This window comes from Oncorhynchus mykiss, chromosome 19 (genome assembly GCF_057628025.1).
Source record: "Oncorhynchus mykiss isolate SJ-2025 chromosome 19, ASM5762802v1, whole genome shotgun sequence".
In the NCBI taxonomy this organism is placed as follows: Eukaryota; Metazoa; Chordata; class Actinopteri; order Salmoniformes; family Salmonidae; genus Oncorhynchus; species Oncorhynchus mykiss.
This window is the reverse complement of record NC_143040.1, coordinates 30989331-31049287: the sequence shown is the minus strand read 5'-3', so window position 1 is coordinate 31049287 and position 59957 is coordinate 30989331. Positions and strand designations below refer to the sequence as shown.

At 41.7% G+C, this 59957-nt stretch overlaps 1 protein-coding gene across 2 annotated transcripts; it reads right to left on the bottom strand.

Moving 5' to 3' along the window:
* Positions 1 to 1760: 1760 nt before the first annotated feature.
* LOC110497489 (guanylate cyclase soluble subunit beta-1) lies at positions 1761 to 57520 on the bottom strand. Of its 2 annotated transcripts, XM_021573619.3 has the most exons (13): positions 57167 to 57520; positions 56766 to 56839; positions 54962 to 55062; positions 54676 to 54794; positions 53975 to 54172; positions 52113 to 52343; positions 51767 to 51883; positions 51434 to 51567; positions 45682 to 45879; positions 38127 to 38364; positions 20510 to 20650; positions 5056 to 5210; positions 1761 to 4827 (listed from the first exon to the last, which is right to left on the bottom strand). In XM_021573619.3, the coding sequence occupies exons 1-13, from the start codon at positions 57167 to 57169 to the stop codon at positions 4695 to 4697; spliced, it is 1842 nt and encodes a 613-aa protein (XP_021429294.1). In that variant the 5' UTR covers positions 57170 to 57520; the 3' UTR covers positions 1761 to 4694. The 2 variants fall into 2 exon arrangements, with proteins under 2 accessions (XP_021429294.1, XP_090066905.1); XM_090210779.1 differs by lacking the exons at positions 1761 to 4827; positions 5056 to 5210; positions 20510 to 20650; positions 38127 to 38364; positions 45682 to 45879 and adding an exon at positions 46776 to 48076 and having other exon boundaries at positions 57167 to 57327.
* Between the last annotated feature and the right edge of the window lie 2437 nt (positions 57521 to 59957).

Below are 59957 nucleotides of genomic sequence, written 5' to 3'. Positions count from 1 at the left end.
TTCAATTTATGTTGTTGTCTGATTGATTACGAGTTTTCATTTGTATTGACTTGTGTACACTATCGTTCAAAGGTTTGGGGTCACTTAGAAATGTCCTTCTTTTTGAAAGAAAAGCACATTTTCCATCCATTAAAATAACATCAAATTGATCAGAAATACAGTGTAGACATTGTTAATGTTGTAATTGAGTATTTTAGCTGGAAACGGACAATTTTTTATGGAATATCTACATAGGCATACAGAGGCCCATTATCAGCAGCCATCACTCCCTATTCCAATGGCACGTTGTGTTAGCTAATCCAAGTTTATAATTTTAAAAGGCTAATTGATCATTAGAAAACCCTTTTGTAATTATGTTAGCACAGCTGAAAACTGTTTTTCTGTTTAAAGAAGCAATAAAACTGGCCTTCGATTACAGGCTCAAAATGGCCAGAAACAAAGACCTTTCTTCTGAAACTAGTCAGTTTATTCTTGTTCTGAGAAATGAAGGCTATTCCATGCGAGAAATTGCCAAGAAACTGAAGATCTTTTACCACACTGTGTACTACTCCCTTCACAGAGCAGCGCAAACTAGCTCTAACCAGAATATAAAGAGGAGTGGGAGGCCCCGGTGCACAACTGAGCAAGAGGACAAGTACAGTAGAGTGGCTAGTTTGAGAAACAGACACCTCACAAATCCTCAACTGGCAGCTTCATTAAACAGTACCCGCAAAACACCGGTCTCAACGTCAACAGTGAAGAGGCGACTCCGGGATGCTGGCCTTGTAGGCAGAGTTCCTCGGTCCAGTGTCTGTGTTCTTTTGCCCTTCTTAATCTTTTATTTTTATTAGCCAGTCTGAGATATGTCTTTTTCTTTGCAACTCTGCCTAGAAGGCCATCCCGGAGTCACCTCTTCACTGTTGAAGGTAGTGTAGATATTTGACCCTGCTGGTCATCTATGAACATTTGAACATCTTGGCCATGTTCTGTTATAATCTCCACCCGGCACAGCCAGAAGAGGACTGGCCACCCCTCATAGCCTGGTTCCTCTCTAGGTTTCTTCCTAGGTTCTAGCCTTTCTAGGTAGTTTTTCCTAGCAACCGTGCTTCTAGACCTGCATTGCTTGCTGTTTGGGGTTTTAGGCTGGGTTTCTGTACAACACTTTGTGACATCAGCTGATGTAAGAAGGGTTTTACAAATACATTTGATTGAATGATTGAGATATCTATATGATGTGTACCTCAATACTGGGATAGGAAGAAACTAAAATCATTGAGGACCATTAGGGAAGGTGGGTGGATGGGAGGGAGCGTAGGGCACATGGTGCTAAACATTTCTTTCCTTTGTGTCCTCTGTTATTTCAACAGAACACAAATGAAAGCTATGGAGTCTTGCCAAGACTCTGATCTGTCAGTATCAACAGTTCTACAACTGACCACTTGAGAGCGCATTAACCAAGAATGACTTCCTCTGCTTCTGCAAGGTTGACTATTTCAGTTGCAAACAGTGACTTTGTTCAAAATGCGTGAACTGTTTTCTAATTTCTCTGCTCAGTTGGTATAGTAGTGTATGTACAGTAGAATTACCTCTTTCCTCACTTATTCCTTGACAGTCCACCCCTATTCAAATATTTGATACATTTCTCCCAATTATTGTCCCAACTATCTAGCCTGGTGGAAGCAACCCGATCTCTGCTGGTTCCACCAGGCTACCAACAAACCTCATTTACATGCCAGCGTGGAAATAAGGAATAAAAACAAACCAATAAACCATACCACAGCTCTGGTAGCCTCTTTTTATTCAACAAAAATCAAAAATGAAACAAACAGTGAATTAATTTGTGTAAAAACAATAGTCTTCTCCTGCACAATAGTATCCACGTTGTGACGCACTTGCACATTAACAATATTTTTTGGGTGAGTGTAGTTCAAAATAAATGTTACACTTACAGAACAACATATTGACAGTGTTAGTGAAGCTACTCTGAAAATAGACAGTAGTTTACTAAGCTACCAATTACTTCACACTGGAAGAAGTTAAACTACACCAAATCTACCCTTGAGAAAAATCTAGTACTTAACTTTTATTTTTAACGAGGCAAGTCAGATAAGAACAAATTCTTATTTACAATGATGGCCTACCCCAGCCAAACCCGAACCTGGGCCAATTGTGCGCCGCCTATGGGACTCCCAATCACGGCCAGTTGTGATACAGCCTGGAATCAAACCAAGGTCTGTAATGAAGCCTCTAGCACTGAGATGCAGTGCCTTAGACCGTTGCGCCACTCGGGAGCCCAAGTCACTTTGAAAAAGTAGTTTTCTACATCCAAATCGTGAAAATTACGATACGCAAGTCTGAAATGTCATAGACTACAAATTGCAAGAACAGATCACATTGGGGTCATGTGTTAACAGAGTATGTAATTTAGCCTATTAAACACAAAAACTATGTTTCAAGTGAGAATTAGTCAGGTCTGAGGTCCGAAAAAGAAAGTAAATGTTTGCCTACCTCACCCATATTTTATTTTATTTTTGCAAAAAGAGTAGTGTTTACTTCCAGCAGTTAGCTACACCACTACATGGCAAAGAATGTCATTAACTACTGAAAACACTACCTAGATTTTAATTTAGTTCAACTACCACCAAGCTACTGCAAAATGTAGTTGAATTACTTGTTGTACTACATGTAGTTCACAACTACACAACACTGCATATTGGTGTTAAAATGTATTTGGACAGTTAAGTGAAATATTTAATGTGTTTAATACATAATACCAAAAGTTCAGTGTGTCCTACAGAATATGGAATTCACAGCTGAGATTATGATTTGGCCTATACATTTTGGCCTATACATGTATGTTACACCACAAATGAAAATAACAAATACAATCAGTGCACAGATACAACATCAGTCAATAAATACATAGAAAAAAGAATACTTTGAGTGTAAAATACTACTTCAAATGCTGGAATGGATAGAGAAAAAAAATACATGACATTGAATTTCAATACCTGCCCGTACCTACAGTATATCCATAAAAAAGGTTCTTCATCTGTGTCATATCACACTAAATTAAACCTATAAATGTACCTCATTTGTCACTTGAAACAAACATACAGTTGAAGTTAGAAGTTTACATACACCTTAGCCAAATACATTTAACTCAGTTTTTCACAATTCCTGACATTTAATCCTATTAAAAATCCCCTGTTTTAGGTCAGTTAGGATCACAACTTTATTTTAAGAATGTGAAATGTCAGAATAATAGTAGAGAGAATGATTTATTTCAGCTCTTATTTCTTTCATCACATTCCCAGTGGGTCAGAAGTTTACATACACTCAATTAGGTTTTGGTAGCATTGCCTTTAAATTGTTTAACTTGGGTCAAACGTTTCAGGTAGCCTTCCACAAGCTTCCCACAATAAAGTGGGTACATTTTGGCCCATTCCTCCTAAGACGAGCTGGTGTAACTGAATCAGGTTTGTAAGGCCTCCTTGCTCGAACACACTTTTTCTACAGGGTTGAGGTCAGGGCTTTGTGATGGCCACTCCAATACCTTGACTTTGTTGTCCTTAAGCCATTTTGCCACAACTTTGGAAGTATGCTTGGGGTCATTGTCCATTTGTAAGACCCATTTGTGACCACGCTTTAACTTCCTGACTGATGTCTTGAGATGTTGCTTCAATATATCCACATAATTTTGCTACCTCATGATGCCATTTAGTTTGTGAAGTACACCAGTCCCTCCTGCAGCAAAGCACCCCCACAACATGATGCTGCCACCCCGTGCTTCACAGTTGGGATGGTGTTCATCGGCTTGCAAGCCTCCCCCTTTTTCCTCCAAACATAACGATAGTCATCTCTAGGAGACAGAATGTCTCATGGTGTTTATACTTGCGTACTATTGTTTGTACAGGCATTTGGAAATTGCTCCCAAGGATGAACCAGATTTGTGGATGTCTACATTTTTATTCTGAGGTCTGATTGGCTGATTTATTTGGATTTTCCCATTTTCCCATGATGTCAAGCAAAGAGGCACTGAGTTTGAAGGTAGGATTTGAAATACATCCACAGGTACACCTCCAATTGACTCAAATGATGTCAATTAGCCTATCAGAAGCTTATAATGCCATCCTTTTCTGGAATTTTCCAAGCTGTTTAAAGGCACAGTCAACTTCTGACCCACTGGAATTGTGATACAGTGAATTATAAGTGAAGTAATCTGTCTGTAAACAATTGTTGAAAAATGTACTTGTGTCATACACAAAGTAGATGTCCTAACTGACTTGCCAAAACTATAGTTTGTTAACAAGAAATGTGTGGACTGGTTGAAAAACTAGTTTTAATTACTCCAACCTAAGTGTATGTAAACTTCCAACTTCAACTGTACATACCAACAATAAGAATAACTGTTGGTGAAGGAGAGAACAAGGTATATTTCTAGATGGTAAAATTGTTATGTCTTCAGATAGAGCAGCTTCTTGAAACTGACAAGTGACCCAGTGAGCAAAACTGTTCAGGTGTACGTCATGGTCCGGTTTTATGCTGATTGTAAAACGTTTTTTAACATCTCTTTTTAGCGACCAGAAAAGGACATCTTCTCTTGGTTCTAATTTGGTTATCTGACATCTCTTCAACCCATAAAACCAAAGTAGAACCCCAAAATTACACCTTTATGCATTTTGCCCACTGGGGAAAGGGGAATGCTTTTATGATCAAACTATGCTTTCAGTACTTTTGCGTGACAGAAAGTACACATTCATGGGCTCCTTCTTGCCTTTCATGGTGATGGGTCCTCGGTACTCCAAACAAAACTGGGGGTCAGCATTCTCTGCTGACTGCAAACACCTAAAATCAAAATGTATTTCCCACATTTTCACAGAATTCAACAATATGTTGTTCCCAAAGGCTGCTTCAAAAGAAGGTGTTTTTTTCCCCTTTAGCCCAACCCCCAAGACACACACATACAGGTGTCAGCAACAGTAATATAACATGCCATGCACAATCTTACAAAGGATGGTTCAGCACTTCACAGCAATGTCTCATTCATCTAAATAAAGCAGTTATTTTCCTTACCTGTAAGTATATTCTGAAATGTTGATTTTTCCCTTCTCTCCTGTGGTTTCTGTACGACTGGTGAGGTTGACAGTATTTCCAAACAGGCAGTAGCGGGGCATCCTTTGACCTATGACCCCAGTTACCACCTCTCCTGTGTGGATCCCAATGGTTATCTAGGGAGAGAAGAGGATGCTCAAGAAAACAGGGTTTCCCATATAGAGCCACGGTCGAGTAAGTAACACTATGTGCAGGACAACAATCCTGTCCCCATGAGTAGGGCAGACGGATCACATATCTCAGCTGAATGACTGATCTCAGTGAGACTGAGGTTGAAGAAGATAATTCCTCGTCTCCCAAGGACAAAGACGGAGTGAATGAAACATTGGAGTTGGTACCTGGTAAGCCAGAGTCTGCAACAGTGACCTCTCATTCCGAGAAAAATAAGGAAAAATGCAAAAAAATTAAGCTGGGAAAGTAGCTACTGAGACCAGTGACAATCATGACCCAATAGAAAATCTTGAGGTTAATAAGGGACCCCGAAGACAGCGCAACTCTTTGGGGAATACAATAGAAGGCAGCCAAACATCAATGCTGGCCTTCATTCAAACAATCCGGAATCAACATACACCCAAGCGGCCCAGGGTACCAAGCTCCCCATCAGAGTCTGGAGTTAGGTCACCTGCAGAAAAAAAGGCTGATATGGAGGATGTAGAAAAGTAGAGAAAATTCCTGCTAATTAGCCATCCAAACCGAAATCATTGATGAAGGATTGAAATAATGTATATTTGAGCAACCTATATTATCTGGTTCAGAGAAGGACATTCTGTGTATGTGAGCATAACTTCTGTCGCTAACATGGCTTTTTTTTTTAAACATTGTACTATGAAACTTTTTCAAACTGTTAATCGGGCTAAAATGCTCTGGGACCCTCGTTCCAAGCCAAGAGGAATATTGGGAGGTCTTCTGAATATTCGTAGCATTATTTGAGTGAACAGGTAGTGAACAATTTTGCACGCCCAATTTTTCAGTTTCTGATTTGTTAAAAAAGTTTGAAATATCCAATAAATGTCGTTTCACTTCATGATTGTGTCCCACTTGTTGTTGATTCTTCACAAAAAAAATACAGTTTTATATCTTTATGTTTAAAGCCTGAAATGTGGCAAAAGGTCGCAAAGTTCAAGGGGGCCGAATACTTTCGCAAGGCACTGTATATGAAAGATACCTTTAAATGCAATCGTATCATATGGAAACATGCCAATGACATTGAATGTATGGGGCTGAATGTCTTCCTCTGAATGTCTCTCACTATTATTGGATTATATCGACCATCAACATCTGATATCTTGTTTTAAGACCATCTAAATGCCATGCTTAAAGAATGTGATCATAAGAAGGAGATTATCTTCATGGGCGATTTCAATATAAACTGGGGAAACAAAACTTGCAGGAAAAAACTCAGATCAGATTATTTCAACCTGACTCAAACTGGCTCAAAGATTTTCAACCAAGGTCACAGTTTTCACTCCCATAGATAATAATAAACCAAAATTCAGAATTCCTGAAATGTCAGCGTCAGCAGTGGACAGTATTATTAGCTTCTTCAGTAGCTCTAGAACAAAATATGTATTTGGTCTAGACAATGTATTCCTGAAGAGACAAAAAATGTTTTATCTGATTGCCCCTAATGTACATCTAGTTAATCTGTCCATCAAATATGGGTTCGTCCCCAATGCTTGGAAGTCTGCTGCAGTGACACCTGTTTTAAAATCTGGTGACCCAACACTGGTGGAAAATTACAGACCTATAAGCATTCTTCCAGTGCTATCAAAAGTAGCTGAAAGATGGGTGGCTGGTCATCTGACTGATCACCTCATTCAGGGCAACTCCATACATCAAATGCAATTTGGATTCAGAACTAACCATTCTACTGAAACAGCCAATTGCTATTTTATGGAGTGCATTAAATCTAAACTGGACATAGGTGGTGAAGTCAGCGCAGTCTTTTTGGATCTTAAAAAGGCCTTTGATACTGTGAATCATGAGGTCCTCCTATCCAAACTATCCTCCCTTAATGTGTCCACCTGAAGTCATTAGTTGGATGTATTTCCATCTGACAAACAAAGTCAAAGGGTTCGTTTGGGGGATACTTAGTCGGACTCTCTTTACTATAACATTGGGGTCCCACAAGGGTCAATATTAGGCCCCCTTCTGTTTACCATCTATCTCCCACTTGCTTGCCCACAAGTTAACATGCAGATGTATGCAGACAATACAGTTCTGTATGTATACTCAAAAAATAAACAATTGGTTGTTAACAAGTTAACTGAAGCTATGGTACATGTTTCTAAATGGATGACTAATTCTTGCCTCCATTTAAATATCGACAAGACTGTTTGTATGTACTTCTCTAAGAAATCCATTGATTCTTCCCAATGAGCTGTTCTTGTTAATGGGGATGATTCGTTCTGCACACATAGAAGCAGCTAAAAACAACGCTACGGTGCAGGTCTTTCAGTGCAGTTCTTTCTTGTCACGCTTCAGCCTCTGAAAATATTTGTTTTTTCACAACATAAATGTTTTCAATATATTAATTCAAGAAAAGTCACGCCTTGGGAGTTTTATTGATTACTTAGTTGTTAGCTATCTGTCTAGTTTTGCATGGGAACGCAATTCAAGGGCAGAATAACGGTTAGGTTTGGATTATCCAACTTTAGGTTTATAAGATCTTTCCTTCTTCTGGAGGCCACCAAACTATATATGCATGCTATGATCTTCTCACATCTGAGATATTGCCTCACATGCTGGTCACAAGCAGGAGCTACTAGTCTGAAACCAATTGAATCACTCCACAAACAAACACTTAAGATTTTTGATAAGAAACCAAACAGTTACCACCATTGTCATATAATTTACAAACATAATTTATTTAGTCTGGATAGCTTTAGACGCAAGCCTGGTCTTTAAGATCCTGTATGGTCTTGCCCCTCCACCCCTATGTCGGCATATCATGCTCAAGGAAAGCACCTCCAAGATAACAAGGGCAGTATCTAGAGGGGGTTGCGTTGTCCCTTTTCAACACAGTAAAATCGGCCAATCGGCCTTCTCTGTTAGAGCTACAGCATACTGGACTGCAATGCCCATGGACTTGAGAAGCTGCACTGATTATTGTACTTTTAAATTTTAATTGAAAACATGGCTAAAATCTATCCAAACCTGTACACAAGTTATCTGATGTTCCTCATATGTAAGACTACAGTTGATGATAGTGTAGTGTCTTAGCTCTTATTACTTATTTATATAATAAGAAAGACTCTGAATGCAAGAAATTGAACTGGAGCTTCACATTTCCTAAAAACGAGTTAGTACCAGAATAACATAGAACAACACTGCACATGACCAAGGGTGCTCCATTCTTAAAGGTGACATCAGTAATTAACAGAACATAACATTCCTTCTCTTATACAATCAGAGTTACTTTTACCAAACCACATAATTTCCCAGAACTCGTTGTAGTTATTTTGCATCTTTTGATTTGAAGAGTTAGTTTTTGTTTGTTTGTTTATAAGTCCAGATGGTGCCTTCGTTCTGGGTAGCACCTATGATTGTCTGGAAGCTCCTGAACATCCTCAGTGTGTGCTTGATCCATTATAGCTTATTTTCAAACATTTTAGGGACTATTATCATTGGGTTTACTTGATAGCTACCTACACAAATAGCTAGCTAGAACAAAGTGTTAATAAGATAAATTCATTTAAAAAGGATTAAAAGCAATACAAAGTTATCCAGTAGGCATCTACATTTTAGGGGCTGTTGCGCAGCAACTCACTGCCTTCCTGAAGACAAACAACGTATACAAAATGCTTCAGTCTGGTTTTAGAGCCCATCATAGCACTGAGACGGCACTTCTGAAGGTGGTAAATTACATTTTAATGGCATCGGACCGAGGCTCTGCATCTGTCCTCGTGCTCCTAGACCTTAGTGCTGCTTTTGATACCATCGATCACCACATTCTTTTGGAGAGATTGGAAACCCAAATTGGTCTACACGGACAAGTTCTGGCCTGGTTTAGATCTTATCTGTCGGAAAGATATCAGTTTGTCTCTGTGAATGGTTTGTCCTCTGACAAATCAACTGTACATTTCGGTGTTCCTCAAGGTTCCGTTTTAGGACCACTATTGTTTTCACTATATATTTTACCTCTTGGGGATGTTATTCGAAAACATAATGTTAACTTTCACTGCTATGCGGATGACACACAGCTGTACATTTCAATGAAACATGATGAAGCCCCAAAATTGCCCTTGCTAGAAGCCTGTGTTTCAGACATAAGGAAGTGGATGGCTGCAAACTTTCTACTTTTAAACTCGGACAAAACAGAGATGCTTGTTCTAGGTCCCAAGAAACAAAGAGATCTTCTGTTGAATCTGACAATTACTCATAATGGGTGTACAGTCCTATCAAATAAAACTGTGAAGGACCTCGGCGTTACTCTGGACCCTGATCTCTCTTTTGACGAACATATCAAGACTGTTTCAAGGACAGCTTTTTTCCATCTACGTAACATTGCAAAAATCTGAAACTTTAGAATTAACCCATGCTTTTGTTACTTCTAGGTTAGACTACTGCAATGCTCTACTTTCCGGCTACCCGGATAAAGCACTAAATAAACTTCAGTTAGTGATAAATACGGCTGCTAGAACCCTGACTAGAACCAAAAAATGTGATCATATTACTCCAGTACTAGCCTCCCTACACTGGCTTCCTGTCAAGGCAAGGGCTGATTTTGAGGTTTTACTGCTAACCCACAAAGCATTACATGGGCTTGCTCCTACCTATCTCTCTGATTTGGTCCTGTCGTACATACCCACACGTACGCTACGGTCACAAGACGCAGGCCTCCTAACAGCAAACAGCTGGAGGCAGGGCTTTCTCCTGTAGAGCTCCATTTTTATGGAATGGTCTGCCTACCCATGTGAGAGACGCAAACTTGGGCTCAACCTTTAAGTCTTTACTGAAGACTCATCTCTTCAGTGGGTCATATGAGTGAGTGTAGTCTGGCCCAGGAGTGTGAAGGTGAACGGAAAGGCTCTGGAGCAACGAACCGCCCTTGCTGTCTCTGCCTGGCCGGTTCCCCTCTTTCCACTGGGATTCTCTGCCTCTAACCCTATTACAGGGGCTGAGTCACTGGCTTACTCGTGCTCTTTCATGCCGTCCCTAGGAGGGGTGCGTCACATGAGTGGGTTGAGTCACTGATGTGATCTTCCTGTCTGGGTTGGCGCCCCCCCTTGGGTTGTGCCGTGGCGGAGATCTTTGTGGGCTATACTCGGCCTTGTCTCAGGATGGTAAGTTGGTGGTTGAAGATATCCCTCTAGTGGTGTGGGGGCTGTGCTTTGGCAAAGTGGGTGGGGTTATATCCTTCCTGTTTGGCCTTGCCTATGGGTAACATCGGGTGGGGCCACAGTGTCTCCTGACCCCTTCTGTCTCAGCCTCCAGTATTTATGCTGCAGTAGTTGTGTGTCGGGGGGCTAGTGTCAGTTTGTTATATCTGGAGTAATTCTCCTGTCTTATCCGGTGTCCTGTGTGAATTTAAGTATGCTCTCTCTAATTCTCTCTTTCTTTCTCTCTTTGAGGACCTGGGCCGTAGAACCATGCCTCAGGACTACCTGGCATGATGACTCCTTGCTGTCCCCAGTCCAACTGGCCGTGCTGCTGCTCCAGTTTCAACTGTTCTGCCTGCGGCTATGGAATCCTGACCTGTTCACCGGACGTGCTACCTGTCCCAGACCTATTATTTGACCATGCTGGTCATCTATGAACATTTGAACATCTTGGCCATGTTCTGTTATAATCTCCACCCGGCAAAGCCAGAAGAGGACTGGCCACCCCTCATAGCCTGGTTCCTCTCTAGGTTTCTTCCTAGGTTTTGGCCTTTCTAAGTAGTTTTTCCTAGCCAACGTGCTTCAACACCTGCATTGCTTGCTGTTTGGGGTTTTAGGCTGGGTTTCTGTACAGCACTTTGAGATATCAGCTGATGTACGAAGGGCTATATAAATACATTTGATTTGATTGTCCAAATACTTTAGCAGCTCATGTTTGTTATATTCAGCTCATGTATGTTATTGTATGTTATTTTCATTAGTACTGGCTCTGGCAGCCAAAACAGCCTTATACTCCATCTGAACAAAAGGATTATCAATTCTGAAACGGTTCTAGAAAGATAAAGGCCCTTAACTTTCATATCACATCAAAATAATTTCCCAAATGCTAAATATAGTTACTTTACACTGTTTTAACCGACTATCACAGGTACAGTCAACAGTATTTTTCAGTGACAACACGTTTCTGGTGCGGTTCTACGATTACATACAGGTGTTCGGGGGATGCTAGATAGGTTGTCCCTCTGTCTTGCTTCTTCCGTAAACACGTGCTGTAACATGGAGATGTTGCCGTGTGAGAACACTAACCCTAGCCCTATAAAAGGTGTGTATCAATTTAACCTTTTTTTTATTTTTTATTATCTTTTGCTGATATGAAAGATAAGGTCCTTATGCTTCCAAAATCGTACCGCAAGTGATGCATGTTAATGTTCAGAACGAGCGTCGGGGCTCTTACAAAACTCCCCCGGTACAGAAGACGCCTTCGTCCAATTACTCTTACAGTGCCTTGCGAAAGTATTCGGCCCCCTTGAACTTTGCGACCTTTTGCCACATTTCAGGCTTCAAACATAAAGATATAAAACTGTATTTTTTTGTGAAGAATCAACAACAAGTGGGACACAATCATGAAGTGGAACGACATTTATTGGATATTTCAAACTTTTTTAACAAATCAAAAACTGAAAAATTGGGCGTGCAAAATTATTCAGCCCCCTTAAGTTAATACTTTGTAGCGCCACCTTTTGCTGCGATTACAGCTGTAAGTCGCTTGGGGTATGTCTCTATCAGTTTTGCACATCGAGAGACTGACATTTTTTCCCATTCCTCCTTGCAAAACAGCTCGAGCTCAGTGAGGTTGGATGGAGAGCATTTGTGAACAGCAGTTTTCAGTTCTTTCCACAGATTCTCGATTGGATTCAGGTCTGGACTTTGACTTGGCCATTCTAACACCTGGATATGTTTATTTTTGAACCATTCCATTGTACATTTTGCTTTATGTTTTGGATCATTGTCTTGTTGGAAGACAAATCTCCGTCCCAGTCTCAGGTCTTTTGCAGACTCCATCAGGTTTTCTTCCAGAATGGTCCTGTATTTGGCTCCATCCATCTTCCCATCAATTTTAACCATCTTCCCTGTCCCTGCTGAAGAAAAGCAGGCCCAAACCATGATGCTGCCACCACCATGTTTGACAGTGGGGATGGTGTGTTCAGGGTGATGAGCTGTGTTGCTTTTACGCCAAACATAACGTTTTGCATTGTTGCCAAAAAGTTCAATTTTGGTTTCATCTGACCAGAGCACCTTCTTCCACATGTTTGGTGTGTCTCCCAGGTGGCTTGTGGCAAACTTTAAATGACACTTTTTATGGATATCTTTAAGAAATGGCTTTCTTCTTGCCACTCTTCCATAAAGGCCAGATTTGTGCAATATACGACTGATTGTTGTACTATGGACAGAGTTTCCCACCTCAGCTGTAGATCTCTGCAGTTCATCCAGGGTGATCATGGGCCTCTTGGCTGCATCTCTGATCAGTCTTCTCCTTGTATGAGCTGAAAGTTTAGAGGGACGGCCAGGTCTTGGTAGATTTGCAGTGGTCTGATACTCCTTCCATTTCAATATTATCGCTTGCACAGTGCTCCTTGGGATGTTTAAAGCTTGGGAAATCTTTTTGTATCCAAATCCGGCTTTAAACTTCTTCACAACAGTATCTCGGACCTGCCTGGTGTGTTCCTTGTTCTTCATGATGCTCTCTGCGCTTTTAACGGACCTCTGAGACTATCACAGTGCAGGTGCATTTATACGGAGACTTGATTACACACAGGTGGATTGTATTTATCATCATTAGTCATTTAGGTCAACATTGGATCATTCAGAGATCCTCACTGAACTTCTGGAGAGAGTTTGCTGCACTGAAAGTAAAGGGGCTGAATAATTTTGCACGCCCAATTTTTCAGTTTTTGATTTGTTAAAAAAGTTTGAAATATCCAATAAATGTCGTTCCACTTCATGATTGTGTCCCACTTGTTGTTGATTCTTCACAAAAAAATACAGTTTTATATCTTTATGTTTGAAGCCTGAAATGTGGCAAAAGGTCGCAAAGTTCAAGGGGGCCGAATACTTTCGCAAGGCACTGTATGTGTAATGTAATGGAACAGATGAACAAAGTGGAACAAGGGCTAATGTAGAATATGTACAAGTAAGTATCCCATATTAGGTACTACTACTTGGATAGATAGGAGGCAGAGGTTGCAAGCACAGAGGTAGATACAGCATACTGTATGTTTGCAAGTCATTACAAGTCATTACTTGGCAGTGATTGTGCCACCCAAAGACACATTGTGAACAGACCGTGTGTGGAGCACCCTTTCTTCTCATAGGCAGTACTCAAATGAGTTGGACTTGTTGCTGTCATGTTGTTGAGTTGGGTCCCGATTCTCCTCCCTTTGCCCGAATTGTGTACTTGCTAACTCCCATGATGAGGAGTTGGCAAGTGCACACCATAAGAGAATTGGGATGTGGCCCTCATGTGCTCTATCAACCACCTATATGCCTATTCCTGTACTGAGGACTACAGCAACATTTCAATGAGGGAATTAAATTAAGCTGGCCCGGGTGGGTGGACATTGCACCGGGAGAAAAGTGATTGCTTTGAAAACCAGGTGGCCTCCCAGGCCAAGATGTAAATCGAAGATGGCGTAGCAGTCAGACGTATTTGTCCTGTCATGTCCCTTGTATATATCGTTTTACATATTTTTAGTCGCATATCCTTTAAAATATTTTGCTAAACCTCATCATCTAAATACTCTCCTACAACCCGCCTCACCCAATGTGGTGTGGATCTGCTTTTTTTTCCTAAAGTATTTCTATTTACTTCAGATCTAGAATCTCTCAACTGAAGCTAGCCAGCTAACTACCAGATATCAGTCAGCAAACCATTGCCAGCGGTCATCAGCTAACCTTCAGCTCGGAAAGCTCTCGCCAGTTCGAACAACGTGACTCTAACCAGAGCATAACGGACCTGTTATTTTTATCCCCGGATTCCTACCGCAAACTGAACATTTTCATCTGGATCTTCACAACTAGCTAACCGCAATCCCGGATGATTACTCTTGGCTTTCCATCCCAGAGCAAGCACCTATTTAACTTGAAGCTAGCCCAGCCAGGGCTCCTGTGCTACCACCGAAGCCTACTCCAGGGCTACAATATCGGCATGCTAGCTACCTAGAGCTACTTGGAACCCTACTAATTCCACGACTGGTCTATCGACGTCACCGCAAGAGGCAAAAACAGACTTACCCCCATCGCGACGACGCCCCCCCCCAAAGGCTAACTTTCTAGCCCCTGCTACCTGCTTGCTTGCTAACCCGGTCTGCTAACTGCTAAACTGACGGGCCCTGGTCTGCTAACTGCTAGCTTGCCTGCCCGGTCTGCTAACTGCTAGCCCTTGCTAACTGCTTGCTTGCTAACCCGGCCTGCTAACTGCTAGCTTGCCCTGGTCTACTAGCTGCTAGCTTGTTTAATCCGGCCTACTAACTGTTAGCTTGTTAGCCTGCTAACTGTCTGAATCGCCGTTTCCACAGCCAGCCCAACCACTCACTGGACCCATAGGTTCACTTGGCTACGCATGCCTCTCTCTAATATCAATATGCCTTGTCCATTACTGTCCTGGTTAGTGATTACTGTCTTATTTCACTGTAGAGCCTCTAGCCCTGCTCAATATGCCTCAACCAACCATGTTGTTCCACCTCCTACATATGCGATGACATCACCTAGTTTAAACATCTCTAGAGACTATATCTCTCTCTTCATCACTCAATGCCTAGGTTTACCTCCAATGTACTCACATCCTACCTTACCTTTGTCTGTACACTATGCCTTGAATCTATGCTATCGTGCCCAGAAACCTGCTCCTTTTACTCTCTGTTCTGAACGTGCTAGACGGCCAGTTCGTACAGTCTTTAGCCGTACCCTTATCCTACTTCTCCTCTGTTCCTCTGGTGATGTGGAGGTTAATCCAGGTCCTGTAGTGCCTAGCTCCACTCCCACCCCCCAGGTGCTCTCATTCTGTAAACGTAAAAGCCTTGGTTTCATGCATGTTAACATTAGAAGCCTACTCCCTAAGTTTGTTTTACTCACTGCTTTAGCACACTCTGCCAACCCAGATGTCTTAGCCGTGTCTGAATCCTGGCTCAGGAAAACCACCAAAAACCCTGAAATCTCCATTGCTAACTATAACGTTTCCCACCAAGATAGAACTGCCAAAGGGGGCGGTGTTGCAATCTACTACAAAGATAGAAAGTAATACAGAACTCTGCAGGCTAAGTCTGTGTACCCAAACAACTTGAGCTTCTACTTCTAAAAATTCACCTTTCCAGAAACAAGTCTCTCACTGTTGCCGCTTGCTATAGACCTCCCTCTGCCCCCGGCTGTGCCCTCGATACTATATGTGAACTGATTGCCCCCCATCTATCTTCTGAGCTCGTGCTACTAGGTTACCTAAACTGGGACATGCTTAACACCCCGGCCATCCGACAAACTAAGCATGATGCCCTCAATCTCACACAAATTATCAATGAACCTACCAGGTACAACCCCAAATCAGTAAATACACTGCTGTCTGCTGTTTTCAATCAAGATCTCAGCGATCACTGCCTCATTGCCTGCATCCGTAATGGGTCTGCGACCAAATGACCACCCTGCATCACTGTCAAACGCTCCCTGAAAAACTTCTGCGAGCAGGCCTTTCTAATCGACCTGGCCGGGGTATCCTGGAATGACATTGACCCCATCCCGTCAGTAGATGATTCCTGGCTATTCTTTAAAATTTAGAACTAGGAATAGATATAGTCCTTGGTTCACACCAGACCTGTCTGCCCTTGACCAGCACAAAAAGATCCTGTGGCGTTCTGCATTAGCATCGAATAGCCCCTGTGATATGCAACTTTTCAGGGAAGTTAGGAACAAATATACACAGGCAGTTAGAAAAGCAAAGGCAAACTTTTTCAAACAGAAATTTGCATCCTGTAGTACTAACTCAAAAAAGTTCTGGGACACTGTAAAGTCCATGGAGAATAAGAGCACCTCCTCCCTGCTGCCCACTGCTCAGAGGCTAGAAAACACTGTCACCACCGATAAATCCACTATAATTGAGAATTTCAATAAGCATTTCTCTACGGCTGGCCATGCTTTCCACATGGCTACCCCTACCCCGGTCAACTGCCCGGAACCCTCCACAGCAACCCGCCCAAGCCCCCACCATTTCTCCTTTACACAAATCCAGATAGCCGATGTTCTGAAAGAACTGCAAAATCTGGACCCCTACAAATCAGCCGGGCTAGACAATCTGGACCCTCTCTTTCAAAATGATCTGCCAAAATTGTTGCAACCCCTATTCGTATCGTCTGAGATTCCCAAAGATTGGAAAGCTGCCGCGGTCATCCCCCTCTTCAAAGGGTGTGACACTCTAGACCCAAACTGCTACAGATCTATATCTATCCTACCCTGTCTTTCTAAGGTCTTCGAAAGCCAAGTTAACAAACAGATTACTGACCATTTCAAATCCCACCATACCTTCTCCGCTATGCAATCTGGTTTCAGAGCTGGTCAAGGGTGCACCTCAGCTACGCTCAAGGTTCTAAACGACATCATAACCGCCATCGATAAGAGACATTACTGTGCAGCCATATTCATCGACCTGGCCAAGGCTTTCGACTCTGTCAATCACACCACTCTTATTGGCAGAATCAACAGCCTTGGTTTCTCAAATGATTGCCTCTCCTGGTTTACCAACTACTTCTCTGATAGAGTTCAGTGTGTCAAATCGGAGGGCCTGTTGTCTGGAAAAAGAACACCTGTCTGTACGAGGTCCCGCAGTTGACAGTGCATGTCAAAGCAAAAACCAAGCCATAAGGTCAAAGGAATTGTCCGTAGAGGTCAGAGACAGGATTGTGTCGAGGAACAGATCTGGGGAAGGGTAGCAAAAAAATTCTGCCGCATTGAAGGTCCCCAAGAACACAGTGGCCTCCATCATTCTTCAATGTAAGAAGTTTGGAACCACCAAGACTCTTCCTAGAGCTAGCCGCCCGGCCAAACTGGTCAATCGGGGGAGAAGGGCCTTGGTCATGGAGGTGACCAAGAACCTTATGGTCCCTCTGACAAAGCTCCTCTGTGGAGATGGGAGAACCTTCCTGAAGGACAACCATCTCTGCAGCAATTCACCTATCAGGCCTTTATGGTAGTGGCAAGACGGAAGCCACTCCTTAGTAAAAGGCACATAACAACCCGCTTGGATTTTGCCAAAAGGCACCTAAAGACTGACCATGAGAAACAAGATTCTTTGGTCTGAAGAAACCAAGATTGAACTCTTTGAACTGAATGCCAAGCGTCACGTCTGGAGGAAACCTAGAACCATCCCTATCGTGATGCATGGTGGTGGCAGCATCATGTTGTGGGGATGTTTTTGGCGGAAGGGACTGGGATACTAGTCGGGGTCGAGGGAAAGGTGAACGAAGCAAAGTGCAGAGAGATCCTTGATGAAAACCTGCTATAGAGCACTCAGGACCTCAGACTGGGGCGAAGGTTCACCTTTCAACAGGACAACGACCCTAAACACACAGCCTAGACAATGCAGGAGTGGGCTCGGGACAAGTCTCTGAATGTCCTTAAGTGGCCCCGCAAGAGCCCGGATTGAACCCGATCAAACAGCTCTGGAGAGACCAGAAAATAGCTGTGCAGCAACACTCCCCATCCAACTTGACAAAGCTTGAGAGGATCTGCAGAGAAGAATGGGAGACACTCCCAAATATACAGTGCCTTGCAAAAGTATTCATCCCCCTTGGCTTTTTCCCTATTTTGTTGCATTACAACCTGTAATTTAAATGGATTTTAATTTGGATTTTATGTAACGGACATACACAAAATAGTCCAAATTAGTGAAGTGAAAAGAAAACAATAACTTGTTTAAATAAGATCTGGTGCTACCAATTACCTTCAAAAGTCACATAATTAGTTAAATAAAGTCCACCTGTGTGCAATCTAAGTGTCATATGATCTGTCACATGATAGCAGTATATATAAAGCAAGGGTCATCACCAAGCAAGCGACACCATGAAGACCAAGGAGCTCTCCAAACAGGTCAGGGACAAAGTTGTGGAGAAGTACAGATCAGGGTTGGGATATAAAAAAATATCAGAAACTTTGAACATCTCACGGGGCACCATTAAATCCATTATAAAAAATGTAATGAATTTGGCAACACAACAAACATGCCAAGAGAGGGCCGCCCATCAAAACTCACGGACAAGGCAAGGAGGGCATCAATCAGAGAGCCAACAAAGTGACCAAAGATAACCTTGAAGAGGCTGCAAAGCTCCACAGGGGAGATCGGAGTATCTGTCCATAGGACCACTTTAAGCAGTACACTCCACAGAGCTGGGCTTATGGAAGAGTGGCCAGAAAAAAGCCATTGCTTAAAGAAGTCCCTTCCGCCACCCTTGTGCGGTCCCAGTGTTGATGATCAGCGGGATGGAGATGTTTCCTACCCTCACCACCTGGGGGTGGCCCGTCAGGAATTCCAGTACCCAGATGCACAATCCAGGGTCGAGACCCAGCTTAATGACGAGTTGAGGGTACTATGGTGTTAAATACTGAGCTGTAGTCGATGAACAGCATTCTTACATAAGTATCCCTCTCGTCCAGATGGGTTAGGCCAGTGTGCAGTGTGATTGTGATTGCGTCGTCTGTGGACCTATTGGGGTGGTAAGCAAATTGGAGTGGGTCTAGGGTGTCAGGTAGGGTGGAGGTGATATGGTCCTTGACTAGTCTCTCAAAGCATTTAATGATGACGGAAGTGAGAGCTACGGGGAGGCGATCGTCATTTAGCTCAGTTACCTTAACTTTCTTGGGAACAGGATTGTTTGTTATACCTTTATATAACTAGGCAAGTCAGTTAAGAACAAATTCTTATTTTCAATGACGGCCTAGGAACAGTGGGTTAACTGCTTTGTTCAGGGGCAGAACGACAGATTTGTACCTTGTCAGCTCGGGATTCAATTTAGCAACCTTTCTGTTACTGGCCCAACGCTCTAACAATTGTGGCCCTCTTGAAGCATGTGGGAACAGCAGACTGGGATAAGGATTGATTGAATATGCCCGTAAACACACCAGTCAGCTGGTCTGCGCATGCTCCGAGGACACGGCTAGGGATGCCGTCTGGGCCGGCAGCTTTGCGAGGGTTAACACGTTTAAATGTTTTACTCACGTTGGCCGCAGGGTTTGATAGCGGGCCGTGTCGGTGGCACTGTATTGTCCTCAAAGCGGGCAAAAAAGTGATTTAGTCTGCCTTGGAGCAAGACATCCTGGTCAGTGACAGGGCTGGTTCTTTTTGTAATCCGTGATTGACTGTAGACCTTGCCACATACCTCTTGTGTCTGAGCCGTTGAATTGCGACTCTACTTTGTCTCTATACTGATGCTTAGCTTGTTTGATTGCCTTGCGGAGGGAATAGCTACACTGTTTGTATTCGGTCATATTTGTATTCGGTCAACTTAAAGGCACTGGAGATGTTTTGCCTTGAAGAATGGGCAAAAATCCCAGTGGCTAGATGTGCCAAGCTTATAGAGACATACACCAAGAGACTTGCAGCTGTAATTGCTGCAAAAGGTGGCTCTACAAAGTATTGACTTTGGGGGGGTGAATAGTTATGCTCGGTCAAGTGTTAGTTTTTTTTGTCTTATTTCTTGTTTGTTTCACAATAAAAATATTTTGCATCTTCAAAATGGTAGGTATGTTGTGTATATCAAATGATACAAACCCCACAAAAATCTATTTTAATTCCATGTTGTAAGGCAACAAAATAGGAAAAATTCCAAATGTGCTATTTCTGTTTTTAATTTGCAAACATTTCTAAAATCCCTGTTTTTGCTTTGTCTTTATGGGGTATTGTGTGTAGATTGATTAGGGGAAAAAATGATTTAATCAATTTTAGAATAAGGCTGTAACGTAATAAATGTGGAAAAAGTCAAGGAGTCTGAATACTTTCTGAAGGCACTGTATACTTTGAAATAAAACCTTTTTCTGGCACCAAAATTGATTTTAACAAACAAATTGGTCCCCCAAAAACTGTGGCCCTCAGTTGAATTTTGAAATCCCCATGTGGCCCTTGAGCTAGGGCCTAGAGGTTGTTCTCGTCTAGGGCCTAGGGGTTGTTTCTAGACAAGGCTGATGAAATGGTTCAGCCAGCACCAGCATTTCACATTTGCTGCCTTTCTCAATTGATTCTGGTAAAAATGTTGGAAAAAGGAAACATATCCCATCCTCACCTGTACTGGTTCTTCATCCACTTTGACCTGTCCAGCAATTTCCATCATGTCCAGGGCCAGGTGGCAGATAGACTGAGCGTGGTGGGTACATGGTTCTGGCAGCCCACTGACCGTCATGTACTTATCACCCACTGTCTCCACCTGTAGAAAGAGAGATATTTTGGTCGCTAGGCAGAACATTATATCAGAAAATGCTGTGTGGCGTAAGTGGTTATATATTAAAGGGACGTGAGGTCTAGAAAACTGTCATTTTTAATACTTTATATCACTCACTGTTTCCATCTATAGGTAGATGCAGATCTTGATATCACACAATATTATTTCCCCTATAAATCCTTATGCTGAAAAGGATATTTGGCTTTCAATGGTTCATCAAACTATAAAGTGCCACACAAACCATAAAATAAATCTCTAACCAATCCATTGGGATATACAGGTAACTGACAAAATTAAAGGAAACACTTGAGTAAATGATACATAGTACTTGTATATTGAAAGGAAGTGCTTCCACACAAGTGTGGTTCCTGACTTAATTAAGCAATTAAAACATCCCATCATGCTTAGGGTCATGTATAAAATGCCTAGTTACCCATTATTCTGGCTACCATGGTTGGAATAATAAATCTCAGTGACAATGAAAGAAAGATCTCAAAGGAGCATAGGGGGTTAAAGGGTGTGTGTGTTTTATATATATATACACACACACACACACACACACACACACACACACACACACACACACACGTTTACCCCCTACGTCTACGTTATAGAATAATAGTGAAGACATCAAAACTATGATTTAAATTTTAACAAGGAAGTCAGTTAACAAATTCTTATTTTCAATGACAGCCTACCGGGGAACAGTGGGTTAACTGCCTTGTTCAGGGGAAGAACAACCTATTTTTACATTGTCAGCTCAGGGATTCAATCCAGCAACCTTTCAGTTACCAACACTCTAACTACTAGGCTACATGACGTAGTTACTACATGATTCCCATGTGTTATTTCATAGTTTTGATGTCTTCACTATTATTCTACAATGTAGTAAATAGCTTAAAAATAATTTATAAACCTGGAATCTGTAGGTGTCCAAACTTTTTACTGGTACTGTATACATTGCATTTGGAAAGTATTCAAACCCCTTGACTTTTTCCACATTTTGTTACGTTACAGCCTTATTCTAAAATGGATTAAATACATGTTTTTAGCAATCTACACACAATACCGCATAATGACAAAGCAAAAAAATAAAAAAATACGGAAATATGATATTTACATAAGTATTCAGACCCTTTACTCAGGACTTTGTTGAAGCACCTTTGGCAGTGATTACAACCTCAAGTCTTCTTGGGTATAACGCTACAAGCTTGGCACACCTGTATTTGGGGAGTTTCTTCCATTCTTCTCTGCAGATCCTCTCAAGCTCTGTCAGGTTGGATGGGGAGCATCGTTGCACAGCTATTTTCAGGTGTTTCCAGAGATGTTCAATTGGATTCAAGTCCGGGCTCTGGCTGGACTACTCAATGACATTCAGAGACTTGTCCCGAAGCCACTCCTGCGTTGTCTTGGCTGTGTGCTTAGGGCCATTGTCCCTTTGGAAGGTCAACATTAACCCCAGTCTGAGTACTCTGGAGCAGGCTTTCATCAAGGATCTCCCTGTACTTTTCTCTGTTCATCTTTCGCTCGATCCTGAGTAGTCTCCCGGTCCCTCCTGCTGAAAAAAATCCCCAGGGCATGATACTGCAACCACTATTCTTCACCATAGGGATGGTGGAAGGTTTTCTCCAGACGTGATGCTTGGCGTTCAGGCCAAAGCGTTCAATCTTGGTTTCATCAGATCAGAGAATCTGAGAGTCCTTCAGGTGCCTTTTGGAAAACTCCAAGCAGGCTGTCATGTGCCTTTTACTGAGGAGTGGCTTCAGTCTGGCCACTACCGTAAAGGTCTTATTGGTGGAGTGCTGCAGAGATGGTTGCCCTTCAGGAAGGTTCTCCCATCTCCAAAGAGAAACTGGAGCTCTTTCAGAGTGACCATAGGGTTCTTGGTCACCTTCCTGACCAAGGCCCTTCTCCCCCAATTGCATTTTTTTTTCCCCCCACCAGATCTGTGCCTCAACACAATCCTGTCTCAGACCTCTATGGACAATTCCTTTGACCTCATGGCTTGGTTTTTGCTCTGACATGCACTGTCAACTGTGGGAACGTATATAGACAGGTGTGTGTGTCTTTCCAAATCATGTCCAACCATTTGAATTTACCACAGGCGGACTCCACTCCAAGTTTGAGAAACATCTCAAGGATGATCAATGGTAACAGGATGCACCTATGCTCAATTTCGAGTCTCATAGCAAAGGGTATGAATACTTATCTAAATAAGGTATCTGTTTTTTATGTTTCAAACATTTGCAAGAATTTCTAAAAACGTGTTTTTGCTTTGTCATTATGGGGTATGGTGTGTAGATTGATGAATAAAATGATTTAATCAATTTTAGAATAAGGCTAGCATAGCAAAATGTGTAAAAAAAAGGGGTCTGAATACTTTCTGAATGCACAGTGTGTACATACATACATACAAACATACATACATACATACATGAATACATACATACATACTATACCAGTCAAAAATTTGGACACACCTACTCCTTCCAGTGTTATTCTTTATTTTTTTACTATTTTCTATGAAATCATGTAATAACCAAAAAAAAAGTGTTAAACAAATCCAAATATATGTTATATTTGAGATTCTTCAAATAGCCACCCTTTGCCTTGATGACAGCGTTGCACCTCTTGGCATTCTCTCAACCAGCTTCATTCCAGTAGTCACCTGGAATGCATTTCAATGAACAGGTGTGCCTTGTTAAAAGTTCATTTGTGGAATTTCTTTCCTTCTTAATGTGTTTGAGCCAATCAGTTGTGTTGTGACAAGGTAGGGGTGGTATACAGAAGATAGCCCTTTTTGGTAAAAGACCAAGTCCCTATTATAGCAAGAAAAGCTCAAATAAGCAAAGAGAAATGACAGGCCATCATTGCTTTAAGACATGAAGGTCAGTCAATACGGAAAATGTCAAGAACTTTCAAAGTTTCTTCAAGTGCAGTCGCAAAAACCATCAAGCTCTCTGATGAAACTGGCTCTCAAGAGGACTGCCACAGGAAAGGAAGACCCAGAGTTACCTCTGCTGCAGAGGATACGTTCATTAGAGTTACCAGCCTCAGATTGCAACCCAAATAAATGCGTCACAGAGTTCTAGTAACAGACTCTTATCAACATCAACTATTCAGAGGAGACCACGTGAATCAGGCCTTAATGGTCGAATTGCTGCAAAGAAACCACTACTAAAAGGACACCAATAATAAGAAGAGACTTGCTTGGGCCAAGAAACACAAGCAGTGGACATTAGACCAGTGGAAATCTGTCCTTTGGTCTGATGAGTCCAAATGTAAAACATTTGGTTCCATCCGCCGTATCTGTGTGAGATGCAGAGTAGGTGAACGGATGATCTCCGCATCTGTGGTTTCCACCGTGAAGCAAGGAGCAAGTGTGATGTGTGGGGCTGCTTTGCTGGTGACACTGATCTGTGATTTATTTAGAATTCAAGGGACACTTAACCATCATTTGCGCTTAGTGGGACTATCATTTGTTTTCAACAGAACAATGACCCAACACACCTCCAGGCTGTGTAAAAGCTATTTGACCAAGAAGGAGAGTGATTTTGCCTGTGTTCCGCTCCATTCCATTTATTGTTTATCATGAAAAACTGCCCAGTCCTTATTCAGGCTGGTATGGCCGTAAGCGATGGAATGAGAGTCGGATAGACTATTTCAAGTTCATGTAACTCAATAAAAAACATTGAGGAACTATAATTATCTGATCTCAGAACTGTGCTAGTCTTTGGAATGGGTTCAGTTGGTAGAACATGGCAGACAAGGATACCCATAACATGATGCAGCCACCACCATGCTTAAAAATATAAAGACTGGTACACAGTGATGTGTTGTGCCGGATTTGCACCAAAGATAACCACTCTGTATTCAGGACAAAAAGTTCATTTCTTTGCCACATTTTTAGAAGTACTACTTAAGTGTCTTGTTGCAAACAGGATGCATATATTGGAATATTTTTTATTCTGTACATGCTTCCTCCTTTTCACTCTGTCATTTAGGTTAGTACTGTGAGGTAACTACAATGCTGTTGATCCATCCTCAGTTCTCATATCACAATCATTAATCTCTAACTGTTTTAAAATAACCATTGGCGTCATTGTGAAATACCAGCGAGGTTAGGAAGGACGTGTGTATTTTTGTAGACTGGGTGTATTGATACACCATCTAATGTATAATTAATAACTTCACCATGCTCAAAGGAATATTCAATGTCTGCTTTATGTTTTACCCATCTACCAATAGGTCCCCTTCTTTGAGAGGCATTGAGAGGCCCTGAACTTTGTGGCTGAAATTCACTGCTCGACTGAGGGACCTTACAGATAATTGTATGTCTGGGCTACAGAGACGAGGCAGTCATTCACAAATCATGTTAAACACTATTATTGCACACTTAGTGAGTCCATGCAACTTATGTGACTTGCTAAGTAAATGTTTACTCCTGAACTTATTTAGGCTTGGCTTTACAAATGAGTTGAATACTTATTGACGCAAGACATTTCAGCTTTTCATTTTTTATTAATTTGTAAAAAGTTCTAAAAACATAATTTCACCTTGACATTATGGGGTATTGCGTGCAGGCCAGTGACAAAAAAAATATAAATCGAATCCAATTCAAATTCAGGCTGTAAAACAACAAAGTGTGGAAAAAGTTAAGGGGTGTGAATACTTTCTGAAGGCACTGTATATATCTCTCAAACCAATAAACCACTTATGGGAGATTCTGGAGTGGTGCCTGAGACAGCATTTTCCACCACCATCAAATCATGGAATTTCTCATGGAAGAATAGTGTCGCATCCCCCCAATAGAATTCCAGACACTTGTAGAATCTATGCCAAAGTGCATTGAAGCTGTTTGGCAACTCGTGGCGGCCCAACACCCTATTAAAACACTTTATGTTGGTGTTTCCTTATTTTGGCAAACAGTATGTTAGTGGGTATTTGTGGATATTTGTGTTAAAGGAATGTGAGTTTCTTAAAATAATACTACACTCATTATTGTAATATTTTTGTGAGCCCACTGTTAATGCAATCCTCAAGTGTGTATGTCAATAGTCAAGTTGTCAAGATGAAGCCCTTTCAGTACTGTCGTAACCTGGTATATTTATGTTTACCAATAGATGGCGGCATTGACTCAAGACGGGGGTTTGCTTTCCGCTATCATATATAACCATGCTTGAGAAAGCCTCAGGTAGTTTAGTCTAGGTGCATTACAGGCTGACTACACCACTCACGTCACGTGCATGAGCTTTGCAAAATAAATGTAAACATACATGTTATTTAATTTTAACCCACACTGCTCGTGCGCGCCAACGAGCATCTGCGTTGCCAAGCGTTAAAATAGAAGTCAGTTCGATTTGTATCACAGATCGTGCTGCAAGTCCTGCCTCTCCCATCTCCTCATTGGTTTATAGAAGCAGGTACCCACGTGCCATCTCCTCATTGGTTATACCCACGTGGTGATTGAAAGACAAACTGTTTTGCCGGTTGTAGTGGTAATACTATTAAAGTGTAGCTGACATTCACCACAAGTTAAAATATGAAAAGGCCTGAAAGGACGAGAGATGACTAGAAACGATTCGGTTGGCCGTTTTATGTGTGGATCAATTGTCGGAGTAGAGGACCTTGTTCATTTCAGTTAAAATAACAACTCAATGTTTATATCCCAGGACAAATTAGCTAGCAACAGCAAGCTAACTAGCTAAATTGCCATTCATGTTTAATGCGTTTCGACCTGTCCCCAAATTAATGTCATTAGTTCAGAGTTTTGATATTTTAACCTGCGTGTCGTGATCGCGTTTGGTGTAGGGGGACAAAATACATTTGCGCACAATGGCACACGCGCACAGCCGGTTTGGATTCCGTGTAAACCGAGAGACCACTGTTAAACTCAAAACGTACACAGCGGAGAAGACCACTGTGATTGGAGTTGCTGATGTTCGAGTGGAATATCATGGACAAAAGAAAAGTCTGCCTCTACTAGTGGAAGGTACTGGCTCCAGCGAACTAGTGAGAGTGGTTTGAGGAAATACAATTGAACTGGGATGAAATCAAACATGTCACCGCAGAGACATTGACACTGCTTCAGGTGCTTTCAAATCATGAGTGTGTTTTCAAAGAAGAGCTATGGATATTGAAAGTTGTCCAAGCTACCATTCATGTTGCTGCAGATGCTACTCCCAGATTCTATAGGCCAAGATCAGTTCCATATGCCATGAAGCCTAAAATGGATGTGGAAATTGACAGACACTTAGCAGTGTGACAGACACTTAGCTTCCGCACCAGCTATCTTCCCAAGAACCATGGAGGGAGTTCTGCAGGAGATACCCATGGTAGCAGTTTACCTCAACATTCTTGTCACGTAGGAGAAGCATCTCAGTAACTTGAGTAAAGTTTTGAGGATGGAGGAGGCTGTTCTCCGGCTGAAGAGGAGCAAGTGTACACTGTTAGCTAATGAAGTGCAGTACCTGGGTCACAAGGTGGACGCCAAGAGGTTACACACAGTCAAAGCTAAAGTGAGGGCTGTCATGGAAGCTCCAGCTCCGAAAAGCGTTACGGAGCTGAAAGCCTATCTAGGCTTACTGAGCTATTACAATCGCTTCCTCCCTAACCTCTCTACCCTCTATAGCTCCACTGAATCAACTGTTATGGAAGGATGTGGCCTGGAAATGGTCAGAAATACAGGAAGAAGCTTTTGCAAAGTCAAAGGTATTACTGCAATCAGCAGAAGTGCTGGTGCACTACTCAGCAGACAGAGATCTTATCGTGCAACGACTCATCGTATGGTGTGGGTGCGGAGCTATCACACTGGATGGAGAAAGGTTTCTCTGCACCAATCAGGTTCATGTCAATAACATTGTCGCCAGCGGAGAAAAAGTACTCCCAGCTGGACAAGGAAGGACTGGCTGTCATATTCAGAATACAGAGATCCCACAAGTACTTATACGGGACAACATTCACTATTGTGACCGACCATAAGCCTCTGATCTCTCTGTTCCATGAACAAAAGCCAGTACCACAAATGGTCTCTTTAAGAGTTCAACATTGGGCTGTGTGGCTCAGGGCCTACGAGTACAGAATAATTTACAAGCCAAGTAGATACCATGGGAATGCTGATGCTCTGAGTAGGCTGCCTATTCCAGAAAGCGTCGCTCAGGAAGGAGAAAATTGCCAAGTCTTGATGATCAACGTGTTAGAAGATCCAACTGTTAACACAGCACAAATCAGGAAATGGACTTCAAAGGATGTGAAGTTATCACAAGTGCATGAATTTCTCCTGAAAGCATGGCCTAACGTGACAGAGCCTCAGATCATGCCTTACTACGCTCGCCGCTTGGCCTTGAGTATTTGAGATGGGTGTGTTCTGTGGGCTTCAAGAATAGTTATGCCACCACAAGAGTGGGGTATGTTACTGAAGTTGTTGCACCAGGCGCTTTCAGGTATGTTGAGAATGAAAGGCCTAGCGAGGTCCTACGTCTGGTGGCCAAAGGTGGTCCAGGATGTGGAAAATGAGGTTAGCCGGTGTGCAGATTGTCAGAGTAACAGGAAGTCACCCCCCTCCACCGCGCCATTACATCCATGGAAATGGCCAGAAAAACCATGGACATGATTACATGTGGACTACGCTGGACCTTTCCTAGGAAAAATGTTTATTGTGCTGATTGAATAAGAATCAAAGTGGATGGATGTCTACCCCATGAACACGTCGACATCACAGGCTACGGTTGAGAAGTTGAGACAAAGCTCCAGTGTCATGGGATTGCCTCATGTTGGTTAGCGACAATGCTACTTGTTTCACAAGCACTGTTTAATGAAAAAAAATGGAATTCAGCATGTAACGTCAGCCCTTTTCACCCATCTTCAAACGGATTAGCAGAACGTGCGTTTCAGACCTTGAAGGAGGGGATGAGGAAGATGCAAGGGGGCAGCATTGAAAGGTGTCAAGATTTGTGTTTAGCTACAGGATCTCTCAAGCTACAACTGGGTTGTCACCTGCAGAAATGCTGATGTCAAGGAGGTTAAGGTCAACCTTTTATCTCACCAGGCCAGACCTGAAAGGGCCAGACCTGAAAGTGAAAATACAACAAAAGCAATTTAATCAAAAATAGAAACATGACAGAGCCAAACTCAGAAGTTTCTCACCTGGAGATGTCTACACAAGAAACTATGGGTTTGGTCCTAAATGGATTCCAGCTACAATATAGGATTGCTCAGGACCAGTACCCTATACTGTGATCATCGGAAGTGGACAAAGACAAGGGGACACATGGATCAGATCCGAGCTCGAATTCCAGTTCCATCCGTGGACATGGATCAATGCTGAAACGAGCAGGACAGAACATTGGAACGTTCCCTTGAGTTGCAGTTGGACAAACAGACCAAGGCTCAACTTCCTGAGACCACCAATCCGGGACAACCTCCTCCTGTGAAGTCTCCACAAAATGACTTTTTCACAATCAAGGGGTGAAGTGCTGGTGGCACTAGCTACACCACCTCAGAGACACTCTATTAGAGAGACAGACTATTTCAGATCCTAAGGGAGATCATGTTCAGGAAAACATGTAAAAATAGCATGTGATTTGTTATGAGAAAATTGGCAGCTTTAGCTCAGAAAGGAATTGTGTTATTAGCTTTAAAGAGTGGAATGTAGTAACCTGGTATATTTGTTTACCAATAGATGGCAGTATTGACTCAAGACGGGGGTTTGCGTTCCGCTATCGGTAGCCGTTTTCTGTCTGCCATATAACCATGCTTGAGAGAACCCCCGGTAGCTTACAGGTGAGCTTATAGCTCACCAGGTGTATTAGGGAATGTTATTCTAAGTTACCATTAAATACTTAAACGTACTTACATGTCTGGCGTCAATCTAAGAAGCCTCTTTAGATACTACAAGTACAGAGCAAAAACTATTATGATAGTGCAATTTGCAGTAGTATTTCTTTAAGACACTACCCTTTTGGCCTCATCTAGCCCAACTCAGACCCCTTCAGAAGCGGACCATGATAATGGCAGTTATTTTAACAAATGCCCTGCAGTTGAAACATCTCTACTTAAACACTTATGCCAGTTTATAGACAATCAAGGCTCTTTGGAGCCAGTTGATAACTTAGACCACCTAGTCATTGAGGATGGTAGTGTACATTTGACTTATTTTGGTGACCCAGTGCTGAAGTACTTCCCTTGGATGTAGTAAGGTTTGTTTGACTTCTTAAAGTGCATTCTTGTCTGAAAGCCTAAAGTGCCCTAGTGATGACGAATATAAAATCTTGCTCGATAACACGTTTACCCAGTGAGGCTATTGAATAGAGAAACATCCAAATGAATCAATTCTACAGTGCATCACACTTGTGACAATACGACATTCAAAAAAGTTTTAATTGATTATCTATTAAAGGAGCAAGGGGTGGGGCTGGAGAAATGCAACCACTTTCAAACTCAAGGACAGGGCTATGGATACAAGGACTGACTATCCATTATAGAAACATTATAGTTTTAACCATGTTTTAACGCTATACAGTATTTTTCCCACATTTACATTGTTTGTAAACAAAGGAGTAAAACAAGCTTATATTTTGGATTCTAATGGGGTACGACAGAGGAATCTGTAAGTTAAATTCTTCAAGAATCAATGGGTGTATATACCATTTAATACAATCTAAAAATGGATGCAGAACTGCAGATTGCCCTTTTTATTTGATATAATACTGTATACCAAAGATTTAGATGAGATTCCGATTAATCTCAACCAATCATTCTGCAACAAACTGAAGCTTAAAATTGACTTGATTTACATAATGAAAGCATATCTTTAATGTAAATGTTTATAGAACATACCATTTTTCAAACAGCTTGGCTTTTATACTGTAAAGTCTTGACATTCAAAAAATGTACATTGTTTAGTAGCCCGTAGCTACAATTTCCTTTCGAAATCGAATTAACATAAAAAAAACTCCATCACAATCCTTCTGTTTAAGCATGAGACCTTTTTTTTCTCTCATGGGCTGCGTCTCAATCCACAACATTTGCCAATATTGCTCTTCCACATCTGGGGTGAAAGGTGACAGAGCTAGACAGTGTTTATCAGACCATAAGACATCCCGAAAATCCGTACTCTCACACAAACGTCTGTAGCATCTGAATGGTTTGGGCTACACACTAAAATGACACCCCTGTGGAAAGCTTAGACTCTCAAACACAATGTTGTTCTCTAGGACGCACACAAGACTCGTCTGAAGGTCCCTGGTACCAGTAAAAAAATATATACAGTTGAGGTCGGAAGTTTACACTGTAGCCAAATACATTTAAACTCAGTTTTTCACAATTCCTGATATTTAATCAGAGTAAAAATTCCCTGTTTTAGGTCAGTTAGGATCACCACTTTTATTTTAAGAATGTGAAAATGTCAGAATAATAGTAGAGTGATTTATTTCACCTTCTATTTCTTTCATCACATTCCCAGTGGGACAGAGGTTTAGATATACTCAAATTAGTATTTGGTAGCATTGCCTTTAAATTGTTTAACTTGGGTCAAACATATTGGGTAGTCTTCCACAAGCTTCCCACAATAAGTTGGGTGAATTTTGGCCCATTCTTCCTGACAGAGCTGGTTTAACTGAGTCAGGTTTGTAGGTCTCCTTGCTCGCACACACTTTTTCAGTTCTGCCAACAAATTTTCTATAGGATTGAGGTCAGGGCTTTGTGATGGCCACTCCAATACCTTGACTTTGTTGTCCTTAAGCCATTTTCGCACAGCTTTGAAGTATGCATGGGGTCATTGTCCATTTGGAAGAACCATTTGCGACTAAACTTTAACTTCCTGACTGCACCAGTCCCTCCTGCAGAAAATCAGCCCCACAACATGATGCTGCCACCCCCGTGCTTCATGGTTCGGATGGTGTTCTTCAGCTTGCAAGTCTCCCCCTTTTTCCTCCAAACATAACGATGGCCATTATGGCCAAAGCGTTCTATTGTTGTTTCATCAGACCAGAGGACATTTCTCCAAAAAGTATGATATTTGTGCCCATGTGCAGTTGCAAACTGTAGTCTGGCTTTTTTATGGCGGTTTTGGAGCAGTGGCTTCTTCCTTGCTGAGAGGCCTTTCAGGTTATAGGACTCGTTTTCCTGTGGATATTTCCTCCTGAATCTTCACAATGTCCTTTGCTGTTGTTCTGGGATTGATTTGCACTTTTCGCACCAAAGTACGTTCATCTCTAGGAGACAGAACGCGTCTTCTTCTTGAGGGGTATGACGGCTGCTTGGTCCCATGGTATTTATACTGGCTTACTATTGTTTGTACAGATGAACGTGGTACCTTTGGGCATTTGGAAATTGCTCCCAAGGATGAACCAGACTTGTGGAGGTCTACAATTCTTGGCGGATTTCTTTTGATTTTCCCATGATGTCAAGCAAAAGAGGCACTGAGTTTGGAGGTAGGCCTTGAAATACATCCACAGGTACACCTCCAATTGACTCAAATGATGTCAATTAGCCTATCAGAAGCTTCTAAAGCCATGACATAATTTTCTGGAATTTCCAAGCTGTTTAAAGGCACAGTCAACTTAGTGTATGTAAACTTCTGACCCACTGGAATCGTGATACAGTGAATTATAAGTGAAGTAATCTGTCAGCAAACAATTGTTGGAAAAATTACTTGTGTCATGCACAAAGTAGATGTCCTAACCGACTTGTCAAAACTATAGTTTGTTAACAAGCAGAAGCTAGCCAGAAGCTAACCAGATGCTAGCCAGAAGCTAACCAGAAGCTAGCGAGAAGCTAGCCTGAAGCTAACCAGAAGCTAATCAGAAGCTAGTCAGAAGCTAGTTAGCTTCTTTACTGGCTAATCGTTAGTATTCAGCTAATCACGGTTTGTGGTCATCAGCTATCCTTTAGCTCAAATCTATCTTTTGTACGGCACGGCTCAGACCAGAACATACCGGACCTATTTTTCTCTCCATGTTCAACTGCAATCTCTGGACATTTATACCTGGATCTCGCAGCTAGCTAGCTGCTATCTGTGTGACTATCGGCTTACGTCGATTCCGGAGCGAACATCAATTATACCGGAGCTAGCCAGCTGAAGAGTTCCATCAGTCACTCCTGGGCTACAATCACCTATCCGGACCCGTTTTACTGCCAACGCGGAGCCCCACCGGGCCTTCACAACTGGAATACCGACGTTATCTGCCCGAGGGAGCAGAACGCCCAACTGCGGTCCGCTAATCGTTAGCTGTCTTATCGGCTGCTATCTGTATAGACCTATCGGACAATTTTATTATTATTTTATTATTATTATTATTTATTTTTCTTGGGCCTCTAACTATATCTATTTTTTATTTATTTTATTTTGCGAATTGGATTGATCCCCTCTACCACACGGAACCCCACTAATCCTACCGACGGAAACGCACGAGGTGGCTAAAAACAGACCTCCATCCTATGCTAGCTTGCTACCGATGGCCCGGCTAGCTGTCTGAATCCCAACCAACCTCACTACTCACTGGACCCTTTTGATCACTCGACTAAGCATGCCTATCCTTAATGTCAATATGCCTTGTCCATTGCTGTTCTGGTTAGTGTTTATTGGCTTATTTCACTGTAGAGCCTCTAGTCCTGCTCACTATACCTTATCCAACCTATTAGTTCCACCACCCACACATGCGATGACATCTCCTGGCTTCAATTATGTTTCTAGAGACAATATCTCTCTCATCATCACTCAATACCTAGGTTTACCTCCACTGTATTCACATCCTACCATACCTTTGTCTGTACATTATACCTTGAAGCTATTTTATAGCCCCCAGAAACCTCATTTTACTCTCTGTTCCAGACGTTCTAGACGACCAATTCTCATTGCTTTTAGCCGTACCCTTATCCTACTCCTCCTGTTTTTCTCTGGTGATGTAGAGGTGAATCCAGGCCCTGCAGTGCCTAGCTCCACTCCTATTCCCCAGGCGCTCTCTTTTGATGACTTCTGTAACCGTAATAGCCTTGGTTTCATGCATGTTAACATTAGAAGCCTCCTCCCTAAGTTAGTTTTATTCACTGCTTTAGCATACTCTGCCAACCCGGATGGTCTAGCTGTGTCTGAATCCTGGCTTTGGATTTTCATCCCAAACTACAACATTTTCAGACAAGATAGAACTGCCAAAGGGGGCAGTGTTAGCCTGCAGAGTTCTGTCCTACTTTCCAGGTGTGTACCCAAACAATTTGAACTTCTACTTTTAAAAATACACCACTCTAAAAACAAGTCTCTCACCGTTGCCGCCTGCTATAGACCACCCTCTGCCCCCAGCTGTGCTCTGGACACCATATGTGAACTGATTTCCCCCATCTATCTTCAGAGCTTGTGCTGCTAGGCGACCTAAACTGGAACATGCTTAACACCCCAGCCATCCTACAATCTAAGCTTGATGCCCTCAATCTCAAACAAATTATCAATGAACCTACCCGGTACCTCCCCAAAGCCGTAAACACGGGCACCCTCATAAATATCATCCTAACCAACTTCCCCTCTAAATACACCTCTGCTGTCTTCAACCAAGATCTCAGCGATCACTGCCTCATTGCCTGCATCCGTAATGGGTCAGCGGTCAAACAACCTCCACTCATCACTGTCAAACGCTCCCTGAAACACTTCAGCGAGCAGGCCTTTCTAATCGACCTGGCCGGGGTATCCTGGAAGGATATTGATCTCATCCCGTCAGCAAAGGATGCCTGGATATTTTTTTTAAATGCCTTCCTAACTATCTTAAATAATCATGTCCCATTCAAGAAATTTAGAACCAGGAACAGATATAGCCCTTGGTACTCTCCAGACCTGACTGCCCTTAACCAACACAAAAACATCCTATGGCGTTCTGCATTAGCATCGAACAGCCCCCGTCAGCTTTTCAGGGAAGCTAGAAACCATTATACACAGGCAGCTAGAAAAGCCAAGGCTAGCTTTTTCAAGCAGAAATTTGCCTCTTGCAATACTAACTCAAAAAAGTTCTGGGACACTGTAAAGTCCATGGAGAAAAATAACACCTCCTCCCAGCTGCCCACTGCACTGAAGATAGGAAACACTGTCACACTGATAAATCCACTATAATTGAGAATTTCAATAAGCATTTTTCTACGGCTGGCCATGCTTTCCACCTGGCTACCCCTACCCCGGGCAACAGTACTGCACCCCCCACAGCAACTCCCCCAAGCCTTCCCCATTTCTCCTTCTCCCAAAACCAGTCAGCTGATGTTCTGAAAGAGCTGCAAAATCTGGACCCCTACAAATCAGCCGGGCTAGACAATCTGGACCCTTTCTTTCTAAAAGTATCTGCCGAAATTGTTACCACCCCTATTACTAGCCTGATCAACCTCTCTTTCGTGTCGTCTGAGATTCCCAAAGATTGGAAAGCTCTTGACCCAAACTGCTACAGATCTATATCTATCCTACCCTGCCTTTCTAAGGTTTTTGAAAACCAAGTCAACAAACAGATTACAGACCATTTTGAATCTCACCATACCCTCTCTGCTATGCAATCTGGTTTCAGAGCTGGTCATGGGTGCACCTCAGCCACGCTCAAGGTCCTAAACGATATCTTAACCGCCATCGATAAGAAACATTACTGTGCAGCCGTATTCATTGATCTGGCCAAGGCTTTTGACTCTGTCAATCACCACATCCTCATCGGCAGACTCGACAGCCTTGGTTTCTCAAATGATGGCCTCGCCTGGTTCACCAACTACTTCTCTGATAGAGTTCAGTGTGTCAAATCGGAGGGTCTGCTGTCCGGACCTCTGGCAGTCTCTATGGGGGTGCCACACGGTTCAATTATTGGACCGACTCTCTTCTCTGTATACATCATTGATGTCGCTCTTGCTGCTGGTGAGTTTCTGATCCACCTCTACGCAGACAACACCATTCTGTATACTTCTGGCCCTTCTTTGGACACTGTGTTAACAACCCTCCAGGCAAGCTTCAATGCCATACAACTCTCCTTCCGTGGCCTCCAATTGCTCTTAAATACAAGTAAAACTAAATGCATGCTCTTCAACCGATCGCTGCCTGCACCTGCCCGCCTGTCAAACATAACTACTCTGGACGGCTCTGACTTAGAATACGTGGACAACTACAAATACCCAGGTGTCTGGTTAGACTGTAAACTCTCCTTCCAGACCCACATAAAACATCTCCAATCCAAAGTTAAATCTAGAATTGGCTTCCTATTTCGCAACAAAACATCCTTCACTCATGCTGCCAAACATACCCTTGTAAAACTGACCATCCTACCAATCCTCGACTTCGGCGATGTCATTTACAAAATAGCCTCCAATACCCTACTCAACAAATTGGATGCAGTCTATCACAGTGCCATCCGTTTTGTCACCAAAGCCCCATATACTACCCACCATTGCGACCTGTACGCTCTCGTTGGCTGGCCCTCGCTTCATACTCGTCGCCAAACCCACTGGCTCCATGTCATCTACAAGACCCTGCTAGGTAAAGTCCCCCCTTATCTCAGCTCGCTGGTCACCATAGCATCACCCACCTGTAGCACGCGCCCCAGCAGGTATATCTCTCTGGTCACCCCCAAAACCAATTATTTCTTTGGCCGCCTCTCCTTCCAGTTCTCTGCTGCCAATGACTGGAACAAACTACAAAAATCTCTGAAACTGGAAACACTTATCTCCCTCACTAGCTTTAAGCACCAGCTGTCAGAGCAGCTCACAGATTACTGCACCTGTACATAGCCCACATATAATTTAGCCCAAACAACTACCTCTTTCCCTACTGTATTTATTTTATTTATTTACTTTGCTCCTTTGCACCCCATTATTTTTATTTCTACTTTGCACTTTCTTCCACTGCAAATCTACCATTCCAGTGTTTTACTTGCTATATTGTTTTACTTTGCCACCATGGCCTTTTTTTTGCCTTTACCTCCCTTATCTCACCTCATTTGCTCACATCGTATATAGACTTGTTTCTACTGTATTATTGTTTCTACTATTGTTTCTATTATTGACTGTATGTTTGTTTTACACCATGTGTAACTCTGTGTCGTTGTATGTGTCGAACTGCTTTGCTTCATCTTGGCCAGGTCGCAATTGTAAATGAGAACTTGTTCTCAACTTGCCTATCTGGTTAAATAAAGGTGAAATAAAATAAAATAAATAAATAAAAAACAAGAAATGTGTGGAGTGGTTGAAAAACAAGTTAATGACTCCATCCTAAGTGTATGTAAACTTCCGATTTCAACTGTACATGGTAGCATATATGGAGATGGTTTAGTGCTTAAAATAAGGGTATAGATGCATGTCAAATGTTTTTTAAATATAGTTTCCCGCTCTTTCAGATATAGGACAGACACTTCAGAAAAAAATGTATTTAGATTTTTGGGGGGACTATTTGTTATTCCATGTAGTGAATCTGTTATTCAATGTGTTTCTATTGGCCAATAGCAGTAATGCAAAATTCTATTTCAACCCACCCCCCCAACATTATAAACTTGATCTCCACTATAAAAAGCATTCTCACATTTCTTTTAGAATAACATTTCGTTTTTAACAGCGGAGATTTGTATAAACCTTGTATTATATGTCTCCGACATTTGCAACATTGTTTCAATATTCAAATTCGATCTCCTACTGTCCCATAGTAATGAACGTGTCAGGACGAGACAAAGGCAGGCAGCGTTTCTCAGCCTGTTGAAATCATGAATCAGCTGGCATAATTTTTATGGATTATTACAAAGACATTTCAATTCAAAAAAGGTAAAACTAAACAAAGTGCAGCTAGTTTGCAGTCTTTCCAGCTTCGTTGTTCAGCTCCTCTGAACGAGAGCATATTTTCTATGCCAGGTGAAATCACGCCTCATTAGCTCATTGTTATGGATGTGTCCAAATACATGTCACTAGAAAACAGCTTAAACAAATGCAAATGCCGCTGCTGCTGTTATTCTGGCTGCAGTGGTTGACGTGACTGTAAGTTAGCTGTAGTTGTCTAGCTAGCAAGCAAGGGATAAGAACGTTGCCAGCCAGTATGACAATGGAACATTTAGGGTCCATAGACAGAACAAAAAGACTGAACGACTGGGTTGCATCTCTGGCAGCCGGCTTGGGTAGCAAACCTAGATTTGTGGTCGGGACTATATCTTGTAGAATGATGAAATGGTATTAATAAATTAATCAAATAACTTATTCAAATAATGATTGACATTTTCATTATGTTGCTAACCCGTTGTATAAAAGTGATAATGCCCTAGAAGCCTGTTTGAGGATATATTGGTACGTGCCAATATATCCTCCAAACACCGGCTTCGAGGGCATTATTACTTGAAATAATATAGCTCTAGAATGCACTTCAAGCCAATCAGAAAGGAGTATTCAAACAATGGTGCATCTGACTGTTGCACGTGTCAATATTTTAATTTTATCTGTAAATAAGAGTAGAGAAAAACAAAATATCCCTTCAAACCTTGTACACGTAGGGGTTCTTTCTCGAGTCGGTCAGGATGTCAAATCGGGTGTAGACGTCGTTGAGCAGGTTGACTATCTTGATGGCACCCTCGGCTGACGCGTGTTTGCTGCAGAAGGCATTGAATCCCACAATGCCGCTGAAGAGGATGGTCACATTGTCGTAGCGTTTGGCCGGGACTGGACGCTTGTGGCGCAACTCATTGGCCACTGACGGTGGCAGGACTGAGTAGAGCAATCTAAAGAAAAGTGAAAAGAAAACGTCTTGTATAGATTATTTTGTCTTCTGGAGATGTTTTTATTCCCATTTTTTTCACCAAAACATACTGAGTGTGGTCCTGTATGGCTCAGTTGGCAGAGGATGGCATTTGCAATGCCAGGATTGTGGGTTTGATTCCCAGAGCCATCCATAGGTAAATGTATGCATGATAGTAAGATCCCTTATTGAGGTCACTTGTTAAATCCACTTCAATCAGTCTAGATCAGTGGTTCCCAAACTTTTTTATAGTCCCGTACCCCTTCAAACATTAAACCTCCAGCTGCGTACCCCCTCTAGCACCAGGGTCAGTGAACTCAAATGTTTTTTGCCATCATTGTAAGCTTGCCACACACATTATACGATACATTTATTAAACAAAAAAATGAGTGAGTGTTACAACCCGGCTCGTGGGAAGTGACAAAGAGCTCTTATAGGACCAGGGCACAAATAATAATAATCAATAATTTTTCTCTTTATTTAGCCATCTTACATGTAAAACCTTATTTATTCATCAAACTGAATAACTCACCTCAGGTTAATGAGAAGGGTGTGCTTGAATGGAAGCACATATCTCTGTTGTGTTGTACGAGAGAGTCTCAGTCTTAAATCACTTTCCACACACAGTCTGTTCCTGTATTTTGTATTCATGCTAGTGAGGGCCAGGAATCCACTCTCACACAGGTACGTGGTTGCAAAGGGCATCTGTGTCTTAACAACACAATTTGCCAAGGCAGGATATTCTGAGCACAGCCCAATCCAGAAATCTGGCAGTGGCTTCTGATTTTAAATAGAATTTTCACAGAACTGCTTGTTGTAATTTGAGGCTCTCTTGTTCAGATATCGCCCTGTGAGTGGACTGGAGGCAGGGCATGAAAAGGATAACGAATCCAGTTGTTTGCGTCATCCGTTTCCGGAAAGTACCTGGTCACCCAGCTCCCTCAGGTGCTTCGCTATATCACATTTGACATTGTCCGTAAACTTGTTCATTTGCACACAAAAAAATCATACAATGATGGAAAGACCTGTGTGTTGTCCTTATTAATGCAGACAGAAGAGCTCCAACTTCTTAATCACAGCCTCAATTTTGTCCCGCACATTGAATATACAGTGGGGCAAAAAAGTATTTAGTCAGCCACCAATTGTGCAAGTTCTCCCACTCAAAAAGATGAGAGAGGCCTGTAATTTTCATCATAGGTACACTTCAACTATGACAGACAAAATGAGAAAAATAATCCAGAAAATCACATTCTAGGATTTCTAATGAATTTATTTGCAAATGATGGTGGAAATTGTAGATTTTCAAGAAATGGCCTATCCAAGATACATTGTAAATTTGGTCCGACTGCACTTCCTAAGGCTTCCACTAGATGTCAACAGTCTTTAGAACCTTGTTTCAGGCTTCTACTGTGAAGGGGGAGCGAATAAGAGCTGTTTGACTAAGGGGTCTGGCAGAATGCCATGAGCTAAATCAAGCGTGCGGACGTGAGAGCGAGCTGCGTTCCCTTTAATTTCTAAAGACAAAGGAATTGTCCGGTTGGAGTATTATTGAAAATGTATGATAAAACTGGAATTCCTGGGAGTGCATTCCGATGAAGATTATCAAAGGTAAGTGAATATTTATAATGCTATTTCTGACTTCTGTTGACTCCACAACATGGCTGGTATCTGTATGGTTGTTTTGGTGGCTGAGCGCTGTACTCAAGATTATTCCATGGTGTGCTTTCGCTGAAAGCTTTTTGAAATCTGACACAGCGGTTGCATTAAGGAGAAGTATATCTTTAATCCATGCATAACACTTGTATTTTCATCAACATTTATGATGAGTATTTCTGTAAATTGATGTGGCTCTCTGCAAAATCACCGGATGTTTTGGAAGCAAAACATTACTGAACATAACGCGCCAATGTAAACTGAGATTTTTGGATATAAATATGAACTTTATCAAACAAACCATACATGTATTGTGTAACATGAAGTCCTATGAGTGTCATCTGATGAAGATCATCAAAGGTTAGTGATTAATTTTAGCTCTATTTGTGCATTTGTGACTCCTCTCTTTGGCTGGAAAAATTGCTGTTTTTATTGTGGTTTCGTGGTGACCTAACATAATCGTTTGTGGTGCTTTCGCTGAAAAGCATATTTGAAATCTTACACTGTCGTGGGATTAACAACAAGACTACCTTTAAAACGGTATTAGATAGATGTATGTTTGAGGAATTTTAATTATGGAATTTCTGTTGTTTTGAATTTGGCGCCCTCGCTTCCTACTCGTTGCCAAACCCACTGGCTCCAGGTCATCTACAAGTCTCTGCTAGGTAAATCCCCGCCTTAACTCAGCTCACTGGTCACAATAGCAGCATGCGCTCCAGCAGGTATATCTCACTGGTCACCCCCAAAGCCAATTCTTCCTTTGGCCGCCTCTCCTTCCAGTTCTCTGCTGCCAATAACTGGAACGAACTGCAAAAATCACTAAAGCTGGAGACTCTTACCTCCCCCACAAGCTTTAAGCACCAGCTGTCAGAGCAGCTCACAGATCACTGCACCTGTACATAGCTCATCTATAAATAGCCCATCCAATCTACCTCATCCCCATACTGTATTTATTTATTTATCTTGCTCCTTTGCACCCCAGTATCTCAACTTGGGGTGGCAGGGTAGCCTAGTGGTTAGAGCGGTGGACTAGTAACTGGAAGGTTGCAAGTTCAAACTCCTGAGCTGACAAGGTACAAATCTGTCGTCCTGCTCCTGAACAGGCAGTTAACCCACTGTTCCTAGGCTGTCATTGAAAATAAGAATTTGTTCTAGCTGACTTGCCTAGTTAAATAAAAACTTGCACATCCTACAATTCCAGTGTTTAATTGCTATATTGAAATGACTTCGCCACCATGGCCTATTTATTGCTCTCTTATCCTACCTCATTTGCACATGCTGTATATAGATTTTTTTCTACTGAATTATTGATATGTTTGTTTATTCCATGTGTAACTCTGTGTTGTTGTATGTGTCAAACTGCTTTGCTTTATCTTTGCCAGGTCGCAGTTGCAAATGAGAACTTGTTCTCAACTAGCCTACCTGGTTAAATAAATGAGAAATAAAAAAAAGTATTCAGATTACCTGAGATTAGACCTGGTATCCAAACAAGTCGGATACAAAATTCAGTAGTTGCCGTTCGGAACCCAGATTGGATCACGCTTGGTGGCCACGGACCTTGGATCTGTCTGAAAATATGATATACCGACCAGATCGTAAAATTATATTTGAAGAACATAACCTGAGGACAATAAATATCCTCCATAAATCACGTTTGCTACGCATTGCAGTTAGTGCTCTGCCTGTCTGCCTCTTGGTCTGGCTTGAACTCTTGCCATAGCAAACTTGCAACATTGTTTCAACTGGGCTCTCAGGTTTCCCACACCAATGAGCTCAGAATAGACAATGCTGGATTTGCGCAAGGTAGGTGTGTTCAGGTAGCCTACTTGATGACGTTCCTCTGGAGATATGGGATCAGCAATATGTTGCTATAGCACACCGAGGTGGATGTAAAAATGGATGTAAAACTCTGTTGTGTGAGGTCATGACAACAAAAAAATGCTAGCAGACATTCCCAAATGGGAACTTTTTTAATAGGCCTATATTAGTGCACGTCAGCCCAGGTACTTCTATGTGTGCTCAAGCAAAATAAACATTAACAACGGGACAAACAATTCACACAATGAAACAATGAATGCGCATGAACGAGCAGGAGCAGAAAGCGCATTCTGGAGAGGGAACTCCTATAGTGCGTCTTCGTCACACACCCCTTCGCTTGTGTTTGACATTTTAAATTAGGGATTTTATTTATGAAAATACTAAGTTCTTGTGTACACCATAACTCAATTATTTTAGATATATGTTAACGTTCACTGCCTGCCAGACAAGTCAAAACAATTCTACTGGTTTGCACATCAATAATGAATTTCTTTCGGATCCATTTGAGTCCGATAGACATTATCCAATTTGGATTCGATTCTCCCTCCATTTTGACATATTGGGTCGAATCTGTTCCACCTCGGATACGTATTGATTTATTATTATTTTTATTATGACCGGGTTCTGTCGTTGTCAGATTAGAATTATGGATTCAATTTCAAGATCCGAGAAGACCTAATTTGGCAATAACATTTTGAATAGGGTACATTTTTTTAACCTAAATGCTTGATAAAATTGGACTTCGGATTTTACATACAGTATCAGTCAAACATTTGGACACCTACTCATCACCTACTCACCTACTCATAGTGAGGACAAACTATGAAATAAAACATATGCAATCATGTTGTAACCAAAAAAGTGTTAACAAATCAAGATATTTTAGGTTCTTCAAAGTAGCCACCCTTTGCCTTTGACAGCTTTGCACACACTTGGCATTCTCTCAACCAACTTCACCTGGAATGCTTTTCCAACAGTCTTGGAGTTCACACATGCTGAGCACTTGTTGGCTGCTTTTCCTTCAATCTTTGGTCCAACTCATCCCAAACCATCTCAATTGGGTTGAGGTCGGGTGATTGTGGAGGCCAGGTTCTGATGCAGCATTCCATCACGCTCCTTATTTTTTTTAACCAGGTAGGCAAGTTGAGAACAAGTTCTCATTTACAATTGCGACCTGGCCAAGATAAAGCAAAGCAGTTCGACACATGCAACGACACAGAGTTACACATGGAGTAAAACTATCACGCCCTGACCTGAGTATTCTTTGTTTTCTTTATATATTTTGGTTAGGTCAGGGTGTGACATGGGTGATGTATGTGTTTTGTACTGTCTAGGGGTTTTGAAGGTTTATGGGATTGTTTACCATCTAGGTGTTTATGTAGGCTATGGTTGCCTAGATTGGTTCTCAATTAGAGGCAGCTGTTTATCTCTGATTGGGAACCATATTTAGGCAGCCATCTTCTTTGGGTATTTCGTGAGTTATTATCTATGTCTATGTCTAGTTGCCTGTGTCTGCACATTTTTTATATGTGTTATATCGCGTTTTGTAAGTTTGTTTCAGTGTTCTTTCTTCATTAAATATAGAACATGTATTCATATCACGCTGCGCCTTGGTCTCCTCACTACGACGATCGTGACAAAAACAAACATACAGTCAATAATACAGTAGAAACAAGTCTATATACGATGTGAGCAAATGAGGTGAGATAAGGGAGGTAAAGGCAAAAAAAGGCCATGGTGGCAAAGTAAATACAATATAGCAAGTAAAACACTGGAATGGTAGATTTGCAGTGGAAGAATGTGCAAAGTAGAAATAAATATAATGGGGTGCAAAGGAAGCAAAATAAATAAATAAATACAGTAGGGAAAGAGGTTTGGGCTAAATTATAGGTGGGCTATGTACAGGTGCAGTAATCTGTGAGCTGCTCTGACAGCTGGTGCTTAAAGCTAGTGAGGGCGATGTGTTTCCAGTTTCAGAGATTTTTGTAGTTTGTTCCAGTCATTGGCAGCAGAGAACTGGAAGGAGAGGCGGCCAAATAAATAATTGGTTTTGGGGGTGACCAGAGAGATATACCTGCTGGAGCGCGTGCTACAGGTGGGTGATGCTATGGTGACCAGCGAGCTGAGATAAGGGAGGACTTTACCTAGCAGGGTCTTGTAGATGACAAGACTTCTTGGTCAAATAGCCCTTACACAGCCTGGAGGTGTGTTTTGGGTCATTGTCCTATTGAAAAACAAATGATAGTGGGACTATGTGCAAACCAGATGGGATGGCATATCGCTGCAGAATCCTGTGGTAGCCATGCTGGTGTACCTTGAATTCTAAATAAATCTGACAGTGTCACCAGCAAAGCACCCCCACCTCCATGCTTTACGGTGGGAACCACACATGCGGAGATCATCCGTTCACCTACTCTGTGTCTCAAAAAGACAGTGGTTGAACCAAAAATCTCAAATTTGGACTCCGATCAAAGGACAGATTTCCACCAGTCTAATGTCTATTGTTTCTTGGCCCAAGCAAATCACTTATTATTCTTATTGGTGTCCTTTAGTACTGGTTTCTTTGCAGCAATTTGACCATTAAGGCCTGATTCACGCAGTCTTCTCTGAACAGTTGATGTTGAGATGTTACTTGAATGCTGAAGCATTTATTCGGGCTGCAATCTGAGGCGCAGATAACTCTAATGAACGTATCCTCCCCAGCAGAGGTAACTCTGGGTCTTCCTTTCCTGTGGTGGTCCTCTTGAGAGCCAGTTTCATCATAGCACTTGATGGTTTTTACGACTGCACTTAAAGAAACTTTCAAAGTTCTTGACGTTTTCCGGATTGACTGACCTTCATGTCTTAAAGTAGTGATGGACTGTCATTTCGCTTTGCTTATTTGAGCTGTTCTTGCCTTCTAATATGGACTTGGTCTTACCAAATAGGGCTATCTTCTGTATACCACCAGTACCCTGTTACAACACAAGTGATTGTCTAAAACTCATTAAGAAGGAAAGAAATTCCACAAATGAACTTTTAACAAGGCACACCTGTTAATTGAAATGCATTCTGGGTGATGACCTCATGAAGCTGGTTGAGAGAATTCCAAGAGTGTGCAAAGCTGTCATCAAGGCAAAGGGTGGCTACTTTGAAGAATCTTAAACAATTTTTGGTAACTACATGATTCCATACTGTGTTATTTCATAGTTTTGATGTCTTCACTATTATTTGACAATGTAGAAAATAGTGAAAATAAAGAAAAACCCTTGAATGAGTGTGCGTCCTAACTTTTGACTGGTATTTTATATGAGTTGTACCTCACACATTCATTGGCATATTGCAATAAAATAGAAAGACTGAGTTATTGACATTACATGAGGTATAATGTAGTGTAGTATATTTTATAAAAATATGTGGGTCAAGGATCAAGGGAAGCCACCCCTTTTCAGATTTTCAATGGAAGAGCGGTACATGTTCCTTCGGAGGCAATCCGCACTACTGAGCAGATTGGCGCTGCTGCGCTCAAAGTTCAAACAATTTGTGAACTTTAGGTAAATAGGTTTCACATTCACAAAAGGCATTTTGTCAGTGTAAGTTATCATTTTTGACAGTACAGTAGGAAGTTAGAGGGAGATAGACTCAGAGAAAAGTGGCCACAACAGAGCTCAGGGAGGTGGGTGGGGGGGGGGGGGGTCAGAGTCAGGAGTTTAGAAAGCTACACCAAAGACTCCAACACTGCTGAAATTCTATTTGGAGTGGACCATCCCTTTACATTAAAACAAAAAAGTAAATGGGTGAAGGACGTCTATCAAACAGTGAGGGCGATGGGTTGGGAGTCTCTACGAACCTGTCCGTCTTCTTCTTCTCATCCTCCAGGGCCCGAAGGGTGTGCTGTAGACGGTCAGTCAGGATCTCCAGTTCCTGAGTCAGCTTGTACTCCTCACGGAACTGTTCTCCCAGCAGCACCAGGTCACGTGTGGCATCGTGCAGTGGGATGTCACTCAGGTAAAGGCCTCTCCGCGTCAGGTCATCCAGATTCATCACACTGAACACAGTGTTGGTGACGCATTAGAGACTGAACAGTGGTTGAACACAACTCAACAGGGGCTGTGTTCAGTAGGGACAACATATTGCATTATGATTAGCATGTATGCCCCTCTTATAAAAACTAATAATGATCATCTTATAATGATTGCGTCACAACCTGATCTGTTTCACCTGTCTTTGTGCTCGTCTCCACTCACTCCAGGTGTCGCCCATCCTCCCTATTATCCCCAGTGTATTTATACCTGTGTTCTCTGTTTGTCTGTTGCCAGTTTGTCTTGTCAAGCCTGCCAGCGTTTTTCCCATTTTTTTCCTCTAGTTTTGTCCATTCTGCCTGCCCTGACCATGAGACTGCCTGCCGTTCTGTACCTTTCGTACTGCTCTGGATTACTGACCTCTGCCTGCCCTTGACCGGTTGTTTGCCTACCCCATGTTTTTGTAATAAACTTTTGTTACCCAGATGCAGACCGTTCAAAGTCCTCTCCGGAGTTGTGATAGATTGACTAAATAAGTAATTTGGGTCCGTTGAAAATGCTATACATAAAGACATCATAAAGGCTTGTCCTCTTATGAATGCAGGAGGGTTATGCTTTTGGTTGGCATGGGACAATATCTTCATGTTGCACACCTTTTAGTTTTCTTATTAAATACTTTCAATATTTTACATGAATTCATACAATTTATAGTTGGTTTGAGGTTTTTATGTCACTAAAATGTGGAACTATTGCAATGTGAACATATTGTCCCATATACATGATGTAATTTTATTGACGGTACCTAACTAGCCCCATAAAGAGATCCAACATCTAACAAACTTTACCATGGTCAGTGTGCATTCCAAGAGAAAATTTACAAACCAATAGCCACGTGTTTGTGGGCATAACTTAAAATCAAACCCAACTCTCTGACATTTTATTTTTGGAAAATACTGACTTTATGACTCAAGTTATCCTAATTACACTTTTTAGTCACTTCTGGGACTAGAAATGGTGTACATGACTACTACCAACAGGCCGTTTACAACCAGAAAATGTGTTAACTAAATACAGTAACGGACAGTTAGAGACATAAGCCTGGTTATAAGACAACATATAAATGGATGATTTAAGTAAAGTGTTACCAAAGACTGTCCCTTTAAACAATCTGTAGCTGCTACATCCAACTAATGACTATATACAGTTGAAATCAGACGTTTACATACACTTAGGTTGGAGTCCTTTTCAATCACTCTACACATTTCTTGTTAACAAACTATAGTTTTGGCGAGTCGGTTAGAACATCTACTTTGTGCATGACAAGTCATTTTTCCAACAATTGTTTACAGACAGATTATTTCACTTATAATTCACTGTATCACAATTCCAGTGGGTCAGAAGTTATACACTAATTATAAACTAGTTATACACTAACATACACTAAGTTGACTGTGCCTTTAAACAGCTTGGAAAATTCCAGAAAATGATGTCATGGCTTTAGAAGCTTATGTTTGGCTAATTGACATAATTTGAGTCAATTGGAGGTGTACCTGTGGATGTATTTCAAGGCCTACCTTCAAACTCAGTGCCTCTTTGCTTGACATCATGGGAAAATCTAAATAAATCAGCCAAGACCTCAGAACAAAAATTGTAGACTTCCACAAGTTTGGTTCATCCTTGGGAGCAATTTCCAAATGCCTGAATGTACCCCGTTCATCTGTACAAACAATAGTACGCAAGTATAAACATCATGGGACCACCCAGCCGTCATGCCACTCAGGGAGGAGACACGATCTGCCTCCTAGAGATGAACGTACCTTGGCTGAGAAAGGTGCAAATCAATCCCAGAACAACAGCAAAGGACCTTATGAAGATGCTGGAGGAAGCAGGTACAAAATGATCTATATCCACAATAAAACGAGTCCTATAACCTGAAAGGCAGTTCAGCAAGGAAGAAGCCACTGCTCCAAAACCGCCATAAAAAAAGCCAGACTACGGCTTGCAACTGCACATGGGGACAAAGATCGTACTTTTCAGTCCTCTGGTCTGATGAAAAGAAATAGAACTGTTTGGCCATAATGACCATCGTTATGTTTGGAGGAAAAAGGGGGAGGCTTGCAAGCCGATGAACACCATCCCAACAGTGAAGCACGGGGGTGGTAGCATCATGTTGTGTGGCTGCTTTGCTGCAGGAGGGACTGGTGCACTTCACAAAATAGATGCCTTCATGAGAAAGGAAAATGATGTGAATATATTGAAGCAACATCAAGACATCAGTAAGTCAAAGCAGGAAGTTAAAGCTTGGTCGCAAATGGGTCTTCCAAATGGACAATGACCCCAAGCATACTTGGGGCAAAATGACTTAAGGACAACAAAGGCAAGGTATTGAAGTGGCCATCACAAAGCCCTGACCTCAATCCTATACAAAATTTGAGGGCAGAACTGAAAAACTATGTGCGAGCAAATAGGCCTACAAACTCGACTCCGTTACACCAGCTCTGTCAGGAGGAATGGGCTAACTTGTGGCTAAGGTGTATGTAAACTTCCGACTTCAACTGTATGCATGCATGTACAGTGCCTTGCGAAAGTATTCGGCCCCCTTGAACTTTGCAACCTTTTGCCACATTTCAGGCTTCAAACATAAAGATATAAAACTGTATTTTTTTGTGAAGAATCAACAACAAGTGGGACACAATCAAGAAGTGGAATGACATTTATTGGATATTTCAAACTTTTTTAACAAATCAAAAACTGAAAAATTGGGCGTGCAAAATTATTCAGCCCCTTTACTTTCAGTGCAGCAAACTCTCTCCAGAAGTTCAGTGAGGATCTCTCAATGATCCAATGTTGACCTAAACGACTAATGATGATAAATACAATCCACCTGTGGGTAATCAAGTCTCCGTATAAATGCACCTGCACTGTGATAGTCTCAGAGGTCCGTTAAAAGCGCAGAGAGCATCATGAAGAACAAGGAACACACCAGGCAGGTCCGAGATACTGTTGTGAAGAAGTTTAAAGGCGGATTTGGATACAAAAAGATTTCCCAAGCTTTAAACATCCCAAGGAGCACTGTGCAAGAGATAATATTGAAATGGAAGGAGTATCAGACCACTGCAAATCTACCAAGACCTGGCCGTCCCTCTAAACTTTCAGCTCATACAAGGAGAAGACTGATCAGAGATGCAGCCAAGAGGCCCATGATCACTCTGGATGAACTGCAGAGATCTACAGCTGAGGTGGGAGACTCTGTCCATAGGACAACAATCAGTCGTATATTGCACAAATCTGGCCTTTATGGAAGAGTGGCAAGAAGAAAGCCATTTCTTAAAGATATCCATAAAAAGTGTCATTTAAAGTTTGCCACAAGCCACCTGGGAGACACACCAAACATGTGGAAGAAGGTGCTCTGGTCAGATGAAACCAAAATTGAACTTTTTGGCAACAATGCAAAACGTTATGTTTGGCGTAAAAGCAACACAGCTGAACACACCATCCCCACTGTCAAACATGGTGGTGGCAGCATCATGGTTTGGGCCTGCTTTTCTTCAGCAGGGACAGGGAAGATGGTTAAAATTGATGGGAAGATGGATGGAGCCAAATACAGGACCATTCTGGAAGAAAACCTGATGGAGTCTGCAAAAGACCTGAGACTGGGACGGAGATTTGTCTTCCAACAAGACAATGATCCAAAACATAAAGCAAAATCTACAATGGAATGGTTCAAAAATAAACATATCCAGGTGTTAGAATGGCCAAGTCAAAGTCCAGACCTGAATCCAATCGAGAATCTATGGAAAGAACTGAAAACTGCTGTTCACAAATGCTCTCCATCCAACCTCACTGATTTCGAGCTGTTTTGCAAGGAGGAATGGAATGGGAAAAAATGTCAGTCTCTCGATGTGCAAAACTGATAGAGACATACCCCAAGCGACTTACAGCTGTAATCGCAGCAAAAGGTGGCTCTACAAAGTATTATTATGCCATCCGTTTTGTCACTAAAGCACCTTATACCACCCACCACTGCGACTTGTATGCTCTAGTCGGCTGGCCCTCGCTACATATTCGTCGCCAGACCCACTGGCTCCAGGTCATCTACAAGTCCATGCTAGGTAAAGCTCCGCCTTATCTCAGTTCACTGGTTACGATGGCAACACCCATCCGTAGCACGCGCTCCAGCAGGTGTATCTCACTGATCATCCCTAAAGCCAACACCTCATTTGGCCGCCTTTCGTTCCAGTTCTCTGCTGCCTGTGACTGGAACGAATTGCAAAAATCGCTGAAGTTGGAGACTTTTATCTCCCTCACCAACTTCAAACATCTGCTATCCGAGCAGCTAACCGATCGCTGCAGCTGTACATAGTCTATTGGTAAATAGCCCACCCATTTTCACCTACCTCATCCCCATACTGTTTTTATTTATTTATTTTTATTTTTCTGCTCTTTTGCACACCCATCTCTACCTGTACATAACCATCTGATCATTTATCACTCCAGTGTTAATCTGCATAATTGTAATTATTTGCCTACCTTCTCATGCCTTTTGCACACAATGTATATATAGACTCCCCTTTTTTCTACTGTGTTATTGACTTGTTAATTGTTTACTCCATGTGTAACTCTGTGTTGTCTGTTCACACTGCTATGCCTTATCTTGGCCAGGTCGCAGTTGCAAATGAGAACTTGTTCTCAACTAGCCTACCTGGTTAAATAAAGGTGAAATAAAAAAAATAAAAAAAATAAAAAATTAACTTAAGGGGGCTGAATAATTTTGCACGCCCAATTTTTCAGTTTTTGATTTGTTAAAAAAGTTTGAAATATCCAATTTTCCACTTCATGATTGTGTCCCACTTGTTGTTGATTCTTCACAAAAAAATACAGTTTTATATCTTTATGTTTGAAGCCTAAAATGTGGCAAAAGGTCGCAAAGTTCAAGGGGGCCGAATACTTTCGCAAGGCACTGTATGTATGTATGTATGTATGCATGCATGTATGCATGTATACACTGATTCTTGAATATCACTTAAAATCCTAATGAGCTTATTTCAACTGTGACACCCTGTCAGAACCCAAATAGAACCTTGTTTTACTCCAATGTTATTAAACATTGTAAATGTAAACAAACACTGTATAGTCTCAAAACATAGTTAAAACTATATTTTTTTATATAATGGATAGTCAGTCATTGCAGCCATAGCTCTGTCTGAATCTGAGAGTAGTTACATTTTTAGATCCATCCCTCAGCTTTTTACCAAAGCAAAGGCGGGGTTAGATTTTTGTTTCCACTGTAGATTGGCCCCTTAAGACCAGACCATCTGCTGCACTACAGTAGCTGTGGTTTTGAATCCAATTTAGGTTTCACACACCAACCAAGAGACATCCATCCAGCCCAGCCCAGCCAAGTCTAGGACTACATCCCAAATGGCACCCTATTCCTGACACAGTCCACTACTTTTGACCAGGGCACATGGAAACTTATTCCCTACATAGTGCACAACTTCTGACTAGAGCTTCATGTGCCCATTTGGAACGCAGCCTAGAACAGCACATTGTTTTTGTCTAACATCACAGCAGCAGAACCTGGGAGAACAGAGGAAGAGGATGTTCTCCGCCTCGGGCAGGTAGATCATCTGTCCCTTCAGCCTCAGGCAGCTGATCTCAGCACCAGTCAGCTCATCCTCGTTCTCCGAAGTCTCCACGTTCAAGAGGCCCTCCTGGAAAGACATAATTTACACACACACACACACACAGGCAGAGACACACACAGACACACACGCATGGACACACAAGCAGCCAGGACACACAGAAAATATAAATGTAGTTTTCTATCTAGTTCCTCAATTTTTTTTGTGATGGAATTTTAACATTCAATTAAAATGCGAAAAGTTTTAGTAGTGAGTATTCTTGGCATACCTTGCTTCGCAGAACGAAGACAGTGTTGATGTGGGAGAGCATGCCTTGGAAGCTGAAGTCTATGTGTGGACGCACCAGAGAGAACACGGAGGGCAGGTTACAGATGCCTGGCTGGAGCTAAGGAATACAACAGCAAAACACTTCATAAGGGGGTCATACATACTTGTGTCTTACAATAGATTATAACCACATATTTGCATTACAACTGCAGGCTACCTGTGAAGCCCATATCTACAGTGCATTATAAACACACTCCTACTGAGTTATAATGCATTCATAATGCAGTATAAGAGTAGTTATTTACACACATAAAATCTCAATGTCCTATAGCTAAATAGACATAAACCTGCGGCAGCACACGGAAGATAGCGTTGCCGCACTGAGTAAGCATCAGGTCCCTGTCGAACATGAGGTGAAAGGGAAAGGCCTTGCAGAAGGTGTAGGGGCTGATCCGGGTCTCCTGCGTGCCGTTCTCCTCGAAGCCGTCCAGATCCTCATAGAAGGCCTCCTCCTCCGAGTCCTTCTCCTCGATCAGGAACTTGATGTGGTCACACTCCTCACTCTTGTGCTGGATCACCTGGTGAAGGAAGAATGGATTTCATAAAAGGGAGGAAGGTGCAAACATAAAATTAGAATGAGTGCATGCTATGCTTCCTGTGTTTATATCCTGCTTTACTTTATGGGGACACTCAAAATGTCCGCCAGTCCACCCATTATGGCAAGAGAGTAAGAGATACCGGTGGGTGATTGGTAAACGCATAGACATCGAAATACTGTATGTCTTTATATAAATATCTAAGGTTTGGTATGATGGTTTTAAACACAGTGATGTTCTTGTGAGGGTTACTGCCTGGCCACAACAAGTCCTTTTTAGTCTATACACTGACGTCAATGGCTTGACGCACACGGTTTCCGTGGCAACAATGAATAACACTTCCAGAAAATCTGGTGTCATATTTGCAGGGTCTGTCAATTCAGCTCCCCCATTTAATTTTACGCCTAGCTTGGGAGATAAAAAATACATGCGGACACCTATCTCTGCGATATGATTAGGATTGAAAGTAGAGTTGGCTTTCTCTGAAAATGAGGAGGTAACCTATGTGCTCAGAGACAATATTTTTGAAAGGACTATCCAAGTCTACACCAATGGTATATACTAATTCCACCTGGTGTTTGCTGCATGGACTACTATGCTATAAAGAAGGTACATAACTTAATCACATATTCCTAGCTTTAAAACTATCATGACACTTATATCAGTCTAATAATGGTTAGACACTTTAAAATACAGTATCTTACACTATAACTACTAGCTACTTGGTAGTTGTATTACGTCACCTTCTGAGTGTACTAACATTCTGCCCCTTTCATAGACATCTGACCCAAGTCAACAGAGACCCACCAGCATCTCAGATCAAAAACTGCCCACTGAGTGACCAACACTAGCAGTTGCTCAGACCCAAACAACTCCTGAATGGAGAGGGGCATTTGAAAGTCGGCCACTGTCCCATTTTGGACTGAAGGTAAGAACCCCAAGCAGCACAGAATCCAAATAACTTCCAAGGCACACAAAAAACAGTGCCCGAGTTAGGTCTAGCAGTAGTTAGCATTGGCTCGCAAAACTACCTATAACTTCCTTCATACTGAATACAGAGACATATAAATGGTATCCACGAGTTCATCTGACTCTGGGGAAGTAGATAAGGGTAAGTAGATAAGGGGCCTCATTGCCAAAATCCCAAACTATCCCTTTAACTTTCCAGGACATAGACATGTCTTATATGGCCAGAAAGCTTACATTCTTGTTAATATAACTGCACTACCCAATTTACAGTAGCTATTAAAGTAAAAAAAATGCTATTGTTTGAGAATAGTGCACAACAACAAACTTGTATCACAGCAACTGGTTTTATACATTCACCTCTGAAGGTAAATAATGTACTTACGTTCAGTGATCTTATGCTGATTTGTCATCCTGAGGGTCCCAGAGATAAAACGTAGCATAGTTTTGTTTGATAAAATACATTTTTTAATTCAAAAGTAGAAAATGGCTTCTACAGTTTGAACCCCTGCTGCCTCTACATTAATTTCACATTTCTACAAACTTCAAAGTGTTTCCTTTCAAATGGCATCAAGATGTCATTTTAGGCTTTTTTTTTTAAAGGCTTTTAAGTAATAATAGTTATTATTTTATTTTAAACAGCACACCTTCATTTCTATTTCTGTGCCGTGGATCTGTTGGGCCACCGTCTTGATGATGCCGATCACAATGTCCTGGAGCCCCTCCCTCTCCGAGTAGTAGTGCAGGATCAGATTGTTGCCCTTCTCCGCGTCTGTGCAGCGGAAGGACGGAGCCCTCATCCCAGGGTAGATGGTACCTAGGTGGTCGTGGAGGGCATCCAGATTCTGTATGGGGGTTGCATAAATGATTGAAAGTAGTTTCTCTCCATTAAGATTCCATTTAGACTGGTCCCATATCAGTTTGTGTTATATAGCCAACTCCTGTGGTCATTGTCATACCAAACACCATAGGAGTTGGCTACACAGCATAAACTGATCTGGGAGCAGGCAAGGCAGGCCTAAAGCAAGCCTTTAGAACAAGGTTACATAACTCCAGTCCTCACTCCTTTATCTCTGTTTCAACCCAAAGTGAAGCCCTACATTTTGTATTTGTAAACAGAGGGTTCGGTCTTGGCAAATCAAACTGCCACTGTCCTATTTGAATTACATGGTCAACTCCCCCATATCCAAAGACGAGGGGGCGGTCACAGAATTGTTTCGGCACTGTACAATTGAAATATAGGTCATATTTAACTTACGTTGAAGCATTCATGACATTGAAGAGGACATTGTTTTACATGAGTATCTGTTAACTGAAGAAAGATTAAGAAGGGAACTGGAGTGCTTACCTGCAAGAATTCACGGACATTGGAGCCTAAAACACGCAGGATGGTGTCATACCCTGATTCTTGGCAAAACTCAAAAAACATCTTCCCAAACATCTGTAGGATACACCCTGCATCAATCTCTGCAAGATAAAAAAAATACACCATCTCAGTCCCATTGGTAACACTTTTAAATAAGTTACCCTTTATAAAGGGTAGCATATTTTAAAGTGATGCCATACAATTATGTTAGGAATAAACTGGTTCAAGTAAAGCATCTTGCATTTCAAAACATGATTAAAAAACGTACTGAGAACTTTGCTTGCAGCAGCAACAAGGTCATATGTTTTGGCATCTTCATATATGATTCTGACAAGGAACTGACCCTCTACATCGAGTTGTGCCTCCCTTCTGATAACAGGAAAGAAGAAAATGCAATTATTAGATATCATATTAACATGTGATTATTACCTATGTAATAAAGAGGCAGTTGACAAGAGCATACGACAACATATTCGCTTGTCCTCTATAGTATCCATTAAAACAAGCTTCATAACATTGTATGCCATTGTTTATGCCTATGGCTGATGTTATAACATCTTAAATAGCTGTTATAAAAGCCTTAAATGAATCATACATAAGGATCCTTCAGTAAAGTGATAGCTACACTTATTTGGTCCAAACAAAAACAATCAGTATCACTTTACTTTATGGGGGTATACATAAGGCATTCATAACAACATTATGAAAACAGTCATGACACCTTCATGAATGTTGCAGTACCCTTAATCTACCTTTGAGCACTAACTGCATCGTAGGATTATCTATATTTAGAAGTTACAATGAGAAAATGTATTTGGCATGCTAATAAATAAGCCTGTTATATATCATAATGAGGTCTATTTGACCTGATTACCGAATTGATCTGAGAAAACAATACTGATTTGCTGTGCTGGCTAGCAACCACTTTCTCTGAGCATGTGATCTGCTGAACAAACATAAAAATGTAGTGAAAATAAGAATTACTTTTTCAATTGCTCTGAGATGCAAGATCTGAAAATAAAACCTAGCTTGAATATTTACGCATGTAATAATGTTGAATTACGTCAGCCAAGATAAGGTTGAGAAATATTGCAGCACAATGTTTTTGGGCGATAAAAATGACCAGAATCCTCAAAACACGTTTTTCGGAGAGGCAGCTATGCCTCTGTTCTTATAGGATAGGATGGGATGGAAGTCTAGGTCCTGGAACAGCAAAGACTGAGGAAGAAAAATAAACTTGGATCTTGCCAAATATTTGAGCACTTTGTTATCATAATGCAACAACCTCCCTTTATCACCACTATTGGAAAGCTAATGAAAATGAAATGATGAGTAAAAATATGGCTCGCCTTATAGTGGTGTCATTTAATAATGAATTGATGAATTATATATATAGTTTTCTTTTATGTTTGCTGGTGATTTATGGTGATTTATGGTCACATGGTATAAGTTAGATAGGCCCACTATATCTGCTGGTCATGACATGGCCATTCGTTATCCACTTTGTCTAGCAATAGGGGGAGATTATTGATTTCAAAACTATAATATGGTTAATTGACATATTTTTGCATTATTATCCATGTCATATTGGTAGGTTACATAAAGTTGTGGTCAAGACAATGTAGTAAACACAATTAAAGTGTAATAACTTAAATTAAAATGTAAAGTAAGCAATTGTTATTACATAGTAATTAGTTAAGCAGTAGTGTAATTTGTATGTATTAAGTAACATTAAGGCAGTTATCTACAATTTAAAATCGTACATTTCATAAAACTTTTCACAACACATTGTCTGCCCTCAAGCCACTAAGCTACTCTCCTACCACATATCTACAATACAAAATCTATGCGTTCATGTGTGTAAAGTGTGTTACTACAATGCTGCTACACACAGTTATAGGAACAACTTAATGTGTTACTAACATATCTATCTACTGAACATACCTGCTGATTCCTTGTTTTGCATTTTGCAACATGGTCACATTTAGTTTTTATTTTCACTTTCTGCTTTGAATTATGGTATGCAAATGTCCTGTGTCAATCACAAATACAAAACAAATCTTTGAACTCACTTGATGTCTTCCCACACGTCTTCGCCATAATTTCGTAATACAAGTAGTTCCAAGGCGTGATTGACAAAACCATACTAAAAACGGATATAAAACAGAAATAGAGAAACATAAATCAGAAAATACAAGTATGTCAAAAATGTAGAGTGATGATAGTGTTATGATTCCACTGTAAATTGGAATGACTTGTTCAACAGCAAATAATATTTTCATTGATGCAACATGAATATTAGAACGATAAAATCGCACTCGCATCACGAATTTCAGTGTTAATTTACAGTGAACAGATATTGTAGCCATAGGCTGATAGCTCGTTCTCATACGGGAAAACGCACCACTACACATCAAAATAACCATGGAAATCAAATGTCGCCGTGAAATCTAATATGTTGATGTTTACATACCATTTTTACGACCAGTTCTTCACGATTCCTTATCAATGTAAACTGTTATGTCTAAATCAACACGGCACCTTCACAGTTTGCAGATGTTACGTTGCGGCTCCATTCTTGAAAACATTCTTCATCAAATTGACATCGAATGTGTCCAATGGGAGCTCAAGGACAAAAATACTCACTCGGCAACTGACCACTGAGGAAGAAATTAGGGTTGCTCGCTGAAGACAGCGTTGTTTATGAAAACAGTACCATCAAACGTTATTATACAGTGTAAAAGAAAGACTACGCAACGAAAACAAATCCTAGGTAGAATAGATTATAAACTGGGTGGTTCTAGCCCTGAATGCTGATTTGCTGTATATCAGACCGTATACCACAGGTATGACAAAACATGTATTTTTACTGCTCTAATTACGCTGGTAACCAGTTTATAAGGCACCTCGGGGGTTTGCGATATATGGCCAATATACCACGGCTAAAAGCTTTATCCAGGCACTCCGCGTTGCGTCGTGCTGGAACAGCCCTTAGCCGTGGTATATTGGCCATATACCACACCCCTGAGGTGCCTTATTGCTTAACTATATCATGACATTGTTGAATACTCGTTTCTGATTGTCTTGCAGGGAATTATAGGGTGTGCATTATTTCCCTATAATGCACAGTATACTCGAGAATCACGTAATAAGGAATTATCTTCAACCACACCCACTAAACACATTTTTTTTCTTATTGACCCCAATTGTAAAAGAGCCAACTCTTTTACAATGGTTAATAGTTATACAGAAATAACAAAACATGCCGAAAAGCTACTGTGTTGTTCAATGTACATGTAACCAGGTCAGAAATGTCCCTGTCCCTGACTATCTTTTTTGCCTTCCTGTGACATCACGTGTTGCAGGTGTCCTGGAGGACAGGTAGTTTGCCCCCGGTGATGCGTTGTGCAGACCGCACCACCCTCTGGAGAGCCCTGGGGTTGTGGGGGGGTGCAGTTACCGTACCAAGCGGTGACACAGCCCGATAGGATGCTCTCAATTGTGCACCTGTAAAAGTTAGTGAGGGTTTTCGGTGACAAGCCACATTTTTTCAGCCTCCTGAGGTTGAAGAGGCGCTGTTGCGCCTTCTTCACCACACTGTCTGTTCGTGGACCATTTCAGTTTGTCGATGATATGTACACAGAGGAACTTAAAACTTTCCACCTTCTCCACTGTTGTCCCGTCAATGTGGATAGGGGGGTGCTCCCTTTGCTGTTTCCTGAAGTCCATGATCATCTCTTTTGTTTTGCTGATATTGAGTGAGAGGATATTTTCCTGACACCGCACTCTGAGTGCCCTCACCTCCCCCCTGTAGGCTGTCTAGTTGTTGTTAGTAATCAAGTCTGCCACTGCAGTGTCGTCTGCAAACATGAGTTGGAGGTGTGCATGGCCACGCAGTCGTGGGTAAACAGGGAGTACAGTAGAGGGCTGAGAACGCACCCTTGTGGGGCCTCAGTGTTGAGGATCAGCGGACTGGAGATGTTGTTTCTTACCTTCACCACATGGAGGCGGCCCATTAGGAAGTCCAGGACCCAAATGCACAGGGCGGGGTCGAGAGCCAGAGTCTCAAGTTTAATGATGAGCTGAGGGTACTATGGTGTTGAATGCTGAACTGTAGTCAATGAACAACATTCTTACATAGGTATCCCTCTTGTCCAGATGGGATAGGGATAGGGATAGTGATGGTGATTGCATCGTCTGTGGACCTATTGGGGCGGTAAGCAAATTGAAGTGGGTCTATGGTAACAGGTAGCATGAAGGTGATATGATCCTTGACTAGTCTCTCAAAGCACTTCATGATGACAGAAGTGAGTGCTGCGAGGCAATAGTCATTTAGTTCAGGTACCTTAGCTTTCTTGGGAACAGGAACAATGGTGGCCATCTTGAAGCATGTGGGGACAGCAGACTGGGATAGGGATTGATTGAATATGTCAGTAAACACACCAGCCAGCTGGTCTGAGCATGCTCTGAGGACGCGGCTAGGGATGCCGTCTGGCCCGGCAGCCCTGCATGGGTTAACACGTTTAAATGTTTTATTCACGTCGGCCACGGAGAAGGAGAACCCACGGTCTTTGGTAGCGGGCCATGTTGGTGGCACTGTATTGTCCTCAAAGCACGCAAAGAAGTTGTTTAATTAGTCTGGGAGCAAGATGTTGATGTCTGCAATGGGGCTGGTTTTCTTTTTGTAATCCGTGATAGTCTGTAGACCCTGCCACATACAGTTGAAGTCCGAAGTTTACATACACCTTAGCCAAATACATTTAAACTCAGTTTTTCACAATTCCTGACATTTAATCCTAGTAAAAGTCCCTGTCTTAGGTCAGTTAGGATCACCCCTTTATTTTAAGAATGTGAAATGTCCGATTAATAGTAGAGAGAATTATATATTTAAGCTTTTATTTATTTAATCACATATCCAGTGGGTCAGAAATTTACATATACTAATTGAGTGTTTGGTAGCATTGCCTTTAAATTGTTCAACTTGGGTCAAACATTTTTGGGTAGAAACAAGCTTCCAACAATGAGTTGAATTTTGTCCCATTCCTCCTGACAGAGCTGGTGTAACTGAGTCAGGTTTGTAGGCCTCCTTGCTCGCACACGCTTTTTCAGTTCTGCCCACAAATTATCTATAGGATTGAGGTCAGGGCTTTTTGATGGCCACTCCAATACCTGGACTTTGTTGTCCTTAAGCCATTTTGCCACAACTTTGGAAGTATGCTTGGGGTCATTATCCATTTGGAGACCCATTTACGACCAAGCTTTAA

Coding starts and splice junctions, on each gene's coding strand:
- LOC110497489 (XM_021573619.3), bottom strand. Junction 55,063..56,765: donor GACGTGTGGGAAGACATCAA/GTGAGTTCAAAG, acceptor TCCTGTTATCAG/AAGGGAGGCACAACTCGATG. Junction 5,211..20,509: donor TGGATGAAGAACCAGTACAG/GTGAGGATGGGA, acceptor TTCTCTCCCTAG/ATAACCATTGGGATCCACAC.